This window comes from Cucurbita maxima, unplaced genomic scaffold, assembly GCF_002738345.1.
Source record: "Cucurbita maxima cultivar Rimu unplaced genomic scaffold, Cmax_1.0 Cma_Scf00015, whole genome shotgun sequence".
Taxonomy (NCBI): domain Eukaryota; kingdom Viridiplantae; phylum Streptophyta; class Magnoliopsida; order Cucurbitales; family Cucurbitaceae; genus Cucurbita; species Cucurbita maxima.
In genome coordinates, this window is record NW_019272031.1 from 2,064,352 (window position 1) to 2,125,299 (window position 60,948).

The following is a 60,948-nucleotide window of genomic DNA, read 5'->3' on the forward strand; positions in this document are numbered from 1 at the left end:
CCCTAAATTTTCACATAGCTAGAGTCGCCACTAACGTCTCATGCTCATCTATAATGAGGAAATATAACTCTTACATGAACATCATTTATAACGTAAACTTCGGAAAACGTTTAAAACAACTTCTAAACACAGTCATGGTCTTACGTGTTTAAATACAAAATACTAAAATTTAGAGAAGATAAAAACAAATACAAAATAATTTAAAACAATGGAACGCAAAACAAACCTATTCTAACTTAAAACTAAGAATTTAAATATGAGTGTACCCTATGCACGTGCCACAGGCTCTGCTCGCGATGTCGCCGTCCTCCGTACAAGTGTGCCTTGCCTTTACCTGAAAAGTGATGTGGCACACGGCCTGAGTATTTCAAAGAATACTCAGTAAGTGGCCCCACTCTAGGGGCCATGCAAATGCAAACACATGCAATCATGATTTAGGGACTAATCATCTTAGGGGTGGCCTCCAGTCTCGGACAAATTGGATGTGTAGTACTTCCCTACACACGACTCACACGTGCGAGTGTGAATCCCCAGGGCGCTCGCACACCCCCTGGACCCTCTGGTCAAGCTAATCTGTAGCGACGTCCGGAGGTCAGCGGAACCCCATAGTGTCATGCGCCTCATGAACACCCTCGTCTGTGTGCGTTCGCACCTGTGCGCATTCGCGCTCATCATACGGTGCGCGTCCGCACTCATCATCTCTAGGGGAAGTAGCCCTATGCATATGAACATACAATATGTATGAGGTCCCTCTAAATCCATCTTAATGTCTCTTCGGACACAACCTTCTAGTCTCATTTCTTTGTTACTCTAGGTAACACATACTCGTGGATACTTATATTAATATCATTTTCACGCTCTTAGGGTTGTGTCCTATGTCGATCTAACGACATGATGCAATATGGCACTCATCATCATATAACATGTTCAATATAGAAAACATCATCATATTAAGGTAAACGTCACACAATCATCATACTTGTCATATTAACACAAAGTGCATCAAACATATCAAGTACGACATTCATCAAAATATATATATACTACGCACATCATCAAGTATCGTAACCCACACATCATCATAACTCATATACTGCATCGTATGACGTAGTTCATACATCACCATAAGTCATACAATTTTTAGCCTATCCTATAGTAAGGCCACTTACCTAGATGGCCTTAGCCGAAGTATTCCCTATTTTATTTAACGTAAGCTCCCATTCCTCGAGAACTACACCAAATGTTGCCAAAGTTTGCTTCCTATCGTATCGTTCACCACCTTTTGTTAGTATTTAACATTTTAATTAATAATCCAACTAACAATGTGAAATACGGCTCTAAACGGCCTCAATAAAAATCGAGTTCCATATTTTCATTGTTTCTAAATTATATAGGATAATAAAACTTAAAACTTAAATGAAAGATATGTCAAATTCAAATGACATATCTCTTCGTTTATCTATCTACCCTCTCTNCATTATCTGCCTTACTCCTGATCTCTCCATCATTGGTTAACCATCTCTCCATCATTATTGTCTAACCATCTCTCTATTATATGCATTTTTTCTTCCAGAAAATATTTTCTTTTTTGGCTGAATTATTGATACGTAAGGAGCTATTTTAAGGGGAGGGGCGTAGAGATTAAAGGAGAGGTAGTAAATTTTTTATTTTCTTCTTTTATTTTAATATATATATATATATATGTATTAAACCTAATGGGGCGTTACATTTTTATTAATTACTTTCTCTAACAACTCGTTAAAATATATTTTTTTAAAATATGTAATTCCTCAAAAATATATATTGAAAATGAGTGTCAATCCAAATTAATATTTAAAACCATATAAATAGATATTACCCAACCAAGCCAACAAAAAAAATTATGATTGGGTTCGGTGGCGTTACACATATCTTCGATATTCATGTTCGTCATGATATCATGTTGGTCTTTCATTTGCTGTGGCGTCCGACGACGTATAACACGTTAAGCCTGACCATACAAGGCCTAAGGGGTACGTATACGAGCCCACCTAGTGAGTCCATGTGCGCGTGGGTGGGTCTCGTGTGTGGAGAAGTACCACACATCCAACTCTACTCGGAATTGGAAAGAGTCCAAGGCCATGTGATAGTTTTAAGATAAAACCCAATCATGTTATGTGTGTGATTACATTGTTAACTCCAATGATAGGGTGACTTACTAAGTAAGTCATAAAATACTAAGTCAGATGCTACCCTTATATTTTGTAGGTAAAGGTAAAACTCTCCTGCACGATGACGATGAACATTGGAAAGGCCATGTAAGTTCGAATAGGACATGATAGAGACGCATTCAATTTCAATAAGGGTTTTTGATGCAATTATTTTATATTTAAAACTATATTCTGATTAATTTTTTGTTTTGAATTGTATACATAGGTATATGGCTTTACTGTAAAAGTATTTATTTTCGCATACGTGATTAAAACATGCATGGGTGACATCACTAATTAGGCTAAGAAAATTAGGGACGTTGTATAGGACAACTGCAATGACCCTAAATTTCTTTTTACTTAGAGTCGCTACTAAAGTCTCATGTTCAACTAATATTCTCAACTATATATTAGTGTTTTCACGAGTTATCTATAATTTTTACGAGTACAATAAAGTGCATACAAACAAACCACCATCCTTGCTAACACAATAACAAACATAAACAACAAGTCCCCTAATGAAAGCACTAAGCCAATCATTATAAATTCAAACAACATGAGATCCATTTCTCAAATCTGAGCTTCTTCTTCTCCATTTACACACTGCTATTAACTTCTCCTGCTACCGTCTTGGACTCCATGACCGAATCATAAGAAGCATGTAATCCAATCAAGAAATAGTAAACCAACAAAATCCCAGTCCAGATTCCAAACCTTTCAAATGAAGCTTTGTCGATCGACCCAAGAAGGAAAAGGTTGATGGCGATTGACAATGAAGGCACCCACGGGACGAGCGGCACACCCCACACGCGAGGCTTTTTGGCCTGTGGGACGCCGAGCCATAGGGCTAGAGTTGAGAGAAACCATATGGAATTGGACACTACCAAGCCGATCCAGCCGTCGCTCGAGCCCCAGTATACGGCGGTTGCTATTGAAGATCCCAGGATTAGAACAATGCAGATTACGAGCTTGTTTCGGTCGGATGGTGTTGTTTCACCGCTGACGTAGTAGCGTCGGACGATCAGACCGACGGCTACTAGCATGAAGATGAAGAGGGTGGAGATAGAGAGGAGGTTTGAGAGGATTCCCAAGCTTGTAAAGAAGGCGATTATTGCTGTTGCAGCGAGCATTGTGGCTGTTGCATTCACTGGAGTGCCAGTCCTTTCATGCACTTTGGCGAACCATGGTGAGATCATGTGGGTTCTGGCAATGTGCGTGAGATAGCGTGCCTGTCCAACAGCACTAACCAACAACACGGTGGTCATGCCTTTAATAGCACCAGCAGCCACAATGTACTTAGCCCAACCCCATCCAACAGCCTCAAAAGCCACTGAAAACGGNTATATATATATATATATATATATATATATATATATATATATATATATATATATATATATATATATATATATATATATATATATATATATATATATATGTATATATGTATTAAACCTAACGGGGCGTTACATTTTTATTAATTACTTTTCTCTAACAACTCATTAAAATATATTTTTTTAAAATATGTAATTCCTCAAAAATATATATTGAAAATGAGTGTCAACTCAAATTAACATTTAAAACCATATAAATAGATATTACCCACCCAAGTCAACCAAAAAAATTATGATTGGGTTCGGTGGAGTTCATTATTTAATAATAGTTGAACAAACCTTAAGTGTAGACCGACAGACTTCGATGTAATACTAAGAATGGATTGGATAGTTGAAGATCACGCTCCTATAGACTGTCATAAAAAGAAGGTAATATTCTCATCGTTGTTCGAACCCAATTTTAAGCTTAAGCGTACATGCACGGGGCTACCCCGAAGGTAGTTTCGATGATGTAAGCCAAGAGATTAGTTCAAAAAGGAGGTTGGGCTATATTAGCATGCGTCATAGACGTAAGAGGAAAGGAGAAGACCTTAGACACGGTATCAGTAGTAAATGAATTTTCAAATGTCTTTTCGGAAGACCTACCAGGAATACCCCCTCGTGCTAGGAACTTGGCCTGTTTCCAAAGCTCCCTACCGCATGGCGTCAGTAGAGTTGAAAGAACTCAATGTGCAATTAAAAGATCTACTGGACAAAGGCTTCATCCGTCCTAGCGTATCTCCTTGGGGTGCGCCAGTATTATTTGTAAGGATGAAAGATGGATCGATGCGCTTGTGCATTAATTACAGAGAACTGAATAAGAGGATGATGAAGAATAAGTACCCACTCCCTCGTATTGAAGATCTGTTTGACTAACTCAAGGAAGCGACAGTATTTTTCAAGATAGACGTTCGGTTAGCATACCATCAAATTAAGATTAAAGAGGGGATGTATCAAAGACAACATTCAGGAAAAGGTAAGATCACTACGAGTTTGTAGTGATGTCGTTTGGCCTCACCAACGCCCTAGCTGTGTTCATGTTGTTAATGAACCGAGTGTTCAAGGAGTGTCTAGACACATTTGTTATCGTGTGCATAGACGACATCCTAATATATTCGAAAATGAACCAAGAGCACCAAGTGCACCTCCGAAAGGTATTAACCACCTTGATAGAAAATTAGTTGTACGCCAAGTTCTCCAAATGCGAATGTTGGCTATGACAAGTCTCGCTCTTGGGGCATTTGGTGTCAAAGGATGAAATCTTAGTAGAACCTATCAAGATTGAAGCGGTTACTAAGTGGGATCATCCAACTACGGTTATACGGAGTTTTCAAACGTTGGGGTACTACCAAATATTTTTGCAAGACTTCACCGGAATAACCTCCCCACTTATACAATTAACAAGGAAGGGTGTACCATTTATATGGAATGATGCGTGTGAAGCAAATGTTCAGAAGGGTATGTGATTTATAGTGATACTTCAAAGAATGGACTAGGATGAGTGTTGATGCAACACAGTAAGATTGTTGCATATGTGTCCCGTCAGTTAAAGGAATATGAGAAGAACTATTCCACACATGATCTAGAGTTGGTGGCGGTAGTGTTCGCATTAAAAATTTGGCGACACCACCTGTATGGAAAGAATACCCAAATCTACACCGACTACATGAGTTTAATGTATTTCTTCACCCATAAAAAGTTGAACACAAGGCAACAGTATGTGTGCCATGTGTATCAGGATACTTTCCAGTTATATTATGTGATATGGAAAATCAACCCAAGGGAAAGTATGGAACGGATTACCTTGATGATCAAGATCAAGAGTAAAGAAAACTCGTTTCTAAACTCGTGATTCGAATCACTCCACAAGAGGTTTGATCAATACCACTTGAATGACTCTACATGCAAGTTCTAAACACAAGAATTTGCAAAGAAAGTTTAGCTCTCAACAAAGCTAAAATAGAAATTATATTCTTAATTCAAAAATCTGATGTCTAATCAAAGAAAAGACTTTATATAGCCCTTACAATTTAAAGCTATGGATATATAACTCCCAAATTAAATGGGCTAGTAAATGAAAAATACTCATAACCTCCATATTAAAATGGCTAGTTAATGGTGGAATATAGTAATCTATGTGGGTTACAATATAACCCTAACTCCTATATTTAAAACTAGCTTAAATATGACAAACAAATATTTAAACTATAATTAAATAATGCAATTAATAAAATGTGCTTATTGACTCATCCTTGGACTAGTTTCTTAAATTCAGTGGAGTTCATTAAATGCAACTTAAAGTGCATTTAATTCATCTCTTCCTTGAAGTTCAACTTTGCACAACATATAAGGGAGGTCTCCAGCGTCTTCTAGAATTTCCTTTGATGAGCTCACCATAGCTTGAATATAACTGTATAAGGTTTGTTGTAGCTTCTTAGCTCTCGTCCTTGTAATTAGACCTTCAGGTATGGAAATTCCTTGGTCGTGGTTCACATCATTCTCCCCCTCTTGAAAAAGATTCGTCCTCGAATCAAAGCCATCACCTACATCAAAAGGACTCAAATCAACAACATTAAAAGTTGTACTAACACCGTACTTACCTGGTAAATCAATTTTATAAGCATTGTCGTTGATACGCTCAAGAACTTGAAAAGGTCCATCTCCTCGTGGTAAAAGCTTAGATTTTCTTTGAGTAGGAAATCTTTCTTTTCGGAAATGCACCCAAACCCAATCTCCTGGCTTGAAGATGACAAACTTACGTCCTTTATTAATTCGGGTGGCAACCTTGGAATTTTGTTTCTCAATTTGTTCTTTCACTTGCTTGTGCAGTTTATGAACAAACTCAACCTTGACATTTGCATCAAAATTCACAAACTCTTTTGACGGTATGGGTAACAAGTCAAGGGGGGTTAAAAGATTAAAGCCATAAACAATTTCAAAAGGTGTGCATATAGTAGTGCTATGAACAACCCTATTATATGCAAATTCTATAAAGGGCAAACAATCCTCCCAATTCTTAAGATTCTTATCAATAATAGCCCTAAGCATAGCAGTGATGGTTCTGTTAACAACTTCACTTTGTCCATCCGTTTGAGGATGACAAAGTAGTTGAATATATTAGCTTAGTTCCTTACTTACCCCATAAAACACGCCAAAAGTGGCTTAAAAATTTTACATCACGATCACTAACGATGCTTTTAGGAATGCCATGCAATCGTACAACTTTCCTAAAGAACAGGTCTGCAATATGTTTTGCATCATCAGTTTTGTGACAAGGAATAAAATGAGCCATTTTACTAAATCGATCAACCACAACAAAAATGCTATCATAACCTTTCCTAGTCCTAGGTAAACCTAAAACAAAATCCATTGATATATCAATCCAAGGACCATTAGGAACCGGTAATGGGGAGTATAAACCATGTGGTTGAAGCCTAGACTTAGCTTGTTTACATGCTATGCAACGAGCACAAACTTTATGAACATCATGTCTCATTTTAGGCCAAAAAAAATGTTCAGAGAGCATATCATAAGTTTTAGAAACTCCATGGTGTGCCATTAAACCACCTCCATGAGCTTCCCTCATAAGTAGCTCACGGATGGAACAAGATGGTAATGCAAGCAAGGGAGCAGAACTCAATTTTTCTTTCAAAGTATTAAAAGCAAGTTCTTGATCTTTTTCCCATATAAAGGATACATTTTTCTTAACAAGTTCATTCAAGGGTGAAGCAATTGTACTAAAATTCTTAATAAACCTACGGTAGAAATTTGCAAGACCATGAAAACTTCTTACCTCACTTACATTTTTAGGTGTAGGCCAATCTTTTATAGCCTTCACTTTCTCCTCGTCAACCTCAACACCATTAGATGAAACTACAAACCCAAGAAAGTTAACTTTTTCCATGCAAAAGCTACATCTCTTTAAATTTACGTACAAACATTCGTTTCTTAAAGTAGTCAAAACATTGCGTACATGGGTAATATGATCATCTAAAGATTTAGAGTAAACAAGGATGTCATCAAAATAAACAACCACAAACTTACCTAAGTATTCTCGTAAGACATGGTTCATTAGTCTCATGAATGTACTATAGGTGCATTAGTTAATCCAAAAGGCATAACCAACCATTCATAAAGACCATACTTGGTTTTAAAAGCTGTTTTCCACTCATCCCCAATATGCATGCGAATTTGATGATAACCCGATTTTAAATCAATCTTAGTAAAAAAACTACATCCATGCAATTCATCAAGCATATCATCTAATCTGGGAATTGGATACCTATACTTTATAGTTATCTTGTTTATAGCCCTACAATCAACACACATACGCCAAGAACCATCTTTCTTAGGTACAAGAATAACTGGAACAGAACAAAGACTCAAACTTTCACGTACATACCGCTTAGCAACGAGTTCACTTACTTGCCTTTGTATCTCTTCAGCCTCCTTTGTATTAGTCCTATAAGCTGGTCGGTTTGGAATGGGCGCGCCAGGAATGAAGTCAATCTTGTGTTCAATCCCTCTAAGTGGTGGCAAACTACTAGGCTTCTCCTCGGAAAATAAATCTTCAAACTCTTGCAAAAGCACAACAAAATCACTAGGCAAAGAAGGGTTAAGCATGGTAGTAAAGTAACAAGATCCCTTGCACATAAGTACAAGAATAGTCTGGTTAGAGATCAAAACATTCCTAGCCTCACTTGATCTAACATACAAGCTTACTGATTTGGCTTTTCTCTCTTTTTTTTTCTCTAGGCTGAGTGTTACTCTCTTGCTTTTCCCTCAAGCTCTTTTTTTCACTTGATTCTTTTTCAATCTCCGCTTTTGCATCAGCCTCTTGCCTTTTCTTTTCAAGTTTGCAATGATCAATAAATACATCTTTTGGAGACAATGGAATAAGAGTAGTTTTTCTACCGTTGTGAGTAAAAGAGTATCGATTTGCATACCCATCATACATTACCCGACAATCAAATTGCCAAGGCCTCCCCATTAGTAAATCTCCAACATGCATGGATACAACATCACATAAAACATCATCAACATATTTTCCAATAGTAAAGGAAACAAGAGTTTGTTGAGTTACCCGTACTTTCCCACAATCATTCAACCATTGAAGCTTGTAGGGTCTTGGATGTGGTTGTGTCTTTAAATTAAGTCTTTTGACCAGAATGGAACTCACAACATTGGTGCAACTACCACTATCAATTACAACACTACAAGGTACAGATTGGACAAGACACCGAGTTTGAAACAAGTTCTCCCTTTGGTCTAGGCCGTCCTCCTTAATGTGGGTGTTTAGAGCTCGTCGAGTAACCAAAGATATATGTGTAGGGTCCTCTTCACTAAACTCCTCACTCTCATCAATTTCCTCATTTATGTCGTCATGTGCCTCGTCATCCGTAACAATTTCTCCCTCCTTGATGGTCATAATTCTTGCATTTGGACAATCTCTACTATAGTGTCCTACCCCTTGACATCTCCAACACTTTAAATCTCTATTTCGAACATTAGACTTTTCTACTTTTTCTTTCCCTGTTCTAGAACTCTCCCCTTTCTCAAATTTAGCTTGAGGCTTCTCATTAATCTCTTGATTTCTATGCTTATAATCAATGTTCTTACTATCCCTTTTCCATGTAGAAGTAGAATTGGGAAAAGTTTTAGAAGAATACCATTGAGACCTTCGTTGAATTTGCCTCTCGATCTTAATTGCAATGTGCAACAACTCCTCAATATTAGAATAAGGCTGTAAATCAGTCTTGTTCGCAATCTCTGTGTTTAACCCATTAAGAAACCGCGCCATGAGAGCCTCCATGTCCTCATCGAGTTCAAGTCGATCCATCAATGTATCCATCTCCTTGTAATAATCCTCCACAGATTTGCGTCCTTGTTTCAATGCTTGAAGCTTTTGCGCCATGTCCCGGTGAAAATATTGTGGAACAAAACGCTTCCTCATGGACTCTTTGAACTCGACCCATGAATCAATTGGTGCTTCAAGATTTCTTCTCCTACTTGACATCAATTTATCCCACCAAATTTGAGCATATTGTTTGAATTGAGCAATGCATAACAGTACCTTCTTTTCATCACTAAAATTATGACAGTTGAACACCGACTCCACCGTTTTCTCCCATTGAAGGTACTCCTCTGGATCGGTTTTGCCATAAAACTTGGGAAGTTTTAATTTGATGCTCCCCACGTTACGATCAATTCTATCAACATAAGGAACTCGTTGTTGTAAATTATGATACCTTCTTCCATGGTCTCTCCCTTGCATCAAGCCATGACCAACCACATGTGGATTATCCTCGTGGTGATTAGAATTGTCGCCCTCACATGTATCGGTTGAGGGCGTAGGTAGTGGAATCCTTTGTCGAGCTTGATTTTGAATCTCCAATCTGCCTATTCGATCAGTCAACTCTTCTATTCCTCGAATTAGTCTTTCCATGGTTCGTTGTTGGGCTTCTCTCAATCGTGCATCAGTAATGTCAGTATTGTCCTCGGGATTTTCCATGCTACAAAAAAAAAAGGTAAAAGAAAAAAAAAAAGAAAAAGGACCTCACAAGCGCTCCCTCACGTGTATTCACTCGTAAATGTAGTTCACTCGTGTTTAGCACTCAACACTCGAATCAATGTGTCACTCCCTTACAAACTCACCCTCACAATTGAGCACACACAAATCACACTCCAAAAAACAAATTGGGATGTGAGACAAGCTATGTTATAGAGCTAAGTGCAATTCAAAGTGAATAGACAACACACTCAAGACATACACAAGGGTATTGAAGGAGCAATCCGAATAACGACAAAGAAACGAATTAAAGAAAGAAAATGATTAAGGACTAATGTAGACGTAGTAACATATGAGAGTTACATATAATAATCAAGAGGAAAAAGAAAAAGACATTTAACATCAATATGCTTTCTTTCTTTCAATGGTTTTTTTTTTCCTTCTTATTGGCAAAATATAATCAATTTACCAACAAGAAAATTGATTTAGAAGATCTTAAAGAAGAACAAAGTGTTGATAAGATCCAGATCTAACACTTTTAAAGAACATAAGATTTTTTTTTTTTTTGTTATATATTTTTGTGATAGAACATGAACATTCTACACAAACTGAGAAAAAAAAATTATAAGAGAATTAAAAGAGATAAGCACAATGAAACATATATCCGATCTTGAGCCTGAAGATCTGATACCAAATGATATGGAAAATCAACCCAAGGGAAAGTATGGAATGGATTACCTTGATGATCAAGATCAAGAGTAAAGAAAACTCGTTTCTAAACTCGTGATTCGAATCACTCCACAAGAGGTTTGATCAATACCACTTGAATGACTCTACATGCAAGTTCTAAACACAAGAATTTGCAAAGAAAGTTTAGCTCTCAACAAAGCTAAAATAGAGATTCTATTCTTAATTCCAAAATCTGATGTTAATCAAAGAAAAGAAGGCTTTATATAGCTCTTACAACCTTAACATATGGATATATAACTCCCAAATTAAATGGGCTAGTAAATGAAAAATACCCATAACCTCCATATTAAAATGGCTAGTTAATGGTGAAATATAGTAACCTCGGTTACAATATAACTAACTCCTATATTTAAAACTAGCTTAAATATGACAAACAAATATTTAAACTATAATTAAATAATGCAATTAATAAAATGTGCTTATTGACTCATCCTTGGACTAGTTTCATAAATTCAGTGAAGTTCATAAATGCAACTTAAAGTGCATTTAATTCATCTCTTTTTTGAAGCTCAACTTTGCACAACATATAAGGGAGGTCTCCAGCGTCTTCTAGAATTTCCTTTGATGAGTTCACCATAGCTTGAATATAACTGTATAAGGTTTGTTGTAGCTTCTTAGCTCTCCTCCTTGTAATTGAACCTTCAGGTATGGAAATTCCTTGGTCGTGGTTCATATCATTATGTTAGTATGAACACATACCTTCGATATTCATGTTCGTCATGATATCATGTTGGTCTTTCATTTGCTGTGGCGTCCGACGACGTATAACACGTTAAGCCTGGCCATACAAGGCCTAAGGGGTACGTATACGAGCCCACCTAGTGAGTCCATGTGCGCGTAGGTGGGTCTCGTGTGTGGAGAAGTACCACACATCCAACTCTACTCGGAATTGGAAAGAGTCTAAGGCCATGTGATAGTTTTAAGATAAAACCCAATCATGTTATGTGTGTGATTACATTGTTAACTCCAATGATAGGGTGACTTACTAAGTAAGTCATAAAATACTAAGTCAGATGCTACCCTTATATTTTGTAGGTAAAGGTAAAACTCTCCTGCACGATGACGGTGAACATTGGAAAGGCCATGTAAGTTCGAATAGGACATGATAGAGACGCATTCAATTTCAATAAGTGTTTTTGATGCAATTATTTTATATTTAAAACTATATTCTGATTAATTTCTTGTTTTGAATTGAATACTTAGGCATATGGCTTTACTCTAAAAGTATTTATTTTCGCATACGTGATTAAAACATGCATGGATGACATCACTAATTAGGCTAAGAAAATTAGGGACGTTGTATAGGACAACTGCAATGACCCTAAATTTCTTTTTACTTAGAGTCGCTACTAAAGTCCCATGTTCAACTAATATTCTCAACTATATATTAGTGTTTTCACGAGCTATCTATAATTTTTACGAGTGCAATAAAGTGCATACAAACAAACCACCATCCTTGCTAACACAATAACAAACATAAACAACAAGTCCCCTGATGAAAGCACTAAGCCAATCATTATAAATTCAAACAACATGAGATCCATTTCTCAAATCTGAGCTTCTTCTTCTCCATTTACACACTGCTATTAACTTCTCCAGCTACTGTCTTGGACTCCATGACCGAATCATAAGAAGCATGTAACCCAATCAAGAAATAGTAAACCAACAAAATCCCAGTCCAGATTCCAAACCTTTCAAATGAAGCTTTGTCGATCGACCCAAGAAGGAAAAGGTTGATGGCGATTGACAATGAAGGCACCCACGGGACGAGCGGCACACCCCACACGCGAGGCTTTTTGGCCTGTGGGACGCCGAGCCATAGGGCTAGAGTTGAGAGAAACCATATGGAATTGGACACTACCAAGCCGATCCAGCCGTCGCTCGAGCCCCAGTATACGGCGGTTGCTATTGAAGATCCCAGGATTAGAACAATGCAGATTACGAGCTTGTTTCGGTCGGATGGTGTTGTTTCACCGCTGACGTAGTAGCGTCGGACGATCAGACCGACGGCTACTAGCATGAAGATGAAGAGGGTGGAGATAGAGAGGAGGTTTGAGAGGATTCCCAAGCTTGTAAAGAAGGCGATTATTGCTGTTGCAGCGAGCATTGTGGCTGTTGCATTCACTGGAGTGCCAGTCCTTTCATGCACTTTGGCGAACCATGGTGAGATCATGTGGGTTCTGGCAATGTGCGTGAGATAGCGTGCCTGTCCAACAGCATTAACCAACAACACGGTGGTCATGCCTTTAATAGCACCAGCAGCCACAATGTACTTAGCCCAACCCCATCCAACAGCCTCAAAAGCCACTGAAAACGGCGCGTCCTCGTCAATTTGTTGGTACGGCTGCATCAAGCACAACGTAACCGCAAGAATGCAATAGGCTAACGTGGTGATCACCATGGACCCAACAAGACCAATAGGTATATCTTTAGCAGGGTTCTTAGTTTCCTCAGCCATGGTCGAAACGGCGTCGAATCCAACGTATGCAAAGAACAAAACAGCCGAGGCTACGAAGATGCCACGAGGGCCATAGGGGGCAAAGGGAGTGAAGTTTTTCGGGTTGGCCTTGGTGAGGCCGGCAATGACAATGAAGAGGATGATGGCAACGTGGAAAATGGAAGCAATGTAGTTGAAGCGGGAGGAGCCCTTGGTGCTGGCTACAGCCAAGGTACAAATGGCGATGATTACAACGATGGCAATGGGGTCGAGCTGGTTGTAGTCGTCGGGGAAAGACGAGACGTGGATGCGAAAATCGTTTGGATGGTGATTGCACAAAGTGGCAAAGTATGAAGTCCATGAACGGGCCACAGCAGCGCCGCCAATTACATATTCGAGGAGGATGTTGCCTGCCGCGATGAATGCCACGAAGTCTCCTAGTTCTACCCTGAGGTACGCGAATGATCCACCTGAACAAATAATTACAATTGGCTAGTGTAATTAGTAAATTAGAAAAAACCAATAGAGAATCTAGAATATTTTTAAATTTGGACTATCGTAGAAGTATAAGAAATTGATAGACAGTTTGTTCAATAAATAATAACTTTATGAATATAATAAAATTAAAAGATATATATATATATAGATACTACGGAGAGATGGAGAAAAGAATTAGTAAACATTGATTAATTAATTTAAAAGAATAAATAATTAATAGAACATTAATATATCATAGGGAAAATTCAATGATATATGTTTTAAAACCGAAACCAAATAGAAACTAATATAAAACAATCAATAATAAAATATATAATATTGAATAAAAATTAAACTAATTAATATCGTCTTCGATAGAAGATATGAAACTATGGAGGAGATGAGATTTGGAAAAAGGCACGTACCCGCTGCTGGGATCTCGACAGCGAACTCAGTGTAGCAGAAGACGGAAAGCATGGCGGATACACCGGAGACTACATAAGACAAGACCACGGCTGGGCCGGCGTGTTTCTTAGTCTCGAGACCAGTGAGGACGAATATTCCAGCGCCGATGACGGCGCCAATACCGAACCACATAAGGTCCCACCACGTGAGGCTCTTCTTCATCTCGTGCTGGCTTCGAGCCTTCATCTCGACGAGCTCGGTGTGCTCTCCGGACCTGGCCGTGAGCCGATCCAAGAGCCGGGCCGGCGTCGCCTTCAGTGCTTTAGTGTAATTTCCCCAACTCTTAAACGACTCCTCTGGCAGAAAATCTTCCTTTGAACAACTGCAGGATCTTCTCCTGATCCCTTCTCCACCACCGACGTCACCGTTCGATTGACCCATTCTGATTCCTCACTGAAACAGTCCACTAACAAAAAATGAAATGTTCAAAATTGAGCTCTGACTCTGTGCTTGATTTCAGAGAAAACGAATTAACTTATAATAAATATAAATCTCATTTAGTTTCGGCGAGTTAGTTTTGAAAAACGATCAAAGTTATGAACAAAAGTACATGAATCAATTTCTATTGATTCTTAAAATAAATGATTTGAAATGGAGAGAATAGATCTCGAGATTCATTCAAACTTGTACATAGTCAAAATCACCAAAACTAGAAGTGAAACTCAAACCAAATCGAAATGAAATTTAAACCTGTAAATAACACAGAAGAACAAAATCACACAAAATTATGAAGCAGTTCCTCGCCCACAAAAACCAAAGAAACTCTGTTATGGAGACCTAGAAACTCTTCAAATTCTGTTTCGTGAAAAAACCGTGATCGCCATTTCGCAGAACTCCACATTTTCAAGCAAGAAACAAGAAAAACAACTACAAATGTAACTTCACGGATTCAGAGAGAGTAGGGAGAGAGACAGAAACTGACCGTAGGTCGACGAGAGGAGAGAGAGCTCTGGCGATCGGAGAATGGAAGGAAAAGAGAGTACTGAAGACAAGGTTGGAGAATAAGAAAGGAAAAGAGGGTTTATAAAGGAAGCAGAGACGACCGGTGACAACCAGCAGACACAGTGGTTTTGAAGATTTAATGTCGTCCCATACAAACGAAACTATATAACAATTAAAGCTGAATTTTAAAACTATTCTCCTAAAACTAGATTTAGTTAAATGGAACGGATTTGAACATTTTGTTAACTTTAAAAAATATCATTTTGTTAACTTTAAAAAATATATTTTTACTCAGCTATATATATAAATATTTATGCAACTTTATAATTATTTTTTGTAACGACCCTAAATTTTCACATAGCTAGAGTCGTCACTAACGTCTCATGCTCATCTATAATGCGGAAATATAACTCTTACATGAACATCATTTATAACGTAAACTTCGGAAAACGTTTAAAACAACTTCTTCTCTGGAAAACACAGTCATGGTCTTACGTGTTTAAATACAAAATACTAAAATTTAGAGAAAATAAAAACAAATACAAAATAATTTAAAACAATGGAATGCAAAACAAAACTATTCTAACTTAAAACTAAGAATTTAAATATGAGTGTACCCTATGCACGTGCCACAGGCTCTGCTCGCGATGCCGCCGTCCTCCGTACAAGTGTGCCTTGCCTTTACCTGAAAAGTGATGTGGCACACGGCCTGAGTATTTCAAAGAATACTCAGTAAGTGGCCCCACTCTAGGGGCCATGCAAATGCAAACACATGCAATCATGATTTAGGGACTAATCATCTTAGGGGTGGCCTCCAGTCTCGGACAAATTGGATGTGTAGTACTTCCCTACACACGACTCACACGTGCGAGTGTGAATCCCCAGGGCGCTCGCACACCCCCTGGACCCTCTGGTCAAGCTAATCTGTAGCGACGTCCGGAGGTCAGCGGAACCCCATAGTGTCATGCGCCTCATGAACACCCTCGTCTGTGTGCGTTCGCACCTGTGCGCATTCGCGCTCATCATACGGTGCGCGTCCGCACTCATCATCTCTAGGGGAAGTAGCCCTATGCATATGAACATACAATATGTATGAGGTCCCTCTAAATCCATCTTAATGTCTCTTCGGACACAACCTTCTAGTCTCATTTCTTTGTTACTCTAGGTAACACATACTCGTGGATACTTATATGAATATCATTTTCACGCTCTTAGGGTTGTGTCCTATGTCCATCAAACGACATGATGCAATATGGCACTCATCATCATACAACATGTTCAATATAGAAAACATCATCATATTAAGGTAAACGTCACACAATCATCATACTCGTCATATTAACACAAAGTGCATCAAACATATCAAGTACGACGTTCATCAAAATATATATATACTACGCACATCATCAAGTATCGTAACCCACACATCATCATAACTCATATACTGCATCGTATGACGTAGTTCATACATCATCATGACTCATACAATTTTTAGCCTATCCTATAGTAAGGCCACTTACCAAAGTATTTCCTATTTTATTGAACGTAAGCTCCCATTCCTCGAGAACTACACCAAATGTTGCCAAAGTTTGCTTCCTATCGTATCGTTCACCACCTTTTGTTAGTATTTAACATTTTAATTAATAATCCAACTAACAATGTGAAATACGGCTCTAAACGGCCTCAATAAAAATCGAGTTCCATATTTTCATTGTTTCTAAATTATATAGGATAATAAAACTTAAAACTTAAATGAAAGATATGTCAAATTCAAATGACATATCTCTTCGTTTATCTATCTACCCTCTCTCCATTATCTGCCTTACTCCTGATCTCTCCATCATTGGTTAACCATCTCTCCATCATTATTGTCTAACCATCTCTCTATTATATGCATTTTTTCTTCCAGAAAATATTTTCTTTTTTGGCTGAATTATTGATACGTAAGGAGCTATTTTAAGGGGAGGGGCGTAGAGATTAAAGGAGAGGTAGTAAATTTTTTATTTTCTTCTTTTATTTTAATATATATATATATATATGTATTAAACCTAATGGGGCGTTACATTTTTATTAATTACTTTCTCTAACAACTCGTTAAAATATATTTTTTTAAAATATGTAATTCCTCAAAAATATATATTGAAAATGAGTGTCAATCCAAATTAATATTTAAAACCATATAAATAGATATTACCCAACCAAGCCAACAAAAAAAATTATGATTGGGTTCGGTGGCGTTACACATATCTTCGATATTCATGTTCGTCATGATATCATGTTGGTCTTTCATTTGCTGTGGCGTCCGACGACGTATAACACGTTAAGCCTGACCATACAAGGCCTAAGGGGTACGTATACGAGCCCACCTAGTGAGTCCATGTGCGCGTGGGTGGGTCTCGTGTGTGGAGAAGTACCACACATCCAACTCTACTCGGAATTGGAAAGAGTCCAAGGCCATGTGATAGTTTTAAGATAAAACCCAATCATGTTATGTGTGTGATTACATTGTTAACTCCAATGATAGGGTGACTTACTAAGTAAGTCATAAAATACTAAGTCAGATGCTACCCTTATATTTTGTAGGTAAAGGTAAAACTCTCCTGCACGATGACGATGAACATTGGAAAGGCCATGTAAGTTCGAATAGGACATGATAGAGACGCATTCAATTTCAATAAGGGTTTTTGATGCAATTATTTTATATTTAAAACTATATTCTGATTAATTTTTTGTTTTGAATTGTATACATAGGTATATGGCTTTACTGTAAAAGTATTTATTTTCGCATACGTGATTAAAACATGCATGGGTGACATCACTAATTAGGCTAAGAAAATTAGGGACGTTGTATAGGACAACTGCAATGACCCTAAATTTCTTTTTACTTAGAGTCGCTACTAAAGTCTCATGTTCAACTAATATTCTCAACTATATATTAGTGTTTTCACGAGTTATCTATAATTTTTACGAGTACAATAAAGTGCATACAAACAAACCACCATCCTTGCTAACACAATAACAAACATAAACAACAAGTCCCCTAATGAAAGCACTAAGCCAATCATTATAAATTCAAACAACATGAGATCCATTTCTCAAATCTGAGCTTCTTCTTCTCCATTTACACACTGCTATTAACTTCTCCTGCTACCGTCTTGGACTCCATGACCGAATCATAAGAAGCATGTAATCCAATCAAGAAATAGTAAACCAACAAAATCCCAGTCCAGATTCCAAACCTTTCAAATGAAGCTTTGTCGATCGACCCAAGAAGGAAAAGGTTGATGGCGATTGACAATGAAGGCACCCACGGGACGAGCGGCACACCCCACACGCGAGGCTTTTTGGCCTGTGGGACGCCGAGCCATAGGGCTAGAGTTGAGAGAAACCATATGGAATTGGACACTACCAAGCCGATCCAGCCGTCGCTCGAGCCCCAGTATACGGCGGTTGCTATTGAAGATCCCAGGATTAGAACAATGCAGATTATGAGCTTGTTTCGGTCGGATGGTGTTGTTTCACCGCTGACGTAGTAGCGTCGGACGATCAGACCGACGGCTACTAGCATGAAGATGAAGAGGGTGGAGATAGAGAGGAGGTTTGAGAGGATTCCCAAGCTTGTAAAGAAGGCGATTATTGCTGTTGCAGCGAGCATTGTGGCTGTTGCATTCACTGGAGTGCCAGTCCTTTCATGCACTTTGGCGAACCATGGTGAGATCATGTGGGTTCTGGCAATGTGCGTGAGATAGCGTGCCTGTCCAACAGCACTAACCAACAACACGGTGGTCATGCCTTTAATAGCACCAGCAGCCACAATGTACTTAGCCCAACCCCATCCAACAGCCTCAAAAGCCACTGAAAACGGCGCGTCCTCGTCAATTTGTTGGTACGGCTGCATCAAGCACAACGTAACCGCAAGAATGCAATAGGCTAACGTGGTGATCACCATGGACCCAACAAGACCAATAGGTATATCTTTAGCAGGGTTCTTAGTTTCCTCAGCCATGGTCGAAACGGCGTCGAATCCAACGTATGCAAAGAACAAAACAGCCGAGGCTACGAAGATGCCACGAGGGCCATAGGGGGCAAAGGGAGTGAAGTTTTTCGGGTTGGCCTTGGTGAGGCCGGCAATGACAATGAAGAGGATGATGGCAACGTGGAAAATGGAAGCAATGTAGTTGAAGCGGGAGGAGCCCTTGGTGCTGGCTACAGCCAAGGTACAAATGGCGATGATTACAACGATGGCAATGGGGTCGAGCTGGTTGTAGTCGTCGGGGAAAGACGAGACGTGGATGCGAAAATCGTTTGGATGGTGATTGCACAAAGTGGCAAAGTATGAAGTCCATGAACGGGCCACAGCAGCGCCGCCAATTACATATTCGAGGAGGATGTTGCCTGCCGCGATGAACGCCACGAAGTCTCCTAGTTCTACCCTTAGGTATGCGAATGATCCACCTGAATATATAATTAGAATTGGTTGACATTTATAATAAAAAATTCAATATAATATCACTTTCATATCATTATTTCTACCCAAAAAAAACAAGACCCACTTCATTAAAGGAAAAAAAAAAATACAAGTGCACATGGTACTTTTAATTTTAAGAAAAATATAATAAAAGTTTTGAATATTATAAAAATAAATTAGAAAGTCAAAGGGTATTTATTTATCTATTACTTTAGTCTTATTCTTCTTATCATCATTGTTATTTTAAATTGTAGGAAAATATGAACAAGATCCGAAAAAGTTGACTTAGAAAGTAAGTTCGGTCAAAGAAACGTGATAAAAGGGTAATTATGAGTCAACGACTCGACAAGTGGCCAAAAATATCTTCTTATCCAACAATAAAATAAATAACAATAAAGACGAAAATAAATATTACTTATTTTTTTAATTATTTTTCATTCTTAAAATAATAATAATAAAATTATTAATATTAATAATCAGCAAAAAAAATTTAAATAATAATAAAAATATCATTTAGATTTCTAAATTTTTAATTTTTAATTTTCGAAATATTATATATATATATATATATATATTACTCTATGTTATCAAAGTTTTACATTTTGAATTTTTTTAATTAACTTTAATAATGATAAGGAATTAGTAAAATTTGATTAATTAATTTAAAAGAATAAAATAATTAACAGAAAATTAATGAAAATTCAAGATTAAATGTATAAAATTTTAAAAAGAAATTAATCTAAAAAATCAATAATAAAATATATAATTATTTTGAAAGGTTGAGTGAATAAAAATTAAACTAAAAAAATTCAAGAATAAAAAGTAAAAAAAATTAAAAATTAAAAATATAGGAAAATAAAAATTAAAGTAAAAATTTAATTTAAGTTTCTATAATAAAATATTTAAAAATGGACGGAAAAAGAAGCTATTGTAAAATAGAAAAAGTCAGACGAATATAAACATTACTTAAAACTGTACTTTTTCCATAAATAAAATTAAATGAAATCGACGTTAATATGAATCTATGGAGGAGATGAGATTTGGAAAAATGCACATACCGGCTGCCGGAATCTCGACGGCGAACTCAGTGTAACAGAAGACGGAAAGCATGGCGGAGACACCGGAGACGACATAAGACAAGACGACAGCTGGGCCGGCGTGTTTCTTAGTCTCAAGACCGGTGAGGACAAATATTCCAGCACCGATTACAGCGCCGATACCGAACCACATAAGGTCCCACCATGTGAGACTCTTCTTCATCTCGTGCTGGCTCCGAGCCTTCATCTCGACGAGCTCGGTGTGCTCTCCGGACCTGGCCGTGAGCCGATCCAAGAGCCGGGCCGGCGTCGCCTTCAGCGCTTCAGTGTAATTTCCCCAACTCTTGAACGACTCCTCTGGTAGAAAATCTTGCTTCGAACAACCACAGGATCTTCTTCGAATCTCTTCTCCACCACCGGCGTCACTGTTCGGTTGACCCATTTTGATTTCACAGAGAGAAAGAGAGAGTACTTAGACAAGGTGGGAGAATAAGAAGGGAAAAGGAATTTATAAAGGAAGTAGAGACCACTGGTGACCACCAATAATAGACATGGTGATATGAGACGAAACTGACATGGGGAGGTTAGTTGGGTGGTCACATTCATGGAATCAAGCTGTGGTTTCTAAATTTAGTCATCTCATTAAGGAACAATTAGCTAAGATTTAGGTTTTAACCCCAACGGTTAAAAGGGCATAAACGACAAGTCGGAACTCCAAATCACCTTCGTCTTTGAAATTATTTTGCAGATTTAATGTCGTCCAATCTTTCAATCATATATATAATATTTTTCTAATAAAATAATTATTAAATAAATAGGTATTGAACGAAAACCACTTCTTGGTTTGTTGACTTTTCGCGTCTTCTATGTCAAAATCTCTCCTTCTTTCTTTGTAATGTAACTCTTCTTCGTGACATGAGGTTGTACCACCTCTATGTGCCTTGTGTCTTCTTGGTCGGGGTAGTAATGCTTCAAGTTACTTATGTGGACAGCAGCAGGGATAGACTGCATCCATGGGAGCAATTGGATATGATGCATTCTCGACCTTTTGAATGGTCAATAGTGCTTTTGTACCGGTTGTTGGTTCTTGTTATCTTGAAACCAGAGTTGATCTAAATTCAACTTTATTAGAACTCTTTCTCCATTTAGGAATTGTCGTGGCCAAAGCTTTTGACCGACCCTTCTCTTCATCTATCTGGATGATCTTCTCCCTTCAGTGTTGGTGTTGGATTAAAGTCTCTCCCCAACATTTGGATGACCATTGACAAGAGTCTCCGCTAGTCCCCAACTTTCAACAAGTCATTTAAATGTCTATGAAACTTAGCTAGTTCAAGTTTAGCCATATGACACATATCTACAGCAAACAATCTCGCCCCCAACATAAAATCAATCTTGTGATTTTATTTGCCCAGGTAAAGATAAATACTTTGTCTGACTTTATGATCTTGCATCGTGGTGTTTCTATTGCGACTGTGAGGTTGTTGAAGTTAGCTCACTCGATCTCCCCTCTTCAACTACGAGAACAAGCGCGGATGACAGTGTCACAATGAAGGTCATGGAACCAAAGTTAGGGTAGTAGCATTTACGAATGTTTAGTTAGGGCAGGGTCATTACAAAATAGATGTATAACATGCTAGCCTCCAAACACGACAACTTTTGAATAGATCCTTCTCAAGAATACTACAAACCGTTCGACTAAAAGAACATTAAAAAAATAAATGTCACACAATTGGTTGTAATCTTTTTCACGTTAGCTAGTCGAGTTATTTGAGTAAGTTAAATATGACCGAACAAAATTAGTGGGGTACAACTTATGATATGAAAATCGATATCCGCTTTACGTCAACAAAAAAACATAAAATAAAACCAAATCCACAAAGCTTTATTGCGTGTGAAAATGAGACGTTGTAAAGAATGGAAAGATGCCATATGACAAGCTTTGAGACATGATAAGACATGAGATATGAAACACGACGAGAGGATACATATGACGAAGTATGTTGGAAGTTTGACCAACAAGTCATTTATGACGTGCACAGTTTGACTTTGACTTTGACTTTCAAATGGGAAATATGGAAACTTGAGTTGGAATTCGGTGTACTGTCTTGTTAAGGTAAAATTAATGATGGAGGAATAGATTATATATATATATAGATATATCTAGCCGGCTACGATAGGAGATATTGTCCACTTTGAGTATAGACTCTTATTTGAGTAACTTTTGACTATACCTTCCAGGCTCACAATTTATTTGTTCGACATTTGAGGATCCTATTGACACCACTAAATTAAGGGTATGACTCTGATACCATGTTAGTAATCACGGACATCCACAATAATATGATATTGTCCACTTTAAGCATAAACTCTCGTGGCTTTGCTTTGACTAAATTAAGAGCATGACTCTCATACCATGTTAGTAATCACGGACCTTCACAATGATGTGATATTGTCATATTTGAGCATAAGCTCTCATGACTATGTTTTGGGCTTTTCCAAAATGCCTCGTAACAATGGATGTGTATTCCTTACTTCCTAAATTAACCAATGTAAGACTCTCTCCCAACAACATGAATATTGGCTAGAGGTTTTCAAGTATAGAAGTCACAAAATACAAACAATCTACATTTTCGAAGCAATGGGTATATATATATATTATTTAGTTTAACGTATATATAGTTTTACCAAATATAGTCATCTACTATATATAACTATAACTATCTATCATATAACCATATATAATAGTTTTTTAGCAGTGGTTCACTGTACATATTTATTTACTTTATATATCGTTTACCATATATAGTTTTAATAGTTGACTAAGCTGTAAAAAAAAAGCAGCCTCTATAACCTAATATCGTAATTGAAAGTTAGGGAATACAATACTACAGATGTGATGTCCCACATTGGTTAGGGAGGAGAACAAATCACCATATATAAGGGTGTGGAAACCTTCCCCTAGCAGACGCGTTTTAAAGCCTTGAGGGGAAGCCCGAAAGGGAAAGCTCAAAGAGGACAATATCTGTTAGCGATGGATTTGGGCTCTAGCTTTACTAGCTTGACGTCTACTATTTCCTATAATTTTCAACTCTCCAAGAGTCATTTCGGACTCTTTTGGAAGTGTGTGACACAAAGTCAAAGCCATCTATTTTGATCTTAAACAAAAAGAAAGACTTGAAATTTGCATACAAAAACTTAGTTTCTCTTTATCCACAAACCAACCATAAATATATATATATACATATATATATATATATATATATACATATATATATATATATATATATATATATATATATATATATATATTTATAAAAGAATTATTCTTTCTAGCGTGTGGGTTTGTATTTTATATAAAAAAAAAAAAAATTAAATTTTAGTAATATCTTTAAATATTAAAAAATTAAAATTTTAAAAAATACTCTCTCATTTATTCTTTAATATTCTTAAAATTTTTAAATGAATTTTTTTTAAAAGAAATTAAAAAATAATTTTATTCTAGGACAGACAAAACCATTAATACTAATCAGACTTTAAAAATATTTTAAGAATAGTTTATGAATATTTTTTTAACCTAACATTAAAAATAAAAGTATTTTAAGAATTTTTTTACAAAAAAAAAAAAAAAAAAAAAAAAAAAAAAAAAAAAAAAAAAAAAAAAAAAAAAAAAAAAAATTAAAGATATACTTGAACTTTAAAATATATTTAAGAGTATTTTTGGTACATTTTTTTCCAAGTTAATGATATTTTTTAAATAATATACAAAATTAAGTATTTTTCTTTAAAAAAAAATTGAAAATTGAAAATTTTTTAAAACTCTTTTTTTAACAAGTTTTAGATTTTTTTAAAAATTTTAATTTATATTAACTTAGCCTCTAAAAAACAATAAAATATTAAACTAAACTAAATAATAATAATAAATAAATAAATAAATAATCATGATAACCACAAATTTCAAAATTTTCAAATGAAAAAAAAAAAAAACAAGAAATAGAATAATTTCAAATAGTATTTTTTACGTCAAAAAATTTAATTTCATTTATAGTTAAATTACTTATTAATCTTTATCCAATTTTAATTTTTTATTAATAAATCAAAACAAAATATTCATATTAGTAATTTTTATTAATAATTTTTCCACGAAACATAAAATTTTAAATACGTTAATTTCAAATACTTATTATTTTAATAGATAAATAATTTGAAATAATTTCTCAAACTCTCTTGAGTAACAAATTTGTAACATTTTATCTACAAATAAACCCTTTAAAATTATGTTAATTATTTAAATATGTTTTAACATAATTTTTATTTCCAAAATATTTATGACGTAAAAAACAAAAAAAGAAAACTATTTTTTTAGAATGTTCACAAATAAGGTTTATAAAATTAATGAAGACAGGTAATATTCACATTAATAGCAGGCTGCAATAAATACTTTCCTTTTTTTTATTTTTTTAATGATAAAAACAGCTCAGAATAATAATTATATTTAAAGATAGAATAAGGAACAGCTCATAGGTGGCTTAGTTTGAAAAACAATGATTCATTTTAAATTTGTTAGAATTTCTAACTATCATTATGATATACTCTTTTGTGCAAAAATAATAGTTTAAAACATTATTGTAAAGCATTGTTATGAAGTTACGTGTTTAATAAAAGGTTTTTAGGGCAAAACAATGAAATTAACGTGTAGTTAACGATATTAAATACATCTACCGACGCATGTATCATGATCTTCAAAGTCGCGATTCCACCGTTAGTAAGGGAAGCCTTGCCTTTACCTGTAAAAGATAAAAGTAACATTGTGATTTGAATATTTTAAGCAATATTCAGTAACTGTCCCACTATTGAAGTTAGATGCAAGCACATACAATGATGAATGGAACCTATAATTCAAATTTGTATTCTTATAGGTGACTATCCTAAGCGGGTCATTGGATGTGATTTACTATCCTACACACGGCATGACTATCCTAAGCGGGCTAGCATTCTCTAGTGCTTTTGTCGAATACTCGGTTGGAATAGTGACCGTCGTAATATTATGATAAACATAATAATCATTTTCCTTCTCATAATATATGCGTTTGTACACATTGTAAATGAGGAATCTTTAATGATGCATGAAACATACAATGATGCATGAGGTCCCAACCTCATTTATCAAAGCATGTAAAAACAACCCTCACATTTTCCTTCCTATCATGTCATTTTTATAGTATCGAAACATAATGTTGCATTCACGTCATATTCTGCACATAACATGCCCTCCAACATACCATATCATACCATGCACATATCATATCATTTATCGTATCACAATATGCATTATATCGTCAAACATATCATATCACAAACACATTGTTTCATAAACATTTCACATATATCAAACATATGACACGTGCAATCCACAGGGCACGTGTCATCATACAAGACACAAACTTCTAACCACGTCGATAGTAAGACATTTATTTGATTAAGTTAAGCTATTGTCACTAATTTATCCTTAATGAATGTTTGATTTTGTCTTTTAAAATTCAAGTCAACCTATGTGAGTCTATGACATCAGTTCCATGGTAATTTACAATGGTCCATGTGTTGGACTTCAAGCGAACATTGAAATTTTTTTCTCAATTTTTTTTTTCAAGCTCACTTTTGTCTTTTTTTTGATAGGCGGAGATGAGCAAATATCAAGTAAATTGCATAGGCTTGGAAAGAGATTCCTCAAGAACATTTAGAATATTTCTCCTGAACCTGAAGTAAAGATAGACGAACCTAAGCTATTTGAAGAGAAAGCTAACGGTCCTAAAATAATTTTTAACTAAAATCTAAATAATACAAACTATGAAGGCACGACATAGTGTAGGTAGATGGGAACCGGTTTTTTTTTTTTTTAAATTGATTAATTAATTAACTAACTTTGTTTTATTTATCATTTTATTATTATTATTATTTATTTATAAAGGTTTTAGTTCAAGCAAAAATCACAAAATTCATTAATTGGAACAAAAATTGAGCTTTGTTTATGATTTAGCTCGGTAACCCTAAACCCTAAACCCTAATTTTAAAAAACTAGAAACTAAAGCAACTACACAAGTAGAAGACTGAGTTGTGCGCCATGTCCCGAACATTCGCCACACCTCAAATCACTATTTTCAAAATAAATTTGAAAAGATGGAATAGCTTTAACATAATTTGAAGTGAACTAAAACATAAAACATGGGTTATTAACAAATGTACACAACAATTATCCAAATATGCTCTCATTGAAGCTTTAATGGTATGAGATAGAGGAGGAAACTTGAAGAAATAATAATGATATTATTTAAATGAAGAGTTCAATAGCATACAAATTCAATGAGTAATACCAAAAAAAGCCTAATCAAAGTTGAACTTCACCCCAATAATGGCTATTTATTTCAAAATTTCTTAGACTAATATGGTAATACAAAACCGAAAAAGGAGCTTTGATGGATACTACAAAGAATGGTTGTGACCTAAAATGAATGCTACAAGACTTTGAGGGAAAAAGAAAAGAGCAAAAATGGAATGTCAATATGAACAGCAATCAAGGAATGAAGGAATGAAGGACGGAAGCAAGAAGCGGAGAGCTACGTGTACAACGTTACGACGTCTCTACGATATCCTCTTACGATCAATAGCCTTGGCACATTCTCAACCAACAAGTCCAAGTATTCCATATAGAAGTAGGCAGGATGATTGGGCGGAGGTGGCGGGAGGCTGACGAGCACGACCGCAGCCATCCTCGAGTATCTCAGAATGCTCGAGTTCAGCTTGAGAGTTGTATTTAGAAATTTCTGTACTTGTTTCTCATTCACATTCACAGGCTTCCCATCAGCCATTAGTGTGGTTGCTCTGCTTTCAGCAGCAGCTGCCTTCATTTCACCTAAATAACTAGCAATCCTGCCTTGACCAGCGGTGAACGCTTCTATTGATTCGTCTTGTTGCCCACCCTCCACTTGTGTGGTGTCCCATGATTTGATCGTTATAACGATCACCTCGGCTTGCATCCGAAGATCATACAAGAACTTTTTGACATCAGCTTTGAGGCCCTCGGCATCAGAATCCTCCTCAGCAATGCAGAACACCTGAATCTTACAGCTTTCAAAGCTCTCCTTTGTGAGGAGAAGCTGAGAGAGGAGAAGCATAAGACCACCATCCCTCACAATCCAATACAAGTCTATAGTTCCATACTGCCTCTGATATTCATTAGGCCATTCATCCAGACCCTTAACAATGACAACAGCCTTGTTAGCATCAATGCAGTCATTGATTATTCCAACGAAAGTAGCAGGAATCTCGGTTAGATTTTCGCGACGCCAGATTTCTGGATATCGCATAACTATGATATTAGGCTTGAGATTTCCAAGACCCATCGTCTGAACAATCCCCCTGAAGCCTTCAGACATAGAGGGAGCCACAACAATCTCTGCCACACCTTCACAACGTTTGTAATCAATATATGTAGCAAGCTGCTTGCAGGCAGCTTTGGAATCTTCAACCCGCTCATGGTAATCTCCATCTAGTATGGACACAAATATGGACATTCCACGGCCCTTTTTCTTCATGCAGTTTGCAAAGTCCGCAAGTTTTGGGTGACAAGGAACATTTTCTGGCAGCTTTCCCCATGGCCGGCAAAATATCAACGGTATGGGATACCAATTCTTTGGGTGAACTTGGCTCGCTGTAATTTGAATACATTTCTATATTAACGACAGTACCAAACATCTACGACAGAACACATTCATTCATATGTAAGCCAAAGATAGGGAACAAGTCACCACAGCCATCTCTGCTGCACCGCTGTCACACACACAAACAAAGAAGAAAAAGAAAGGCACGTAGCTGTGTGAGATCCCACATCGGTTGGGGAGGAGAACGAAACACCTATAACGGTGTGGAAACCTTTCCCTAGCAAATGTGTTTTAAAAACCTTGAGGGACAACTCGAAAGGAAAGCCCAAAGAAGACAATATCTACTAGCAGTGAGCTTGGGCAATTACAGTGTGACTCCCGGCATCAGAAGGGAAAACTATTAACCTCGGACAAATACAGATTCCTAGGAGTCGGAAATTTAACATAAATGGTAATCCAAATTCTAGGAACCTTTGACATGATTAGTAACCCCATCGCACTGCTTTTTCACAATCAGGTACAACAAAACTAATAACCAAACACATCTATAACAGTGCGATGGGATTAACTCAATAGCTAAATCAAATTAGCAAGCGGCCTCCACATAGAACAAGTTAAAATGAATATGTACATAATTGAAACTAAGCACTATCATAAATCAAATGACCCACAAAATAGAGTCAAGATAGCATTTATTGAAAAGTGATAGTAGTATGCTCACCTCCAAGTGAACGAAGGCTGCGGAGAGCAAGTTGGAAATATGCACTCTTGAAACCATCACCCCAGTCCCCAGCCTTACCTCTAAGGCACACATAATAATATATAAGGCTTGCAAGGGCTAGAGACACTATCGTGAATGACCATGAGATCAAGAACATTATCACTGTAAACAAGAAAAAGAAAATCAAGTAAAAGACAGCTCACAATAGTTGGTTTTAGTGACTAGCATAAAGTATCCGCTATCCAACAAATAACATAATTAGTTGATGCAAATTTCTCAATCCTAAGATTTGAGGAATGCAAGTAGTTACATGTTCGATAGAAACATAAAAGGTCATTTTTCATCCATAATATATAGAACTTGCAACAATTTGATAAATATGTCACACGGATTATAATGCTATTCATCATTTGAACTTGGTGAACCAAAGAGGTACTATGAAATTTCTCGAGTAAAGAAACAAAATAGAAATCAAACTTGTTAGTCTATCATAAGATATTTGTGAAATTTCCTGAACTAAAAATTAGAAAAACTAAACAATACAAAGAACCTGAATCTAAAAAAGTCACTCACTACGTATATGAAAGTATAGCCTACCTACACAAAGTGATGCTCCAAGAAGAGAGAGGCTCCAGTGATGAAATTTCCATCGTGGACGCCAACTGGGAGCATCTAGTAGATCCAAAAGGAAGCAGGATAAGTTCACGCCAGCGTAGCACAATAGGAAAAACATGGTTACGGTTGGTGTGATAAGATCAAGATTCCCAATTATGACACATCCGATGCAGAGAATTGCAGTAAAGAGGGTTGCAAAGTATGGCTCACAGCCATCTTCTACTTGAAAATAGTTTAGAATGGGTAATATATTATCATTGGCTATGGCTGCTAGTAAGCGGGGGGCTCCTGTCAAGCTCTGAAGAGCAGCTCCAAGGGTTGATAAAATGATTCCAACATAAATAATTGCTGGGAAAGGCCACGCGACTGTAGCAGTAAAAAGCCTACATAAGAAATTATAATTCACTATAGATTAGAAACATTCTGAACTGCTCAACTGAAGCCTACATAAATACTGTATCAATAACAAATTCCTCCCTCCCCATCTCAAAGGACTGCTCAACTTTCCATTCATTCTTCAACTTTGAAACTGATGCCTAACAATGATTTGTAAGGGAAAAAACATAATGCTTCAGCTGTTGCATATTCTTAAAGATTTGGTCAATGTCAGAGATCTTTTCAATCCAAATCACTCACTAGTAAATAGTAATAAATGAACTATGGATAATGCGGTGGCTCAATAGCTATAAGCCACACAAGTGGTCAGGTCTCAGAACTGCCAATGATCAACATTTACATTATTTCACTTCGTACTATGACATATTACCTATCTGTTAACAATCTCTTTCTGGTTGCCAGTGCTCCAAATAACAGCACAGAGACCAGATACAATATAGTTGTCAAAAGAGTCGCAAACAATGTTCCCATAGGAATTGAACGTTGAGTATCCTTCAGTGAAGCTGATCTATTAGAACCAGCCATTATTCCCGTCACAGCAGGGAAAAAAAGACCAACCAATGCACTGCAAGAGGAGGACAAAAGTAGAAAGCTAATCCACAAAAATTTCCTCGGCAATAAGTAATCACCATTATACTTTTAACCACTCAAGAAGCTAAAAGAAATGTTAATAGTTATGCACATAAATAGGTAGTTTGAAAATTACTACAATCATTGGTCCATTAGCATCATGGCAGAGACCGGGGGCGGGGCAGGGGGGGGGNGCATGGAATGTGGCCTTCTAACTTGTGCTGCCTTCGGGATGGTGGATGGTCGGAGCGACGACAAAGCGTGCAAGGGGGGGGGGAGAAAAACAATAAATCGATAAAATACTGTGCTTTGCTTTAGGATCAATGGCAACTAAGTCCAACATCCAACAATCCCAATTTCAATAAAACAAATGGTTCTCACTATCTCACATAAGTGAGAAAAACAATTTTTGACTCCAAACTGTAGAAATTCAGAGAAAATATATAAAATTAACTATAAAAAATATGCAAAGGCTGAAAAAAATAACATCCAAAGCTTACTTGAAATTCCAATATACGTTTCCCTGAGGATCGGGAATTCCAGCACTGTTAGTCATCTGATAATCAGAACTCCAATTTTCTTTAAAAGTATCCATACTCAACCCTGTGACACCATCTGAATAACAGTGCAAAAGAAAGCACCAATTTAATTCTTCCAATACATTATGCACACCGTTGATAAAAGTGACGACAAATTAAATAACCTCATTGTTCAACATCATGTCATTGAGACTATGGCCTCCTGACGATTAAATATATATATATATATATATATATATATATATATATATCAAGAATCATTACATCCAAGTTTTCATACAAAATTTATTTAAAGCTAAATCAAACCACACGAAAGCCCAACACAAATCTCTATTCTTTGCCGCAAAAAGTCAACCAGGTATTGTTTCTTGTTCAAAAAACAAAGTTGAACAGAAATTTCCCAATCTCAATGACACATAAAATAAACTGACACCGAAAGTATAAAAAATGTAGGAATCAAGGTTCCTAGTATGACATTAGTAAGCAATTTGTAACATCATCATTCAACCTGTCAGCTGAAGAAAAAATGAACCATAGAAACTATCACCTCATCAACAAAGCCTCATTATGTAATTTCAAGTTACCAATGCCTAAATCTCCAAGCTCCATAAACATAGAAACTACCTCGCAATTGACCAAGTGGAATCTTCTCCCCTCATTAATTATTTCCCACAAGAAATTCTTCATAAGCCTCTAAATGACCTTGCACACCAAAAACAGGAATTCCAAGCAAAGAAAGATAGTAGCTAGGAATTTCATTCAATACAGATTGGATATAAGATTGACCAAGAAACCTATGGTGCATAGCAAAGTTCTAGAGAAAAATGTTGTTAATTCATGAAACGGAACAAGTATCAAAATGAAAATTTAGTGCATCATATATCGTAAACAACACAAAAGAAAGTATAGTTTCCTTCTCCAATGCTTCCTTCTTCACGCTGTATTCCCACTTTTCTTTCCCAGAAAAACTAAATTCCTTCGCTGGCAATTTGTAAAAGGTTAAAAGGCCAGCTGTTCCACTCACCACACACTTGTATGAAGTAATTAATTAAAATTATTCACTTCTGGCCTTCCAGATTCCCATTTTGAAATTTCAATAATATTCTCCATGGGTCTTCGTACTCCTTAATCCTTCCTTTCCTACCTTTCCAGTTTAACTCTTCTTTCTATCCTTTCTCTTTCCAGTCTTCAGACTTTAGTCATGCACGCAGGCCGCATATTCTCTCCACCCTTCTTCTTTAGTAATTCTTATTTCTTTGAATCTGGCATGGAAAGTACTTCGTCACTTGGGCTCAGAAAAAAGTTAGATCGATGAACACTCTTAACATGCCAGAAATGATTCTCCAATTTCTTTGATTTGTTTTCATTTTTCACTTTTTTTATGAAGTTTATTTGAGTTGGAAGGTTTTGATTCAGTTCGATTCATACGATTCCAATGAAGAAACATATGTTTTAGCTCATTTACGATTCAAAGGCACGATTGAATTGTTTGGCTTGCGTTTCAATCTACCTCGTGCAATACAACTCGTGTATCGTAAGAGTTAAACAATAGACCTAAGTGTAGTGCTTGAAATCTGACAGGTTGACCATTCGATACATGCAGAATGCAAACCTAAAGAACCGTCAAGTGTACATGGGACCCACATATTTAGAAGAATGACATGCTCATAAGATATTATTTTTCATTAAAAAGGAAAAAAGAATCACCTGCAGGGTCGTTTTTCTTGGCCAGAAAAATTCCAAGAAATATGCAAACTACTGAGAACAAGACTGGAATAAGGAAAGCAGGAGCAACCCTATTAATCATTTTCACACCACCAAACACAATGAAGCACAGAAATATCGTCACGATAATGCCATAAACTTGCAAGTCATGTGAACTTGGACTTTGAATTGGTTCAACCGTTGATCCATTAACTTTTGTTACAGTCTCTGCAACGCAATAACAAAATGATCAACGTAATGTGAAAAGTCTCTACGGTAGATTTTAATTACACGTCTTGCTAGTACCAAATATGCAAAATATCTAGAATGCCATAGTGTACGACACAGAAAAAAAATTGTAATAGACAAAAAACCATTTGTGGGATGGCCAATAGCCCAAATGACAAAGTGAGAAGTTTTAAGGAGAAGGTCAGATATTGTTGTAATAAATCTTACAATATTGCTACTATCTAAACCAGCATTACAGAATTCCATATGCTTCTGTATAGGCCAAATGTTTTAAATTGGATTGCCATCCAATCCTTCAATGCAATTCCACATCTTAATAATATTATTTGGTTTCATATGAAAAGAAAACCATCATATGTCGTAGAGAATATAGTAAACCCATGCCTATTACTTGTAAAAAGAAAGCCACCATGTCTTCAAGAGAATAAACTAGAGTTCTAATGCTTCATATGTAAAAAAAATACAAACCTCACATGTCAGACAAATAAATCCTTGTTATAAAATAGAAATTAAAGACTAAAAATTACAAATGTATTCATAATACAAGTCATAAATGAAAACTAACGAGATCCACAACTGATAATAATATATAAGGCTAAGGTAGACACGGGATCATTTCCTGTCTATAGAAGCAAAGATTCCCTTTACCTCTGAATATCCCTGCAGATGGTACAGCATCCAAAAATGTTTCTACAGCTCCCAACACATAACTGAACCAGCAGATTGGGGGAGAGCAGGAGGGGGAAATGCAGAAGTTAACATAAAAACAGAGCTGGCGCAAATTTTAATAAATAAATGAACAAAAAAAGAAGCAACTGGACAATAAAACAATGGCAAGACTATTACAACTCTGAAGTCTTTATATTACACCAACCACATATATCAACAACCAGACAAATTAAATTAAACATGTATACTTACAGAGCACCAGCAACTGCATTTCCGAGAAAGAAACATAGCCCAATGCTAACTCCAACCTCTGGACCAAGGGCACGACCTATCAGATAATATGGTCCCCCACCCTAGAAGGAAAAAAAACCATAAAAAAAACTTAGAAGACCAAACTAATGGGACGTGCATTTTAAGTGACAAATCACTCTACGAACTGGGAAAAAAAATATTTTAATTGATTAAATTATCAATACAAAATCTTTAGGAAGACCTACTTGTAAGTAAAGATTCGTTTGTATAACTATTTTCGAAGAAAAAGGGTATTTTAGTACTATTCATTTCGTGCTTTTGCAAAATTTGTTTGCTTTTTTTTCTACAATTAAAAAAAAAATCTAAGAAACAATTTCTTTGATAAAATGAAAATACTAAAAAAGGGGGAGGAGATCCAAGCCCTAGACCAAGGGGGTTATAAAAAATACACCAATTGATTAAAAGATAATTCAAACTAAATTTGTTGAATGGAGGAACAATTTTATATCAACATCCAAAAAGGAGGAGATTCAAGAAAAAACCTCAAAGGGCCTCTCTTTGTCAATAAAACCCTACTGCAACTTTCAAGCCAAAAATACCAAAAACTAAATAAAGTTGACACATCGGATATGAATGTTTTCATCTAATTTTTCTTTCTCATAAGTAGAAAGAAATACAAATCAGTTTGTATACCTTAAAATTGTTGAAGCCAGTTGAACTAAAAGGGCATCATCGAGCATTTTATAAATAGTTCAATGACAAATAAGTTTTGGGAAAGCACGGCCAGAGTTAAAACAACTGCGTGATTTCAAATAATATATATATTTGAGAAATTATAGATATAATACAGTTAATCACGCTCTTACTAACAGGTATAAAATCCACTAGATTCGCTCACGTCAAGACTTTAAAATTAAGAAGGTTAAAATTTCAACCTAAGAAATGTACCTTCATTGCACCATTAGTTGCAATAGCACTCAGTGAAATTGAAGTCAAGAACGTACATAAACCACAAAATGCCACCAGCACTAATGACTCACCAATCCCTGCCATGCCGACAATCCTGCATTTTTGTTCAATATGGAAACATCTTTCATCTAGATAAGGAAGTATACAAAAAAAAAAGTCCCTCCAATAAAACAGGACCCAGCAAACAGGCAACTGGCTAACTATTACAAGGAGGAACCCCAATTCTATGAGCCAACATGGGTCCTTAAATATTTCGAATTATTTGAAATTGAAGCTAAACATGATTGGTTGAAGGCATGTTACTCGTTGAAATACAAAGATTTTCTAAAAGAACTGTGCCAATATCAAAAAGATTTTGACACATTCTATCCCTACCCGTACCAAGAGCAATTTGGTCCTGTTAAGCTGAACCAGCCATCGAGTGTTTTCCACAATCGATGCCAAAGCTTGGCTTCATGCCTAGCTAGGTATACTTTCCAGGAATTCAGAGACCAAACGGCAATTCCTTTGTCTATACGCTAAAAAATTTCATACTACACTCTTCTGTCGTCTTCATCATATCTCTTGGGTCTTAAACCCTTTATCTAAAGATAACATAAGGATGGCCTTTACTTGAAAGGAAAAGTAATGTTCTCTTGATTGATGCTGCTTAAGAAATCTCTTGGGCGTTAAAGTTAGAATAAACTTCTGCAATCTACAAAAGAAAAAGGGGGAAAGAGATCGAAAGGAGGTTTTTGACTTGACCAAGTTTCATTGCTCTTCTTGGAATTCTTTGTCCGATGACTTCTGTAACTATTTCTCAGTTCCAAATTAATATTAATTGGGATTTTCTTTTTCTTTTTCTTCTTCTTCCTTTTTTTTTTTTTTTTTTTTTTTTTTTTTTTTTTTTTTTTTTTTTTTTTTTTTTTTTTTTTTTTTTTTTTTTTTTTTTTTTTTTGTTGTTGTTGTTGTTGTTAAGTCTTGGTAGGAAAAAATAGATTTTGATTGTAGCTAATCATTGTTACCATGAAAAGTGTCTGTTTTTCTTAAATGGAAATAGATAGAGGAGATTTCAGCTAGGGTGCTTTCTCCAATTTAATTTTTAACGAAAGCGTATGCCCTCCTCAAGGCCAAGACTCCGGAGACATCAAGGACTAGGACTTCACTTATTTAAGCTCATTGAAGATTTGAACATGCAACCTTTGGCTAGGTATCATTCAAAGACAGTATGCCATAGGCAACAATGGGTCCTAAGGGTTTTCTTCCTCTAATTTCATGTATTGTGTTAAGCATTAACATGTAAAATACAAAAACAACAGGTGGTAATTGCGTTTAAATGAAATACTTACCAAGAAAATCGAATATAGTAAATGATTCCCAATATGTTCTGTAAGCATGGGATAAATACACCCATCAATGTTCCCGATTTGACTTCCTCGTTCTGCATCAAATGTTGCAAAACGAGCATTAAAAATATATAATTCAAAGGTTAAAAGGCAGCAATTAAAATTCTACATCATTTTAACCCACTAATAATTTCTTACATGCATGGTGAAAAAAATGTTTCCACAGCACAGAAAACAACACAAGATTCCTCAAGCTACTATTTCAACAATAAGTTTATGTTGCTAGAAAAACCTATTGACGCCAATTCCAGAAATGAAACAAGAAAGTAAAACAAATAGAATAGGCCACTTTCTTGGAAAAGTATCAGCACCACAAAGTTCTTATGTAAACTACAAATTTGGTAGGTTTTGAAAGTGAGAATGTAGTCCATATCAGTTTAAATATTAAAACTAGTTCTTAGAGACTATCTACGAGGATTTTATCAAATCATAGGAACTATTTATGTGATTTTGTCAAAACATGAGGAAAAAAATTTCTTTAAAACCACGATGACTAAATTCTAACTTTCTCTAAACCATATAAACCAAATTTGTTATTTAACCAATTTCTTATATTACAGCCAGATCAACAATATTTTATACTAGAAGCTTCAAGATTTACTATCATAAACATCTATCAATTAGATGTAGAGAAAATTGATCCCAAATCAAATGAAACCAAAGATTTCTGACTAGACTTCTTCTGGGGACATTTTCTTTGTTAACAAGAATCTTCTTCTAGTAACATTAAACTTGGCAGATCAATGTTCACTGCAATTGAGCCAATTTCAGGCTTGAATGCCAGCTACTTACCAACAAAGTTAGTAGTAACCGCCCCAATGTTGCAATGACAGGATAACCTAAAATTCATGTGCTCATGTTATTTATAAATCTACGTTGAAAAAAATATATTTTTGAGAAAAATTTATCAATTTATAAATCAGGTGAAAATAAAGAATGCACTTGTTACAGCTATCAAAAATTAGCTTTCATCACCGATCGTAAATAGTGTCAAGATCATATTTGCCCAACTTGATATTGATATAGGGGAAAAAACTGTTCCACATATCATTTCACCATCAGTCTTTTTTCCACAAAAGTTTTAACCAACATGCTCGTTTCAATGGTCTCAACATGATAGATAAAATAAATAAATAAAGTTTCACATTCCCTCACTAACAATGACCACACAAAAACAAAGCAAAGCAGTCACATGTTTTAACTTCCAAAATTCTCATGAACAAGTAATATCTCTTAAGACAGCAGTGACAATTCACGATGGATGTTTATGGGGTACCCACACTAGATTCCAAGTGCTCATATTGTCAATAAATACTATTGTAATTCATTGGAAACTTGATGATTTTTTGCCGTATGTTTATCCTTTACTGTTATTTAAGTAAGTCACTCCATGTGAGATGCTCCATTGCCTTCACTGTTCTTTAAGTAAGCCACTCCATGTGCTATTCTTCATGAAATAAATGGGAGACCCAACCCTTAAAACTTTTGCTTGTCCTTAAACACCCTTAGATCCCTTTCCAGCAAGCTGATCCAACAAAAGAAAGGAAGCCCACTTGCCAAAATACCTTTCCTCTATCACCAAAGCATTGATTTATTAAATTCTCCAGCATACCCTACATTCCCGACTTAGGGCCAACACAGTCCCAAATAATTGCAGGAAACTGGATCAAACCTTCCTTGGAACAAAAACAGCTACAAAGGATGATCCGTATCTTCTATCTCTTCCTTACAAAACATATACCAACCTAGAAGACCTCCAGAAGAAACCCATAATATAAATTCTCCCATAAGCCACGAGACTTTAAGAAAAACACAACTTTCTAAGAAGATTTAACCAGCTGAGGTGCAAAGGACGCATGGATGAAGAAGTGATATGTTCTTAAGAAATAATTGCAATAGAAAAAAACTCAAAGGCTTTAAGGGGACCAGCAATATAATCCCGAAGATCAAGATGCAAGCAAGACCTCTAAAGGAAAAAGTTCCCATCCCCCATTGAAGTTTTACTATGTCCAAGGAAACCAACTGTGCGACAAGACATGGACTTCCATGCCTTCCTACAAGTGCCACAAGAAGCCACATTTGCATTAACCATAGACATCAAACCCATTTTTACTTATAATCTCGTCCCACAAAATCTTAAATGCTATTGGAGAGACCCATGAGGTGAGGCCTCCTAAATCCTGATGACTAAATAAGCACCCACAAACCACCATCCTCCAAAAATCTAGACATCACCTTCCACAATTAACCACTTGAGATCCCCTTTCTCTTCCATATTTTTCCATAAGTGACCTTGCATGAGATTCTCAAACAAAGATCCAACTGCAAAAAGATTGTACAGATAGAAAAATCTTTATTCTCATTTGTGGAAGTGGAAAGTTCCAAAGAAGGTCCACTTCTTCGCTTAGCAAGTCATTAAGAGTAAATACTTACTATTGAGCAAGATGTTCTGTCATGCTGCATTCTTCGTCGGATGGTGGAGGAAGGCCTTGACCATGTTCTCGAATTGTTTGAATTATTTCTTTGAGGTGTTTGGTTTGCAGTTTGCTAGTCACATAGGTCTTCAAGAGATGATCGAGGAGTTCATTCTCCAACCGCCATTTTCAAAGAAGTGGAGATTTTTGTGGCAAGCTAAGATTTATGTTGTAATGTAGCGTTTGTGGGGCGAGAGGAACAATAGGACCTTTAGAGGGCTTGAGAGGGACCCTAGTAATATGTTGTCCGGTGTTGCATCCTTCCCACTGACATCTTGCAAAGGCTTTATACAAGCGAGACATTATGTTAATAGGTCTAAAGACTTCAAACTCTGCATCTGCTTCCTCTAATTTTTATAAGATCAGGCAATGAAAGTCAAATCCATTAAGCCTCTCTCATTCAATGAATACCTTTAAAAAATTCATCTTATGTCCCATCTTTCTTGAATGAAGGCCATAAAAAAGCCATCACAGCCAGAAACTTTAATCCACTCAAATCTAATAACCACCCAGCCAATTTCCTCATGGGAGAGTCTCTCTAGCCACTCTCGTGGTTGCCAATAGCCTTCCAATTCCAAGAAAGGTTTGTGAATTCCGCTTCATGTCTATATAGATATTTTTTACACTCTGACTGAAAACAATATAAATATCCAGATGGAGAATAGTAAGGAAAATAACACAATGATGCAAGTTAAGATAGTTCACCTTTGGCAACCCCTGAGAGATCGAAACATTCTCACCATCTCGAGGACTAGAAGGTGCTTGAATTTGTTCCCCCATCATACTATAATAGCAACAAACATACTAGTAATGTTACACAAAATTTAAACTGGGTAATTGAAAAAATTTAAGTCGAACGAAAATCTCCAAAAGCAAATTGAACCATATAGAGAGGGATAATAAGCCTAGAAACAGTTTTGAGGGCTGACTCCACTCGAATTCTATGCTAAAGGTCCTCTCATAGATGCATTTAATAGATATAAAGAATTTTCTGGCAAACTACATAGACAAAGAAAAAACACTGTACCTCTTAAGGCCTAGAATATTGACAAGAGAATCAAAACCAAAAAACTCCAACTTGGATTCTCCCTGGGGGCCATTAATTTCGACGAGAGTAAGAGAGTTCCCTTCTTTTCCATCAGTGCCTGTCTGAGAACCCACTTTTACCTTCCTGCCAAGGAAGCAAGAGATAAAACACTCCAATTCAACATTTAATCTAAAGCCTCCAGAAGCTAATCAAAACCAGGAAAAACGCATCTTAGCAATACAAATTACTGCGTCCAATAAACAAATGTAAGACCCTTAATACGCAACATCATGATAACGATTAAGAAACAACGCTGCAAATCCAAACCCAAAATTCACTCTGTCAAATTGAAACCCAACAAGTAAAGAACAGCACAATGACATTGACAAAACCAAAGTAGAAGGAAAAACAGATTACTTCATAGAAGGATGCCGCGTGGTAATGGAAGACGTAGAGGATGCGGGCCCCGGATCCATGGAAGACATTTCAAGAACAGCACGATCATGGGCTTCAACAGGGCGGTATTTCCTTCCCCTCTGCCCATGAAAATCCTCTTCCCCGCTCTCAATATCAGCATTGTCCATTTCAGAACAAGCCAAGATCGAATTCCAGCTTAGCTCCCCGCTCTTCCGTTGTAGTGAATCAGTGAAAATAAGAACAAGATGCAGATCCAAAACGAAGACAGGAAATGAAATGCAGATCCAAGTGAGAGAGAGAGTATATAGGAGGAAGCAAGCAAAAGACGTCGGCGACCAAGGAGAGAAATTGAAAGAAGAAGTAAAGGAAGAGAAGAAAAGGGGAGAAAGAGACATATATAGTTCATTTAATCCGCCATTTCCATGGCAATGTCAGAGCGATCGAGCCAGCGAACGAGCGAACGAGCGAGCGACAGAAACGGATTTGAATGGGGAAAATGGCTCGCGAAGAAGAAACCTGGAAAAAAACGAACACATTTTCAAACGCAAACCTGCACGTGAGTTTCACGGATAATTTCGCGCGTTTGCAACCGTAATTTAGGGCCTAACTGCCTGTTTTTCTGTTTTTTTTTTTTTTTTTACCACAGATTTTTTTTTTTTTTTTTTTTACTTTTCTGTAAAAATATTATTTATCTTCCCTTTTTCTTAATTCTTTGTATTTTATTAAGTAAATAAGGAAGTTTTAAAGTCCTTAATTTATTATCTATTTTCACCTGATTTTAATTTTTTTTTCCTTTTTTTGTTAGATTTGGATACTCTGTTGGAATCGAACATTATGTGCCTTTATATTTGGGTGATTTTTCCATTATTATTTATTTAATTTATTGGTGTTATATGTAAATGTAAGCAAAAGGCAACAACAGCTACTGCATATAACTATTGGATAGGGAGAAGTTGACAACTAGTCATATCCCCTAGAGTACATTTTGGGTATTTTAGTCCAGGTGTACACGATTTTGGTGAACGGTCATACACCCTTGTATTGACCCAAAATGAAATGATAAAGACCTATCTAAGATGAAAGCATGTAAAAGGGGTTTGGAACGGGCATGTAAAAGGGGTTTGGAACGGGCATGCAACCATGGACAATGCATTCTAGACAAGCAAGACTGAGATATCTGTCATATAGTCATTGACAACACACTTTGGACATGCATGACCGTGACATCCCTCCCTCCCCCCACTCAATTGGTTGACGTTCCTATCAACTGAATCGAACAAATAAGATCAGGGCATTTGTCGTGTTTTAGGCAAGCATGACCGTAACATGCTCTCCCCACTTAATTGATTGACGTCTCTCTATTTATCGACTCTTTACAAACCTGCGTCATAGGCTGTGGTTGATGCCATTAATTCTATGTGAGTATGTTTATAATTTAGTCTCGTGTAGACATTAATTCCAGGTTTCATATGAATAAAGCCAAATATTTTAGAGTTAGTACGGTTGGTCATAATATTCAAAATAAAAAATAAAATAATAGATCTCATCGATTAAGTATAAATTTTAGATATATTTTGAATAAATTAACTAGGATGGTAAATATGAATATTCCTATTTTTTTTAGTGTTTTTTTTGCTCTTTTATTTATTGGGCATTTAACTTTGTACGACTTAAGCCACCCCTGTTGGCTACTTACCCTCGTCAATTTTCAAATATATAACTTTTCATGCTATCGTAGAAAGTGATTTAAGTGAGAAAGCACGAGATACATAACAAGAGAGTTACCGCTATAGAGACGAAAAATATATATAATTAAACTAATTAGTAAAGAATTGTTATTACAATTTGTAGGATGCATATACACAGATATTGAACTCTAAATTTTTATTTAACTTTTTATATTCACCGCCCAATTTCGATAATTTGAACAATATTTTTTTTATCATTTGGTATGCAATTTAAATTGGATATAACTATTTCTTAAATTTAATTTTTAAATTGTATTGAGGCAAAAAGAAAAAATTCTAGAAACATGTATTTATTGTATCCAAATTAAAATATGAAACATTCAAATGTAAAATTACATTAAAAAAATATAAAACTTTGATAAAGATAATTTTTCATCTCATAAACTCAGTTATTTATTTATTTTATTTATTTATTTATTTATTTTTTTTTTTTTTTTGTAGAAACTAAAAGATGTATAAAATGATGCTTCATAAATAATACAATATTAAAAAAATAATAAATACATAAAATTTATAATATAACACATGTTTACAAACTAATTAGTAATAATCAAGTATTTAATTGATATGATAAATATTTTTAATCCCTTTTGAATATGATAAAGCAAAAACATTTTAATTTAAATTATAGCCTCATTGAAGCACTATAACCAAACACGACTAATCGTAATAACTTAAACTCACTGCTAGCAGATTAGATTTTTCCTTCCGAACTTCCCCTCCAGATTTTAAAACACGTCTACTAGAGAGAAGTTTTCACATGCTTATAAAAAAATACTTTGTTTCCCTCTCCAACCCGATGTGAGATATCACAATTCACCCTCCTTCAAGGTCAAGTATCCTCGCTGACACTCATTCCACTCTAATCGATGTGGGATTTCATATTAACATTTCTACGCATCCAAAACGTCAATAAGAAACCGGATAAATTGCCATAATTCTTACCTTTTTTTTTTCTTCTTCTTTTAATGTTTTCTTGCTACACAAGCCATTTAATTTTATAAAGAAAATAAAGGTTCATGAAGACATACAAAAATCTCTAAAATTGAAACAAAGAAGAAAGGCGACCATACCTAGCATGATTCAGGATGTGGCACATAATACAATGTGGCTAAACAAATAGAGACGTCTGTTAGAATCAGAGCTACCACATCAAACACAAATTTCGGTGCAAACAGTCCCCATACCTGCAAACATTCTTATTCTCTCTGTTATTTTATCATAATATCAAGAAAATCACTAATTATGTTCTTATAAAAACCACTCCAACAAAATTAGTTTTAACTATGTAACTAAATCTTGTAAAAAATTCATATGCTTTAGTAGTAAAAACGCTAAATTATAAAAATATTCCTCTCATTTGTTTAAAACATATAGTTATACTTTCAAAAGTTGCAATATTACTCCCGTGTTCAAAACTACCCAAAAATAAGTATCTAAATATGGCTCTTTCAGACTTCATCCAAGTAAACATTCTAATAGGCATCATATCGTTTTAGGCTACTGTCACATCTATTTTCTATTTAACATTCTAATAGATTTTTATCACTATAGTAATTTTGAAACATTTATATTATTTTATCTTTCATTTTTTTAAAACCATATTTAAAGTTAATTCATCCTTTAGAGTAAATGAAGTAAGGGAATTACCATCAAATGCCGCCTTTGAATTATGACGCACAATATAGAAGCTGTAACTGGAACCGCCATTATGAGCCCATACATCAAGTAAGCCTAAGTGATCCCAGGGAAAATGAAAGTGAAAATTTAAACCATGCTGCAAAAACAGAGTTTCTTACCTTCAACTTTGAAAGATCAATAAATAAATGAAGAACTTACTTGAGATAAGCGCATGAAGAGAGTGTTTTCCCCTTTTGCAGCCTGACTAGATGAATATTTCTTTGCAACAATGAAAGGAAGTCCGAAAATTGGAAGGATGACTGAGAAGCCAAACGTATCGATCGTGAGAAGGATTGCTTGTCGAATGAGAACAAACTCATCGAACCTGGGATTAGGGATTCAAGTGTCAAGGAATTTAAAATATCTTCGATTATGTAAATGTTGACAATTGACATTATTTTTTAACGAGGACAAAATCTCATCAACCAAAAACTAGAAGCAGCAAATTATAACTGTAATTGCCCGGGACCACCAAAAGCAGATATTGTCCTCTTTAGACTTTCCCTTTCGGACTTCCTCTCAAGGTTTTTAAAATGCGTCTGCTAGGGAGAGGTGTCCACACTCTTATAAAGAATGCTCCGCTAGCAGATATTGTCCTCTTTGGACTTTCCCTTTTGGGCTTACCTTCAAAGTTTCTAAAATGCGTCTGCTAGGGAGAGGTGTTCACACTCTTATAAAAAATGTTTCGTTCTCCTCCCAAACTAATGTGGGATCTCACACTAACACGAGTGAATTGGTAATTCAAAGTTTCAAACTAAAGAATGAGGGAAGTACGATGAAAGAATCCCATTGAGCCTTATTACTATGAAATAAATAAATAAGGGACTGAGTTAGTTTTCTAAAATGATCGTCTGTATAAACATAAACTTAATTTTCACATGCGTACATCTCACAACACACCAAACCAGAAATAATTAAAAACATTTGAGTTTTGAGCAATTCGTATAATGTGCCGACACAACAAAGGACATACCCAATAAATGCAGCACCATAGCGAAGGCCATCAAAAGCACACCTGAAGGAATATCCCATTGGTAAGCAGACGGTAATAACATATAAGAAATAATTAGTCGTTGAATAGAAAACAAACGTTTAGCATCTGAAGTAGAACAAGAAGGCATCAGCAAAAAAGTTTATTCAAATTAGAGGAACAATTAAGTACCAGTGGCCAGAGCTAAAAAAGAGACAGATAGCAAACAAGCTCCACTGCGTTACAGGAAGACAGTCAACTGTCAAAATTCTACCATTTCCATCCTCTCCGCGTTTTAGATTGTCCATGCCTATTATGCAATATCCTACCAGGATGAACATAAAATCAAGAACGGGAAATAGATGGAGAGAACTATAAATGAAATAAAATTAGCGACCAAAAACAGAGCCCAATCTTTAAATGTGAGAAGATAGCTCATAAGCTACAGCAAAGGCAACTAACAATATTATGCTTCAGAATGGTACAGATTGATACGTAATCTTGTTTCTTTTTATGAAAGCTTAAACACGGACCAATTTGTAAAACAGTTTAAGAAAATTTGATTAATCACTCTCCTATTCTAAAAAAGCATGAATAAATCATTTGAAACAGCAGCATATATTCAAAGTGAAAACAACCAAGAAAAGGGCTCCAAGTCAGTCAAAGGAGGCCTAACTGGCGAAAAAAAATCGTAAGCAAAGGCCACAGACACAGATAGAGACTAACAAGGGAAAATGTGCAGTAGGCAGCAGCACATGTAGGAAGATATGGGTAAAAAATAATGCAATTTATTATATAGTGAAGCCCCAATAAAATTTCACCTCCAATAAGAGATGCCAAAGCGACCAAGGAACCTTGTTTTCCCGCTAGAATAATAATTGTTGGACTGCATGCCGCTAACATGGCGGCTGTTTTGGTTAATAAAGTTATTCTGCAGTCTAAAAGTTTGTCTTCGCCAAATAGCTGCCCAAATAGTAGTAATGACAGTTGTCCAAGTCCAGTAGCATAGATTATTCTAGGAATGCAATTTTTTCCAATGCCCTCAATAGCAGGAGCAAAATGCAACATATCATTTTCTAGAGCCCAATGGAATCCAATAAGGATATAACACAAAATGGTTCCATACATAACGAACTTCCATACTCCCTTTGAATGGCTGCTAGTAATGTTTTTAAGAAGCAACTGTGCCAATAATATGAGTGCAATAATTGGCACCGATTTGGCTATGTAAGTCCAACCAGGCAGTAGGGATGCAATTTCAAGCACCCATGAAGGATAAGCTTTCAAGAATGCAGAAGTATCGGCCTGCTTCAATAGACCAACTTCAATTGTAAATCTACAGTAGATCATCAAAAGAAGGAAAATGAAGACCTGCAATAGAAATCTATAGGCAGTGAACACTGATATTTTCAACAATGTATTCAAAGAAAAATTTCTGTCAACGTAAGATATAGATACTTACGTTTAGAAAATGTTTCTGCTTTGTGATTGAATATCGTAGCATGAAAATGCCGGTAGTAGCCAAAAGAAAACTTGTCACTTTTCCTTCTTCCACTGATCTCAAGGAAATTTGGTGTGTGGGGGGGGGGGGGGGGGGGGGGGGGGGAGGGTGGTGAGTGACCGTATGTTATATACCAATAAATTTAGATCTTGAGAGATTTCCAACTTACAAATGAAGCTATTTGAGAGAAAGCTGCATGCACGCATGGCCACCATGAAGCAAGAAAGCATTAACTCTAAAGTTGTTCCACAATCTTCAGTTGCAAAAGAACTGCTGCATTGTTTGCCAACCCTCTTTATAGCAAGGAAATGGATAAAAAGTGATGCTACCATAATGCCGAAACCAAGAGTCATCAATTTTAAATTAAATTCTGTCCATTTAGAGCGTGCTAGCTCAGCAATACTCGCTAGGAAATTAGAGTATGCGTCAATTTGCCTCTTAAGAGAAGGTATAACGTCGATTCCGTCATTATTAGATAATAAGTCTTTTGAAATGTAAGACCAATTTTCCATTGCATCAGCATACAAACTACCAGTGTGAAGCAAATCTTCATCAGAAAATCCAATGACTGATGAAGCAGTATAATTATCAATATACCTTTTCACCTACAAGACAAAGAATGCTGGTGCCATCAGATTGAATATGAAGAAAAATGAAAGAGAATCATCTCCTACATAGCAGCATTATCGACTAAAATTACAGTATCCTTGAAAGTTAAAAGAGAACAATTTTCAATATCCTGTGTTGAAGGAAAAGTTTTTCCATGTCTAACTTCACCCTACTGTACTATTTAAAGTCTGCAAGCTACAGCTAAAACCTTATCAATATCATCGTTCAAATGAATGGCCAGATTGAGGAAACTATTGCTCTACCACCAAGCAAAAGGAGAAGAGCCAGTGATAGGCAATGGGCTTGGTTAAGAGAACTGACTAAAGCTAAAGCAAAAACAATCTTCATACGGTTCTTGTATGCTAATAGAACCAAACCTAGGTGGTCTATCAAAAACTGCGCTTCATATGTATGTTATAAACAATGAGCCCTTCAATGTTTGTTAACCCAATCAAAACCATCACTGGACAACGTTTGGGAATTGAAATGATGTGATCATAGAATTTGGTGCAATCATACCAAGTACGATTTGGTAGGGGAAGGAGGGAATGAGATTTGATTTTGAATAAGTTTTTAGAAGAAAGGAATGGCACTTACAAGACAAATGAAAGATTTTGTACAGCTATACAAGGACAACTCAAATATCCTATGGATCAACACGGCGTTTATTGAACTCTGGGAAGTTTGAAATGAAACAATGACCCCTGGAAGAAGTTTGTAGATAGTAGATATTCAGAAGGAATCAAGACACACTTGGGAGAACCATGTCTAGGTGGGTATAGGTTTCTCCCGCTGACTTGACTTGAAGTAATTTTCTATTAGAAAGAGGTCGAGGAATGAGTACAGCAATGATTATCAAATCTGACAATGGTGTACATTATAATGGAAAAGTAATACCCTGGGAAGAATAGAAAGTGGACAAATGCTTTGCATTTTCTGGATGTCATATCCAAGCGCTTTCCAGATTTTCTAGGAAGGCAAGCAGGTGAAAGATTGTAGATCATATTATATGTGGTGGATGTATGCTCTTGAGGTAAAAATGGTACATGTTATCAAATTTATGAAATTCTTTAGGATTTATAAGTATGATAACTGTGTTCTATGTATTATAATAATGAGCATAACAAAAAATAATATTTGAATGGCATTGCCATCAAAGCAAACATGAGAGCTGCTTATCATTACCTGCCAGGAGTTGATACAAAGTACATTGACGTAATTCTGCATCCATTCTTCCTGTTCTCTGCTATTTATGTAGTTTCCAACCTTCATACCTTCCAACTTCCATGTACCAGCACCTAGAGCATATAATTCAGGATTTACACGCCCAATGCTGAAAAGATAGCAACGCAAATTCGTGAATTCCTGGTATGTTCGCCCAAGAATTGGGAGCGTAGGTTACATCTACGAGTCAAATTTATTTAATTTCAAATTTTATTTGCTTAAGATTTAGTTTAACATGTTTTCCTATGTTTTTAGGATAGTTTGGATTGATCAATGTCCAAGATATATAAGAAGTCATTATCATCTGATAATTCTAGTTTTAAGAATTCAAACTGGATTTCTAAGTCTTAGTCTAAATATAACACGCTTGAAGGATGGGTTAGATTTAACTACAATGCTCCCAATTTACCGAATGAACCCCACCTCTTCACGCTCCTACAAAAGGTTCGTAATTTCTTTGCCAAATTCCAACTAGACACTAATATTCCAAGGATCTTTTAAGAAGTACAAAAAATAAACAACTTTTTTTTAAAAACAAAACAAGTTTCATTAATAAATGAAAAGAATGAAAAGGAACACTGATTATAATACGAAAGAACAAGTTACATGATTACAATACTCTCTATAGGAGGGAAGAAAAAATTACGATGAACTTGAACAAACCTGAATGAGACTGCCAAAGAAGACAAGAAAAATAAAATTGACAGCCATTACAAAAAATCCTCCCAACCATCACGAAAGAAAATCCAACTCAAATGGATTGGGTCCAGGTAGGTTATCATTCATTAAAAGTGCACTTTCTTCCAATAGGATTTTTCTTCTTTTTTTTTTCAACTTTTTCCTCCATGGGGTCAAGCCTGGTCCTCATTAGTAATCTAATGTGATGAAATGAGAAAGCAAATACAATGCAGGTATAAACATACAAAGGACGGTATTGGCATGATGCTTACACTGCACCTTCCAAAAGGAAAAGGAAGTCCGAGCAATGCAGATAATGTCACTGGGAAATCAAGCTGCAGAGAGCAATTAAAATTAGAACAAGAGATGCAATAACTTGAAATATATATATATATATATATATATATATATATATATATATATTGAAAGAACTTTAAAATGTGGAAAAAGATTTCCTAACAAGTCATAGATAGCACTATTCTAACCTGTTGGATGGTGCTGGTACATATCTCCCTCCCTTCCTGAAAAATAAAAAGATGGACAGGGAAACCAATTAATTAGTACTCACAAATTTGGTCCCTTCAATTCCCACAATCATGCCATCTTCCAATTCCCTCAAGTGGTTTTCTGGCGAAGGCAAATCAAATTGTTGATAGAGTAGAAGATTTGGTTGTGCCAAGCACAGCAGATCATTATCTAAATCAAGCATATACATGAAATGGGCACATCATCCTCATTTTTCTAAAGTTCGACTCATACAATACAGCTGTAGGTATATGCTGATTTTGGGAAAAGTCTTTTGTCAATTTGGTATATCAATAAAAAAGTTATCTCTAGGATTGCTTTGTCTCACTCAAAAGCCTCTTGTACCGATAAAATGGTACTCATAATTACACCATAACTACACCATAATTCTATTAGTATTAGGTAGCATTTCAGACTTCATTAACTTAAAGTTAGTAGACAGACCAATGAATCAAAAAGTTGTTGACTTTTCATTTAATGAAGAAAATGCCATTTAAACTTCCATTGATGGAAGAATTGATGATAGCTCTACTCTGGAGCTCACAAAAGATATAATCTCCAACCACCTATCTTGAAAGAATATCATAGAGAAACCACATGATTGGGTATACTTAATTCTACCAAATATCTATGCTGAAAAGCACCTCCCTAATCTCCCCAAACTTACCTATCTACTATTATTTTGTAATGTTGAAAACCAAGCACTCGTCATTCTTGCTCATTCCTCTAAAGGTCTGAATCGATCTGCAAATCTCCCAACAACATTCATAGTTAACCAAGGTTAACAGCCAACTGCTGCATTGAAGCCATAAAGCTTTCTAATATTGTCGACTAGGGGATAGTTCTTTCATAGGAAAGCATGCATTTGTTCCCAACTGAGTATGACAGCATGAAAATTAGATGTATACGGGTCAGTACCCAAGCCCAGCCTTTTGTTCTTCCCTATTCACCACGGCTCTCAACATCCAGAAGTTTAATCAATGTGGCCATCTCAACTTCAAGGCTTTCTGACTATTAATGAAAGATTCTCTGCACCCCCACCCTCCCCCCAACACACGAACAAAAAAATAACATTAATACTAAAATCATGGTCAGGCATTTTGATACATATTGCAAAGGTAGTTTGGCACTTCGTCATTCGGTTAACAGAAATCAACTACAATTAGGAAACTAACAACTCATTGTATCATTGTACCATTAATGATAGTCACAGAAATCTAGTAGGGATTCAATGAAAAAATGCAAATTTGTCTATATGTCTGTTGATACTACTATAAAAAATTTGTTTGTCTAACTGGTAATTCTTATTTGATTCATTCATGATTATGTCAAAGAAGTAATTTATACATATTAATAGAAAAAAAAATGGTCATAAAATATGCACACCAATTTTTGTTAGTGCCAATACGAAACAATGATTTCAAAGATTATGAACCATTCCTGAAACCTAGAAAATGTTCCTGATGAAAGTTAGTGAGAAAAATGATTTATTCTCAAACGTAAGACTCCAAGAGTGTATTTTTAAAAGAAAAGACCGAAAAGACATTTACATCCACTAATATCTGTAGAGCTAAAAGAGAGAAAATACCAAATCTAGTTGACAAGAAGAAGTGCTAAATTCGGATGGTATGGATGCTGGAGGCTTCTTAAAGCTCATAGCAAATAGAGACGTCTCAACCTGCAAGGTATCATCATTGTAATCATTCCAGAAAAATCTGATCAAACACAAATAAAATCTCCCTTAGTAAAGTATATTATACCTCTTCTGCACTTCCTCCACCGTGATCGCCATTCAAAGTTTGTCCATGATCACCCATCACAAGAAGAAGAGTATTTTCATGTAACCCACCCGGTTCAGATTGCCTTTCCAGCACATCCACTACTTTCTGAGAAGAACGATGGATTAGCTATGGTTGAACTAAGAAAGGCAAAAAAAAAAAAAAAAAAAAAAAAAAAAAAAAAAAAAAAAAAAAAAAAAAAAAAAAAAAAAAAAAAAAAAAAAAAAAAAAAAAAAAAAAAAAAAAAACACAAGGCAATATAAAAGGATAACAGAAACGTTGTTGAGAGACTTATTTGAGCTCCCAAGATGCCTCAATATACCTGAGAATTTGAATAAATAACACAGAAATGGGTGTATAATGAATACTTAAGACCACAAACGACTCTTCCTTTCTGTATCGCTAGATCAAGTTATATTGCTAGAGCATACCTCTAAAATAGAATTATACTGCTCCAGCTTTTCAATCATTGGACTTGAATCAACACCAAATATATGCCCAGCATGATCCTATATCACATGCATTCAGTTAATTGTTTCTCACATAATACACCAAGAAACAAATGTTGGAACTTAGGAGGAGTTAAGTTTCCCATCTTCACAAATAAGGCATGATATAGATGTGAAGGAAGCAAGAAAAGTAGAAAGAACCAAAACAAGATTAACGATGTACTTCAGACAAGAAGGGGAAGAAAGTTATTACCACACCAAGAAAATGTGCGATAAGAACATCCCAATCATCTTCATACAAGGATGGAAGAAGATGTTCAATGCATCCATTGTCTACCTAAAACAAAAATCTTCAAAAGATTTAGCAGCTCATTATGCCTTGAAACTATAGACAACATTCTTGATGAAAGCGAAGTTTTCCATTGAAAAAGAAAACCTAAGGGAGAAAGTCTATCCTGAAATGAAACAAATTCACTGTAAGAAAGAAGACATCACAAAGCATACCGTATGAAGATCTTTAACATTAAACGAGGGATAGGGAAATGCTTTTTTAAAATGATGAGGAAACAATTGCATCCATGTGTCATCACCCATCATCACCACACGTTTTCCATTCTGAACAAGCTGTAAATTGATTTAAGTTGATAAGTAACCAAATAAACTTTAGATGTTTAAAATAATAAACACGGGTGCACATGGAGATAGTGGTTAATCAGCATCTGTACAAGCAATAGGCAGGTGCGTTAACAGAGATGAAAGAATCAACCTGATGAATCAAGTTGTCTTCAATAATTGCTGGAGCTCCAAAGCTGTTTCCAACATCAATAAATGTTGGAAGTCCTCCAGTCGTAATGCCCTGAAAAAAGTTCAACAAAATCAGAATCAGACAACTTCTGAACTACGATTTGATAACCCCATCCCACAAAAGAAGGGAGAAAAGAAAACAGAGAGAAATAGCTGCAACTTTGACTTATTGCTAAGCCAGCCAACAAGACGGAGAAGGTTAAATTTTCAGTATGTTTAGAAGTATAAACAGTATGGGCCAAGTAGGAAGCCAAATGTATGCATTCTTGAACAATAAGTCATGTTCAACTACTAAGGAGTTGCCACCAGACGTACGAAGATCATTATGAAAAGCTAAAAGTTAAACTCTCTGAAGTTGAGATATAGCATGATAAACATCACATTTGAAATAACCAAAAATACATTACCTTCAATCGCTGCAAACTCGTCGTGGGTGGATCAGCAATAGCTTTGAAAATCTTGGCAGACGAACCCCGTTCTAATGCCATCTTGTGCAGTACTCGTAACTTATCCATCCATGGTTTCGATTCTACGACAATGTACACGAGCGATCAGTCTTAATTTCAACATCACGGATCAAAAGTGTTAACAAAACCTCATCACTTATAGCAGGAGTTAATGAATAACAATTTAGAAGTAGCCCACCCGTCACTGGTATCACATAATTTTAAATACGAAATACAAACTTGAAAAACAACGTATATTAAAACACTATGGTGTTGTAACGGAAGCGGAAGTAAGATCGATTGTACTCGCACACCCACAAACAGAAATTAAACAAAGAGACAAAGATTTACATGGATCGTAGAGAAGAAATTCCTCTACATCCATAGGTGGTAGCCAATAACTATAACTAAAATGTTTACAAGTGTATCTCTTACACTCTCACACTACAAAGTCTCTTTTACAAAGTTCCCCCCAATTTCCTCTAGGCAAATATAAAATGACTATGACCTCACATCTCAAAACAATGCTAGACAAACATTTATATAGGCATAACAATATTATTGTTATACATGAATCAAGATGATTCAGGTACAAGATGGAAGATGAACAAAAAGGGTTATGAACCAAATAAATGAGAGTTATGAACCAAATAGATGTCAATACATGCATAGGAGATGCATGAACCTATTCTTAATGACAACTTACAACAATCTCCACCTTGTCAGAAGATCCCTGAGCAGATAATCAGATTGGCTGCCACCAAGTCAACAAGCTATTTCTTCCGTCTAACATTGATTAGATCCAAGCAATGTCAAAACTTTTCACGAGCAATCATCTTTGTCAACATATCCGTAGGATTATCAGCCATTCCAATTTTCAATAAACGAATGTCCCCTTCATTGATAATTTCTTGAACAAAATGAAATCGGACATCAATATGCTTGGTACGAGCATGATGGACTTGATTCTTCAACAAACAAATAGCACTCTAGCTATCATAAAACACATTTGTGTGTTTTTTAGCAATACACAAGTCATTAACTAAACCATTCATCCAAATAGCTTTTTTAAAAGCTTCAATGACCGTCATATACTCTACTTCAGTAGTAGACAATACATTATTAGACTGCAATGTTAAACACTAACAAACAGGTCCACCAGTCATAGTGAACGAATAACCAATAGTGGATCAGCACTTATCAATCTCCACTTGTCCCTTGGAAGCAATCGACATATCATCAACATACAAGACCAAGTAGATAAACAAGTCATCATCAAAGAACCGAGAATACACATAATGATCAAATTGACTATTAGTGTACTTATGCTCCACCATGAAGTGATCAAACTTCATATACAATTGATGAGGAGATTGTTTCTACAAAGATTTATTCAATCTACATCCCAAATGTTATTGCCCAGCTACTCAAAAACCAAATAGTGGTGTCATATATATTTCTTCTCCCAAATCTCTATGTAAGAAAGTAATTTTAAAATCAAGTTGTGCAAGCCGAAGATTAAATTGAGCAACCAAAGCCAACAAAATTCGAATGGATGGATATTATCACAAATGTTGGAAATATGATTTCCAAGAACAAATAAGCAAGCTTGCAATGAGAAACTTATCTTCGTAAATTGATGATAAGCGTGGTGGACCTGCTTGTTGGCATTCAACATTGCAGTCTACTGATGTATTGTCTACCACCGAAGTAAAGTATATGACAGTCACTGAAGCTTTTAATGAAGCTATTTGGATGCATGGTTTAGTTAATGACTTTGGTATTGCTCAAAAACACGTAAAGATGTTTTGTGATAGTCATAGTGCTATTTGCTCGTTGAAGAACCAAGTCCATCATGCTTGTACCAAGCATATTGATATCCGATTTCATTTTCTCCAAGAAATTATCAATGGAGGAGAAATTCGTTTATTGAAAATAGGAACAGCTGATAATCCTGTGAATATGTTGATAAAGGTGATTGCTCGTGAAAAGTTTTGGCATTGCTTGGATCTAATCAATGTTAGATGGAAGAAGTAGTCAGTTGATTGGGTGACAACTGCGTATTTTCTGACAGACAAGGTAGAGGTTGTTATAAATTGTCATGAAGAATAGGCTCATGCATCTCCTATGGATGTATTGACATTTATTTGGTTCATCTCTCATTTATTTGGTTCATAAAGTTCATTTCCCAGATACATGAATCTAAGCCTATGAATGTATTGACATTTATTTGGTTCATAAAGTTCATTTTCCAGATAATGAATCAAGAGATTCAGGTCTAACATTAATATAGTTATGTCTATATAGAGGTCGGTCTAGCATGGTTTTGTTTTGAGAGGTAGAATCATTGCCATTTTGTATTTGCCTAAAGGCAATGGGGAGGAATTTATGTAAGAGAGACCGTAGGTTAGAGATACACTTGTAGACACTTTGGGTAGTGATTGGCTACCATACGTGGATGTAGGAGAATTTCTTCACTCCGAACCACATAAATCTTTGTCTCTTTGTTTAATTTCGGTTCTTTGTTTAATTTCGGTTCGTGGTTGTGTGAGTACAATCTTGAGATTTGGTTACATTCTATACTAGCAAAGCAAGTGAAGTGAACTGACCTTCAAAGAATGTACTGGGAGCAACAAAATCAAACCTGATATACAAATTGATATAAAAGAAAACAAAAAGGAAGATTAAAGAATCAAATCGTAGTCAGCGAATAACAAATGATGAGAAACAAAAGGGAAATGAAGAAAACCGTAGAGCGTCAAAAACAATGATGAGGATGCGGTTAACAGCGGGCTTGGTCCAGCACCGGCTGGAATTCGCAGCATCGGAGGACGGAGGAACCGAAGGATTGCTGTCAGAAAGTGAATCGGAAGTGAAACAGGGAGATTGAGAAACATCGGAGCAGCGACTGTAAAAAGGAAGCTCAGTACGAGTAAGAAGAAATCCTTTAACGAATATCAGAATCGCAACACCATGAACAATCGTTATGGCCCAAAACGGCCATAACAGATTCCATTTCCTCATTCTTTTCTCACGAACTAGAGATTCAAAACACCCTCCAGTTTTCAAAACCAAAACGATGAAGAACGAAGCCGCGAGAGACGAACGGAGGAGAAAGAAACAAAGTCGAACTTAGTCAAAGTGAGGCAGGCCCAATAGTTAGCTCCGGTCCATTCTGGTGACACCTTCCCCGGCCCAGGCCCAATAAATTACGATTTCCTTTTCTAGGTAAAATAAAAATAAATAATCAAATTCCATTGAATTATGATATTTATTGACTATATGAAATACTTTGATTTATATATAACATAGAATTTATTCCTCATGATTTTAAAATTTTAAATTTTTTTAATGAAGCATTCCTTACAAAGATGTAAAAACTTCTCCCTAATAAATGTATTTTAAAATCGTGAAATTAGTAGCAATACATAACAAATTAAAACAGACAATATCTACCAATAATGAGCGTGAGTTTGAGTTAGTTACAAAACCACATAAATAATTTAATAAAATTAATTTTGATATTTAAAACCATATAAATTAAATTATAACTTTCTCAAAATTATATCTTAATAAAATGGTCAAAAACTAACTTATTCTATTTATTATATTTTGTCACTCTATTAAAAATGGATATTATGAATCAACCGATATTACATCCGAATAAGAGATATTTTAATACTATGACGGTAAAATAAATTAAAATAATTAAAATTTATTTTCTGGATCAATAAATGGCGCATTTATTTTCCATAATTCAACCCTAATAATTTTAAAATTAAATCACCTTTATTAAAACTGCTTGAAATAATTTTATATTAACAATTTCGACTAAATAGAAATATTTCCAAATTTGTTTTTTTAGCTGAAAAATATACATTTACCCAATTTTTTATTATTATTATTTGATTTAATTTGATTTATTTTTCCAAATCCCAATTATTAATCATTTCATCCATTTCTACAAATAATAATAATAATAATAATAATTTATGGGAAATAATAATAAATAACATAATTTATTTTTATTTTTTTTAACCTGCACATGAAAGGCACGGTACAATTTTACGGACAATTATTATTAAGAAAAATAAAAAATAAAAAATAAAAAATAAAAAGTTGCCTTTCACGCTTCCTAAAATTCCTGGTCCCTACTTTTGGAAGATTAAGGAAAAAAGGACACGTTCGCTTCCCCATTGCTTTTCAAGCTTTTTGGTTCGTACCTATGAGTTACCACAAAAGTTTGGTGGCCCATTAGTTTTCGCATTCATCTAAGAATTTAAGTCATAGGTGCTAAGCCTAAAGAAAATGTTTCGTAAATGACATGGCACAAGTACGGGAGGGACAATGTCTCGATAAAACTTGGATGGATGGATGGATGTTTGAGAAGTCTCGATGAGATGAGTGACACGCGGACTCGTTCTCGATGACATGATCGAGCGAGTTGCGATGGCCGACGACACCTTAAGACTCGGGATGACGTCAAAACATATGGGTCATGTTGTTGGAGATCGAGATAATAAGAGGAGACGCGATGGTGCATTGAGAGACCTAGAGGCAAAGTTGAGCTAAATAACTTGGCCTAGTGTAGAGACAAGTCGGATGTGTCGCAAATGATTGAACATGCACGCGCAGGCGGCGTGTGTGGTCGAACAAGCTTGGATTCTGTACAAGCGATGTTTGATTGGTGAGGACGAACCGTGCCTAAGGTCCCACGAAGCTACAAAGTAGAGGTGAAAAATATATATGGGGCTTAGGGGCTGTGTGTGGTCGAACAAGCTTAGATTCCGCACAAGCGATGTTCGATTGGCGAAAACAAACCTCATCTAAGGTCCGACCAAGCCACAAAGCTGGGGCGAAAAAGATATATGGGACTTAATTACCCTTAAGACTAGTCGCGAGTGTGTCAAGATCACAACACCGCGCAGTCAAAAGTATAGGACCGTTTCTTTCTTCAGTCGAATTTTACAATCCACCCCTTGGACCTAGGTCAGCCAAATAATTAGACTACAAGGCGGCAGTCATTTTGTTTTAGTTGGTATTATCAAGATGGATGGTACAAAAAATAATTAGTAACTTCGATCAAGGTCACCCAAGTAAGTGGATCTACTATCAGTTTGGTTGGAAGAATTGTCTTATGTATGATGACACGTGCCAAGTGGTCCCTCAACATGTCATATGTGTGATATTCTTTGATATGTGATGTTATATACGCTATAGGATATGTCAACTAATATTATGGTATAAATGAAATGACGTGTTATGTAACGATAAGTCATGTTGTGATATGACATGTCATAGTATGCTATGATACATTACGCTATGTTATGACATGTCATGATATGTTTTGAAATAGAGAAATCTATGATGCATAACCTCCTTACGTCATGTCTTAGAAGCTATGTTATGAATGGAATGATATATAAGAATCATGTATGTATACTAACTAGATTTAATATGTTATGAAAGAATGAAAGAATGGAGGTTATCTTGCCTCATTTATTGTGTCATCGTAGAAAGAATGGAAACTTCATACATAACTGTGTGTTCACGTGTATCGAGATACTTCCTCGTTATGTTATCTTAGTATATGTGTGTGCCTTCAATGTTTATGTTTGTTCTGATATCATGCAGCCATGGTGTCTGGCGACGCATCAACGCGTTTAACCTGAAGGAAGCCAAAGCCCAAGCGTATATGAGGTCGCCTGGTGAGTCCATGTGTGCATGCGTGGGGAAATACCACACATCCAACTCTATCCGAACTGGAAAGAGCTCAAGGTCATGTTATGTTGTTTTAAATGATAGGTTCCCGCCGTGTGCTACTCTTACATTTCAAGTAAAGGTAAAACACTCTTGTATGGATGACAGAGGCGGCGCGTGAAGACCATGAAACCGTAGTTGCATTTCATCTTCTTTGTTAGTCTTAGGTTAGATTAGGGCAATGTGTTGTTTTCTAATATTTGGACGTATTATTTATTCTCGTTTCTTACATGTTTTGGATTGATTTAAGAAGTCCATGACATCATTTCTGAACTATTTAAAATGAATGTTTCCGCATAAAAAATGTCACATCATACACATTGTAGCAGCTATAATTCAATAGAAAAATAATTGTGAGATCCAACAACGGATGAGAGGAGAACGAGTGGAACCTCTCCCTAACATACGCGTTTTAAAATCGTAAAGCTGAGGGCGACACGTAACGGGCCAAAGCAGACAATATTTTTTAGCGGTGGGCTTGGGCTGTTACACCGAGTGTAATGCCCGTAATTTTTCTTGCCTAAATTAGAGGTGCGACTACATGCATGCCTTTTATAACATATGTGGAATTTTAAAATAAAACATTTTTAAACGAATCCATGGACTTATATATTTAATTTAAAACAAGAAACAAGATCCTATCTTGACTTTCATGACCATTCCAACATTTACCTTTATCGGTGCATGAACACTTCACCTTTACCTAGAAAATAAGAGTAGCATGTGTGTTCAATACTTTAAGAAATACTCAGTATGTCACCCCACTGTTGAGGCTAGTAATGCAATCACACATGTATATGATTGGACCTATCCTTTAAAACCTCAGTATGACCTTGGACTATTTCCACTTCCGAGCAGAGTTGGATGTGTGGTACTTCCTCACACACGACCCACGCACGTGCACATGGATTCACCAAGCGGGTTCGTATATGTACCTTCTAGGCCTGGTTTGATACGGCACAACGCGCTAACACGTCACCGGATGCCACAAAAAAAAAAAACATGCCCGTATGATATAATGACGAACATAAATATCGAAGGTGCGCATCCATATTAATATAACATAATGGGGAAATATCCCGATATACATGACATACATAAATGCATGAGGTTCCCTTGGTTTAAAATCATAGCATAACATTAGCATCATTTCCTATTTCATTTCATCCATGACATAGTACATATATGCATCATGTATACATGGTAGTCATCATCACCTTCAACTTATATCATCACATAATCTATCACATGGTTTTACATGTCAAAATATAGCATGACGTACATAGCGTTTCGTTTCATTCGCATCATGACATAATGGATATCACATGCATACATAACATAGCATCATATGTCATTACATAGAACACGTAAATATAGCGTGAACATTATGACACATGCAAGGACCACGGGACATGTGTCATCATACACATTCAATTCTCCAAACTCCACTTACTTGGGTGGGTCCTGGCGTTGCTTTGAAATTGTCCTTCCATTCTTAACTTCATCTATAACATCCATATCACATTCCTAGGATATATTATTAAACTTGATTACTCTCCGTATTACTCTTAAGATTATTTATAATTGAGTAAATTGGAGTCTTACTAATCTCAAATGTCTTTAGTAGGGTCAAAAACAATTTAGAAAGGTAAAAAATGCAGGGAACAATAAAAAAATTGTATACCGAGCTAAATGTGTTGTTTTTAAGCCGCTGAGCCACACAAATGAAGTCTGCTAGAGAACACGTGCGGATCAGGTCGTAGACGGCGCGCGAGTCAAAACATACGCGGGCTGGGTTGAGTTCGATTTGCAATGGGTTCTGTGAGTGGATCGGGTTGAATCCGAATTACAACGGGTTCCTACCTGAATCTTTCTTCTTTGCTCGATTCCTCAGCCTTGGATCCGGTTCCGATTTCCTCCTCCGACGTCTCGGTTTCCTCCGCTACCAACAACGACAACAGCGCTTGTTGGAACTAATGCTCCTCGCCGCCATGCCGAGTTCGTGCCATCGATTGAGATACACTGGTAAGTACCCTCTTTCTCGATCTTTCTCACCCTCACATACATATATATACTGCAACATGTAAGCGAGGATGTGTTGCATGACTTAGGATGTGACAATGACGCTTAAGAAGGCGTCTCGCCGAAAGTCTCACGATTTCGGGTGATTTTTTTTCAAACCATAAATATCAATAATTTTTTTTTTTAATTTCCAATTTATCAGAATTTAAACAGAAAAAATAAAGTATTTTATTAAAGTTCCGGGTGCATACTTTTAAATGACCCACAAGTCAAAAAGGAGAATCATGGCCAATAGACTTAAATATAAAAATAAAAAATAAAAAATAAAACGGAAAAAGAAATTACCGGTCGCGGTGTCGGTAACTTGTAATCAAAACTTTGGAAAAAGATGGGACAACGGTGAAGGAAAAGGGGGTCAATGCCGGTAGCCGGTGACTGCACGTTAGGATGGCCAATTCCCCTTGTT

The 60,948-nt window shown here is 35.9% G+C and overlaps 5 protein-coding genes across 6 annotated transcripts; all 5 read right to left on the reverse strand.

Annotated features, from left to right (window-relative positions):
* Nucleotides 1-2,542: 2,542 nt before the first annotated feature.
* On the reverse strand, nucleotides 2,543-3,532 carry LOC111489935 (cationic amino acid transporter 1-like; the record flags this gene model as incomplete). Its single annotated transcript, XM_023138339.1, has 1 exon — nucleotides 2,543-3,532. A coding segment is annotated over one exon (747 nt), but the record flags the coding sequence as incomplete, so codon positions are not given.
* Nucleotides 3,533-12,183: 8,651 nt separating this feature from the next.
* LOC111490510 (cationic amino acid transporter 1-like) lies at nucleotides 12,184-14,580 on the reverse strand. The gene is made up of 2 exons (XM_023139165.1): nucleotides 14,160-14,580; nucleotides 12,184-13,727 (listed from the first exon to the last, which is right to left on the reverse strand). The coding sequence occupies exons 1-2, from the start codon at nucleotides 14,578-14,580 to the stop codon at nucleotides 12,394-12,396; spliced, it is 1,755 nt and encodes a 584-aa protein (XP_022994933.1). The 3' UTR covers nucleotides 12,184-12,393.
* Nucleotides 14,581-18,019: 3,439 nt separating this feature from the next.
* On the reverse strand, nucleotides 18,020-21,108 carry LOC111490398 (cationic amino acid transporter 1-like). Its single transcript, XM_023139003.1, has 2 exons — nucleotides 20,668-21,108; nucleotides 18,020-19,596 (listed from the first exon to the last, which is right to left on the reverse strand). Exons 1-2 carry the CDS (start codon nucleotides 21,086-21,088, stop codon nucleotides 18,263-18,265), a joined length of 1,755 nt encoding a protein of 584 aa, XP_022994771.1. The 5' UTR covers nucleotides 21,089-21,108; the 3' UTR covers nucleotides 18,020-18,262.
* A 5,858-nt stretch (nucleotides 21,109-26,966) lies between these two features.
* On the reverse strand, nucleotides 26,967-40,817 carry LOC111490367 (cation-chloride cotransporter 1-like). Of its 2 annotated transcripts, XM_023138954.1 has the most exons (13): nucleotides 40,289-40,817; nucleotides 39,872-40,015; nucleotides 39,550-39,628; nucleotides 36,314-36,405; nucleotides 34,965-35,079; nucleotides 34,017-34,117; nucleotides 33,744-33,805; nucleotides 32,850-33,074; nucleotides 31,104-31,218; nucleotides 30,404-30,598; nucleotides 29,620-30,020; nucleotides 29,023-29,184; nucleotides 26,967-28,351 (listed from the first exon to the last, which is right to left on the reverse strand). In XM_023138954.1, exons 1-13 carry the CDS (start codon nucleotides 40,681-40,683, stop codon nucleotides 27,258-27,260), a joined length of 3,180 nt encoding a protein of 1,059 aa, XP_022994722.1. In that variant the 5' UTR covers nucleotides 40,684-40,817; the 3' UTR covers nucleotides 26,967-27,257. The 2 variants fall into 2 exon arrangements, with proteins under 2 accessions (XP_022994722.1, XP_022994723.1); XM_023138955.1 differs by lacking the exons at nucleotides 39,550-39,628; nucleotides 39,872-40,015; nucleotides 40,289-40,817 and adding an exon at nucleotides 38,804-38,895.
* Nucleotides 40,818-42,873: 2,056 nt separating this feature from the next.
* On the reverse strand, nucleotides 42,874-55,791 carry LOC111490372 (GPI ethanolamine phosphate transferase 3). Its single transcript, XM_023138962.1, has 20 exons — nucleotides 55,450-55,791; nucleotides 55,310-55,344; nucleotides 52,662-52,783; nucleotides 52,217-52,306; nucleotides 51,955-52,074; nucleotides 51,704-51,787; nucleotides 51,433-51,510; nucleotides 50,984-51,109; nucleotides 50,812-50,901; nucleotides 49,184-49,219; nucleotides 48,978-49,033; nucleotides 47,982-48,129; nucleotides 46,357-46,792; nucleotides 46,149-46,240; nucleotides 45,508-46,057; nucleotides 44,879-45,011; nucleotides 44,690-44,731; nucleotides 43,876-44,041; nucleotides 43,687-43,770; nucleotides 42,874-43,223 (listed from the first exon to the last, which is right to left on the reverse strand). Exons 1-20 carry the CDS (start codon nucleotides 55,722-55,724, stop codon nucleotides 43,110-43,112), a joined length of 2,877 nt encoding a protein of 958 aa, XP_022994730.1. The 5' UTR covers nucleotides 55,725-55,791; the 3' UTR covers nucleotides 42,874-43,109.
* Nucleotides 55,792-60,948: the final 5,157 nt, after the last annotated feature.

Bases quoted from the DNA above. Each gene is read 5' to 3' on its own strand.
- LOC111490510 (XM_023139165.1), bottom strand. From the start codon at position 14,580: ATGGGTCAATCGAACGGTGACGTCGGTGGTGGAGAAGGGATCAGGAGA. The intron at 13,728-14,159 runs GTACGTGCCTTT...TTATTTGTTCAG, and splicing joins TGTCGAGATCCCAGCAGCGG to GTGGATCATTCGCGTACCTC.
- LOC111490398 (XM_023139003.1), bottom strand. From the start codon at position 21,088: ATGGGTCAACCGAACAGTGACGCCGGTGGTGGAGAAGAGATTCGAAGA. The intron at 19,597-20,667 runs GTATGTGCATTT...TTATATATTCAG, and splicing joins CGTCGAGATTCCGGCAGCCG to GTGGATCATTCGCATACCTA.
- LOC111490367 (XM_023138954.1), bottom strand. From the start codon at position 40,683: ATGTCTCTTTCTCCCCTTTTCTTCTCTTCCTTTACTTCTTCTTTCAAT. The intron at 36,406-39,549 runs GTGAACTATCTT...CATTTGATGCAG, and splicing joins TCTCTCAGGGGTTGCCAAAG to AACGAGGAAGTCAAATCGGG. The intron at 33,075-33,743 runs GTAAAGGGAATC...ATTGCGTTGCAG, and splicing joins ATCTGCAGGGATATTCAGAG to AGACTGTAACAAAAGTTAAT.
- LOC111490372 (XM_023138962.1), bottom strand. From the start codon at position 55,724: ATGAGGAAATGGAATCTGTTATGGCCGTTTTGGGCCATAACGATTGTT. The intron at 55,345-55,449 runs GTTTTCTTCATT...TTTGTATATCAG, and splicing joins ATTGTTTTTGACGCTCTACG to GTTTGATTTTGTTGCTCCCA. The intron at 50,902-50,983 runs GTATAATATACT...GATACCTTGCAG, and splicing joins GTGGAGGAAGTGCAGAAGAG to GTTGAGACGTCTCTATTTGC.